General features: G+C 48.3%; 2 protein-coding genes across 2 annotated transcripts; both read right to left on the bottom strand.

The window, feature by feature from the left end:
• Window positions 1-8,170: 8,170 nt before the first annotated feature.
• On the bottom strand, window positions 8,171-28,693 carry LOC140901275 (adhesion G protein-coupled receptor E3). The gene is made up of 16 exons (XM_073319802.2): window positions 28,633-28,693; window positions 27,102-27,134; window positions 26,391-26,420; window positions 24,022-24,189; window positions 23,707-23,783; window positions 23,066-23,173; window positions 21,499-21,676; window positions 20,966-21,085; window positions 18,877-19,070; window positions 16,724-16,894; window positions 12,851-13,048; window positions 11,566-11,801; window positions 11,245-11,311; window positions 10,223-10,314; window positions 8,829-8,997; window positions 8,171-8,359 (listed from the first exon to the last, which is right to left on the bottom strand). Exons 1-16 carry the CDS (start codon window positions 28,661-28,663, stop codon window positions 8,171-8,173), a joined length of 2,061 nt encoding a protein of 686 aa, XP_073175903.2. The 5' UTR covers window positions 28,664-28,693.
• Window positions 28,694-50,402: 21,709 nt separating this feature from the next.
• Window positions 50,403-52,010, bottom strand: KCNA10 (potassium voltage-gated channel subfamily A member 10). Its single transcript, XM_073319797.1, has one exon. It carries the CDS (start codon window positions 52,008-52,010, stop codon window positions 50,460-50,462), a length of 1,551 nt encoding a protein of 516 aa, XP_073175898.1. The 3' UTR covers window positions 50,403-50,459.
• Between the last annotated feature and the right edge of the window lie 8,938 nt (window positions 52,011-60,948).

Raw genomic sequence — 60,948 nt, 5'->3', positions numbered from 1 at the left:
ATTTGCTTCACTTCATGCACTGCAAGAATTGGTGAACCCAGAAACAGTAAAAACCAGTTAGCAAAAGAGAAATCCACCTGGTCTTGCTTTAGTTCATTCTGGGCCCAAACCTGGTTGAATTTGGTGGAGGGCTGACAGGATCAGGCCCTCAGACTCAGGTTGTATCTACTCTGCAGTCAGAAGCGAGACCGTAAAACTCGCCTGTGTTAAATAGTCCTGTGATGCTCGTAAACCTTCCCAAGCTTCATAATGGCCACATCTCCCACTAGAGAAGCTACATTCAATCCCTGAACAATATATAAACTTTGCATTTATAATTCAGTGGACTCCAAAACTATTTAAACTCAATTCAGTAACATCTCCCAAAGATATTGCAGGAAATTGCCATATCTGTCACAATGAATCTGTTACAGGCCTAGCTGCAGAATCTTGCTTCTTTAATTCAAGCTGTAGCTGCTAATGCTTTTAGCTCTGGAGGTGCCAGGTTCAATCCCAGCTGCGCTGGCCAAGGTGGCAGCCATCAGATAAATGGGGGACTGTCTGGGCTTCGAGTCACTGTGCATCTCAGATGAGCTTCTTTTAGTAGCCTTATTAAATTACTGTATGTGTGAATGTCCCATGGCAGAACCTGCCCCACAAAATGCATACAATATTGAGCTAAGGTCCAAACCCTGAGCCACTTGCTCAGACCTTTAGATTACTCACTCCTGGAACGAGAGCACAAAAACCACAAGGCTAGGGGCCTAGCCTCTATTCACTAGTTCCAGTCTAGCCCCTCTTTACTCCAGAGAATGATTTTCAAACCTGGCGTGACTGACCCATTGCTTAAGCATCCCCCATTGACATCAGTGGAGTGACACCCGCTTTTATAATATTCCGCGCCCATGGAAAGGATCTCAGGGCTGGTCTGCATGGTAAAGTTATACCGGTAGAAGCGAATATGCAAATTTAAAGTGATGCAGTAATATCAGTGTAACCTTCTGTGTACACACACTTATTCCAGGAGGTGTCTTTTTTCAGTTTAGTTTGTTAGTTGGTTCCGTTTATACCAGAATCAGATAGGGGATTATGCCAACATAACTATACCAGTATAATTCTACTGGTAAAACTCTCCCATGTAGACAAGGCCTCATTCTCTCTCAAATTCTATAAGCTTTACAACAGTCTCTATAGAGCCCTGTTACTTATCGCCATTCAAGTCACTGGGTAGGACACACACGGCCAGATTCTCAACTTGTGTAAGTTGTTGTAACTCAGTTAAAGTCAATGGAGCTAGGACCAGCTGGGGATCTGGCAATGGCACCTGTTCCAAAGCCACTGAAAGACTCCCATTCGCTTCAACGGACTTTGGATCAGATTTGTATTGGTGCCTTTAGACAGGTCCAGCTCCTGAAGTCCGTGCTGGGTCAGATCTCTCAGTGCAGTCAGTGGGAGCCGGCATGAGTAAGGGCAGAACATACAGTGAGTGAAAGGCTCAGGATCTGAGCCCGAGAACATGTGTTTGTGTTCCATTGTCAGGGTTTAATTCTTAGGAAAAAGTTCTAAAGCACCACCTGCATCGTTAAGATTTGAATCATTTCAAACTCAAGCACACCCTTTGTTTTGGCAACTGCTCAGCATCACAGCAAATGGCCTGGCGATTGCTGGCTGCCAGGCGATTGCGGATACGGGCACTTTCCTCTGGGCTGTGCTAACACCTGCCAGCAGCAGCATACAGAATGCCACAGGGGCCATGCCGGGCCAGATCCCTTCTTAAAAGCTTTGTCACGGCATCTATGTACTGCCCTGCAAAGGGGCAGGGTCCCTTCCCCATTCTCAGCAGGGCATGCCGACCCTGACTAAGCCTAGGCCTTGACTCCCTGCTAACTCCAAACCAGTAATGCAGCTTATACATTAGCCCAAGCTTGGTTATTCCTAGCGTTTCCCCGCCAGACCGCCTCTGTCCTAGCTCCCTGGTTCCTGCTGGTCCAAAGAGCCACTTCCACTCCCCTTTGTAGCCTGACTGGAGTGAATGGGGCCTGCCTGCCAGTGTGACGCAGTAGTAATTACTCTACATTTAACACAGGGTTTTAGTGTCTGAGTTTAGCCGCTCAGCAGAAGAGTCCAGCATTTCTAAACTGGGCTGTCATGGGGCTCACTCACCGCTAGGGCACCTCCTCCTGGCTGCTCTGCGGATTGGCTCCATCCAGGTCTGATGCCCCGTTCCTTTGTTTGCTCTGGCCACAGTTGCACACACTCTCTAGGAGTCAGCAAGCTCCCTCTTTCCTTCTTCATGGCTTGGCCCTCCAGCCAGTCACTACTTCTTTTCCTCTGCTGTGGGTAGCAAAGTCTCTCCTGGAAATCCTCTAACCTAAGACTATGCCACTTTCCCCATGGCAGGTAGGGGAACACAGGCCTGCCCACTGCCCCGGGCTCCAGCACAAGGATTCTCTATCCAGCAAGCAGAGTCTGCTTCTCCCAGACCTCATCACGCCTTCCCTGCTCGGTGTTCTGGCCAGACTCAAACTCCCAGAGATTAACTACAGGCTACTTCTCCTACAGCCCTTTCTAGGCTCAGCTTCTAGCTTTGTCCCAGGCAGCCTATAGCTGCTCAGCTGAACTTCATCTGTCCTTAGGCCTGCCAGCCTAATTCTCCCCTGGGTGCAGCCTACTAAGTTAATTAGCCCCTTCCAAGCTATCTTAACCCCTTCAGGTGAAATGTGGCATGAACACTCCATCACAAGGGTAAGTTTACACTGCAATACAAAACCATTGCACCAAGTCTCAGAGCCTGGGCAGCTGCCACGGGCTTGTGGAGTTCAGCCTGTGGGGCTAAAAACTGCAGTGTAGACATTCAGGCTCGGGCCGGAGCCCAGGCTTCAACTCGAGTCCAAATGTCTATACTGCAATTTTATAGCCCTGCAGCCCAAGCCCTTCAAGCCCAAGTCAGCTGGCTCAGGTCAGCCACAGCTGTGCCACGCGGGTCTATTATCACTGTGTAGACTTAGAGTCTGCCAGCCTGGGAGCGTCTATGAGCCCTGTTCCTTTTGTTCTCAGAGCTCCTGCTGTCTGTTACTCCTCCTGTGCTCCCTTATTGGGTTCTCTTGCTTTCATTCTTCTTGTTCCTGTCTGTCATCTTAAACAGCAATTGCCTCTGAAGTATTTTATAGCCCTTTGCAAATAAGTCTCTGTGCATGGAAAACCAGTAATACCTCATTCTGTTCCACCAGGGACGTCACTGGAGTTACACCAGTATAACTAGGGGAGGAATTTGGCCCCAGACCATATTTTAACACTACATGATCTGAGTCCACTATTGGGCTTTTTGCGGCAGGGGGTTGGCTGAGGACCAGAAGGTCTGGGTATATTTGGCCAAACCGGACAGTCTCTATGCAAAAGAATAAATGGACACAAATCTGACATCAGGTATCATAACATTCAAAAACCAGTAGGAGAACACTTCAATCTCTCTGGTCACTCAATAACAGACCTCAAAGTGGCAATTCTTCAACAAAAAAACTTCAAAAACAAACTCCAACGTGAAGCTACAGAACTGGAATTAATTTGCAAACTGGATACCATCAGATTAGGCCTGAACAGAGACTGGGAGTGGTTGGGTCATTACAAAACCTAAACTTAATTTCCCCAATACCTATTTCTCCCTACTGTTACTCACACCTTCTTGTCAACTGTCTGGAATGGGCGACTATCTTACCACTTCAAAAGTTATTTTTCCTCCTGCTGTTAATTGATTTACCTCATTAGACTGACCTCACACTTGATAAAGCAACCCCCCATCCTTTCATGTACTTATACCTGCTCCTGTATTTTCACTCCATGCATCTGATGAAGTGGGTTCTAGCCCACAAAAGCTTATGCCCAAATAAATTGGTTAGTCTCTAAGGTGCCACAAGGACTCCTTGTTGTTTTGGGGTATATTTTGTTATCTCCATTATATCTGTGGTTGTCTAGCTATTTATGGGATGATTATCAGGATAAGAAAAGGAGTACTTGTGGCACCTTAGAGACTAACCAATTTATTTGAGCATAAGCTTTCGTGAGCTACAGCTCACTTCATCGGATAGCTCATGAAAGCTGATGCTCAAATAAATTGGTTAGTCTCTAAGGTGCCACAAGTACTCCTTTTCTTTTTGCAAATACAGACTAACACGGCTGTTACTCTGAAATCTATCAGGATAAGGTAACCTGAAGAGCAGGCTCTAGTGGGCTGGCATCAGTCTCCAGGAACTCGAGCAAATGGCTCAGAACAGGACTCACTGGTGGTCTCTGACAAGATCAGCATGTAACAGGTTCGAGCAGCATCGACAAAATCGTCTGCAGGCTGAAAGGCACCGCAGAGCTGCATCATCAAACGTCCCAGATATGGACTTCCCAAGCCCTCTGTCTATCAGGGTTCAGGCTTCAGTGTCATATGTGTAGCCATAGATGAGAACTGTGACAATATTGTCGTTGCCATCAGCGATGGACTACCAACCACCAGGATGGGGTGCTGATGATCATCTGGATTGTTTATTCTTGTAACAGGCCATCAGCGCATTGGATGGGTTCGTTTGTTCAAACAAATCATGAAGATTTCAGGCTAAAGCCAAACCCTGTGAAGCTTGCCCACCTTCATCTTTTATGCTCAGCACGGTGGGCTCATTGTTTCTTTCATAAGAGGATTCCCTTCTTGTCCCCTCTAGTATGACATTACCTACAGCAACCTGATCATGCCTGATGTTGTTTTTGTCATCAACGGGATGCAGTTTCCTCTGATTCCTTCAGCCTATGTAAACCAGGTAGGAGAGGGAACCTTTTCCCCAAGCAGTGCAAGAGCACAGGGCGGCACTGTGCACATGGGAACCACTGTGACATTAACAAGCAGTGCGATCAATGGCAGTACGATTGTATTTTAACGACTAGTAAGGTTGCACTAACCTGTGATGATGTCTCTGAGGACACTCTGTCTGGTCTGTAGTTGGTAACATTGTTATATTAAACAATAAATAAAGCATCCGTAGTTTAGAATTTGTTAAAGACACATTGGTTTATACGCAAAGTAAGCAATAGAACAGCCCAAAGTTCAAACTGTTTATACAGCCAGAGGCTGATACCCTCACACTGAGTAGCACCTTACTTTCCAAGCAGATGCACTGAAGTCCATGGGCTGGATCCTCAGCAGTTGTCAATCACCAATGCGCCATGGAAGTCAAGGGAGTGATGCCACCTTTCATCACCTGAGAATCTGGCCATATCTTACGTGCTATTATCCACATTTTGCACATGGGGAACTGAGGCACAGAACGGCTGAAGCCCAGATTGTTAAAGGTATTCAGGCATTGTTCTTTTCAGCATTGCTACACCTAACTCATTTTCAAAAGTGACTTAGGAATTAAGTTAGGGGCTTAATTCCCTTTAAAAATCTGGCCCTAAGTGACACAGAAAATCGGTGTAGAGACAGGCCCTGAACCCAGCTCCCCCAAGTCATACATCAGGGCCCTAACCACTGGACCACACTTCCTTAGCAAGATGCCTGCTGAAGTAAGGCAGGGCCTGCAGATTGTTATTTAAAGTGTGTAGAGGAATTGGTTCCCCTCCCCTTAGTCCCTGACGCTTCTCTTCCCTTCTCGGGTGCGTCTCCCACCAGCAGCTTGACGCCCTCCAACTGGGGAGCTCCTACATCTACCCCCTTCCAAATTTGAGTGGTGTTGCAACTTGGCCTGCAGGGTCACATCACCGATCAGGTTTGGCCTTGCCAAAAGGTGGTCAGACCATGGCCCGGTTGGCCCTCCCAGGCTCCGTGGCCTATGAAGTAAGCTGCTATTCATCATCATAATCAGACCCATAATGGCCTATATTCCATATAGAAAAACTACACCAAGAGAACATTAAGGCTGCTCAGCTAAGCACTCTGAAGTCAGGGAATGGCAAAGTTAAGACTGGACACACAACCTTAATTCTGACACCTTCTGTCTAAACATTACCTGTATAAGACAACCTTTAATCACATGATCACAAACTGCTTCTCAAATAGTATAAATAGAGTATTATACCATATTTTTTGCTCAAACTTTCCAGAATCATTTACCAAGCCTGGAAAATTTCAGCCCCAAAAGTAAAAATTTCAGAAAAGGAAACGTTTAAAGTTATGAATGAACACTTGAAAACAGGGGCTTGGAATGGACACACTTGGGCAACCTCAGCCTTATTCATGGCTCCATCTCCAGCTATAATACAAAAAGAAACCCACTGACAATACAATCTGTGGGTGAACTCCCGCCCCACTCAAGCCAATGGGGGTTTTGCCATTGACGTCAATGGAGCCAGTATCCCACCTTATGTATCTATCACCAACCACCATAGTATCTGGGTCCTAGATTCATGCATGACTAGTACAAACGAATCTGTATTGCAATGAGAATGATACAGGATTACATAAAGCAAAGAACAAAAGATGGGCTAAGATGAACCCCTGGATCTCTCACACCCTTCCAAATGTCAAGATGTTGAAAAAGCCAGATCTGGATCCAAATTTTGGGCCTTGAGTCCAGACTGTAGATCCTAGTTTAGAATCAGTTTCAGGCAGAGGTGAAAGTAAGCCGGTGCGGTCAGGTACGGCGTACCAGTGAGAGTCGATGCACAGCCAACTGTACCAGCAGGAGGCAGCTTCCCCAGGTGGACAATTTAAAAGGGCCCTGGGCTCTCAGCAGTGGCTGGAGCCCCTGGCCCTTTAAATTTCCGCCAGAGCCCTGCTGCCGGAGCCCTGGGGTAGCGGCGGCGGCCGGGAGTCCCGGGGCTCTGGCAGCGATTTAAAAGGGCCCAGGGCTCTGGCTGTGGTAGCAGCGGCCGGGAACCCCAGGCCCTTTAAATCACCGCTGGAGCCCTCTGGTAGTGACAGTGGCAGCTGGGAGCCCCAGTGCTCCAGCGGTGATTTAAAGGGCCCAGGGATTTAAAGGCCCCGCCCCTTCTGCCCGGGGCCACGCCCCTTCCGCCCAGGGCCACGCCCCTTCCGCCCGAGGTGCCCCCCACATACACCTTGCTCAGCACCCTGGCCCTGAGTTCCGGTAAGTCCCTTAAGTTATTTTCACCCCTGGTTTCAGGGTAAGGTTCAAACAAGGCACACACTGGGCCACTGGGTAAATTGGTTGGATAAAGATCCAACCTGAGCCTTCCTTAAGCCAAACCTGAATGAAACTGCTTTTACACAGGGGGAAGGGATTGGAGATCAGGATTTCGTAGCTCTGGTCTCCTGAAGTATCATAGTTTTGCCTGGTGGCTCAAAATCCACCAGTTGAAGGCTTTGTAGCTTGTGGGCTTGAGAATGGAGACATTCTTTAGTGACACAGCAGAAGCGTTTAATGAGACTCTGTCAACCCCTTTCCTCTGTGTCTGGGACCAGGGGAGGAGAACAGCACTGAAAACCAATAAAGAGAGGCCAGGCAAAGGAGATCAATCCCACGTCACTTTCTGCTGGTGGGATGGGACAGCGTTTTGCTGAGGATCCTGGAACAGAAAGAAAAGGAAGCAAAGTATGAATCAGGCACTGGAGATAGAATCCTGGAGTGCAGGGCCAGCCTTACACATCAGCAGCACAATGTGGACATCAGGGTGGGCGAATCTGGCTATAAAATGATAACGCTCTGTGGGTATCCTCTGCCATTAAAAAGCCACTGGTGGCATTCAGACTCCCAATAAAGCCACTACTGAAATTATCTGCTGGCTAGAGATGGTTGGACATTTTTAAATTAGCAAAAATTTGTCAACATTTTTTCCTGGCAAAAATTTGGCCCTTTTTTGTTTTGCAAAAATGTGGCATAATATTTTTGACAAAAATTTGGCACCCTTTATTTTTGCTGGAGAGGTGGAGTGGCAAAAATTTGGCACCAAAAACGCATCAAAAACACTTTGCCGACATTTGTGACTGTTTTTTTTTTTTTTTATACATATACCAACTTCCTGAGTGGTCGCAATGCTTCAAAAATTCAAAATGTTGGTGACAATTTTTCTTGAAAATGTTTGCAAAATGTCATTCCGTATTTTTCTCCCGATGGCCTAACCCATTCGGTTTTTACCACAAAGGGGGCAAAACCCAGGGCTCAGCTGTACCAGTGTGAACCCTGTCCTCCACAAGGAGACTTGCTATATGGACTGGGTGAGCTTTGGCAAGGCTTGCAGTACCTTATCGATGGAGCTAATTGAAGTGAGAGAAAGGGACAAAGCCGGGAGCTTCGAGGTTAGTACATTGCTGCTCATCTACATTTCGATTCTCTCTTACCGGGGCCTTGCTGGAGGGGAAAGCAGACATAGTAATATTGGAAGACGAAGGTTCTTCCTTGGAGCATCGAAGCCTCGTAAATAATTTCCAATACTCCTCTCTCACCTGAGGGTTGAAAATCCCCCGTCACTTACGGGATCTGAGCAGGGATGTAAACAGAAGTCCCTGATCACATCTTGACATGCTAAATCCCACAAACACACGCCAATCCATCCCAGCATGCTAGCCAAATCCCAGTGCAGGTAATTCCATTCCGCGGGCCAGGTCCTCAGCTGATGTTTGACTCCAAAGGCGATATCTCAGATGTCCCCATGGAGGATCCAGCCCAGCTGTTCCGGCGCTAAAGGGTTGTACTGTGTTGCTGTATGCTGCTAAACAGCTACTGTGCTTTGCCCCAGAGGTGGCTGCATTTCAGCACCCTATTGCTGCCTCACAGCACCCTACTGCTCTCCCGTCCCCTCTCCTTTTCCACTCCCTTCATTTCTCTCCTTCCCCCACTCCTTTGCCACCCCCAGTAAAAGCTCAGACCCAGCCCACACCTGCTGCCCGTAGGCTGGGGGCATGCAGGCTTCACCTTTCTATTGAGCAGGCAGTGCACCACAAAGATGAAGGTTCCCAGCATGCAGTTGGTGATGGTGAACAGGTACCCCATCACCGTGGCCAGCGGCCCGAACTGGAAGGTGCCCAGCCCCCAAGTGAGGCCCAGGACTAAGAGATGAGCCAGGGCTTTAAAAGTCAGTGACCTGAAACAGGGGGAAAACAACCATGTGACAGCCACTGGGATATTGGCACTGGGAGGGAGAACATCAGACATGAAAGCAGAACCTCCCCCTGAGTTTCCATTCCAGATTCCTTGAAAAGGTAACGCCCACGCTCAGTGAAGAGCAAGAAAGAGGAACACCCGGTTGAAAGTGGATCCTGGCGGGTCCGGTCAGCACCGCTAACTGGGCCGTTGACTGTCCAGCCGGCGGCATCACACAGCTCCTGGGAAGCAGCCGGTATGTCCGCCCTCCAGCTCCTATGTGTAGGGGCAGCTAGGGGGGCTCCGCGTGCTGCCCCCGTCCCAAGCGCCACCCTCCCATTGGCCGGGAACTGGAGCCTCCTGGCCACGGCTCCGCTTGGGAGCCAGAGGGGGGACATGCTGCTGCTTCCGGGAGCTGCTTGAGGTAAGTGCTGCCCAGAGCCTGCACCCCTGACCTCCTCCCAGGCCCCAACCCCCTGCCCCAGCCCCAGCCCTGATCCCCCTCCCACCCTCCAACCCCTCAATCCCAGCCCAGACCACCCTCCTGCACCCCAAACCCCTCATCCCCAGCCCCACCCCAGAGCCTGCATCCCCAGCCGGAGCCCTCATCCCCCCAACCCCAACCCCCTGCCCCAGCCCAGAGCCCCTTCCCGCTCTCCAAACCCCTCAGCCCAAGCCTGGAGCCCCCTCCTGAACACCAAACCTGGTGAACATCATACCTGGCCCCACCCCAGAGCCCTCACCCCCTCTTGCATCCCAACCCACTGCCTCAGCCTGGAGCCCTCTCACACTCTGAACTCCCCATTTCTGGCCACACCCTGGAGCTCGCACCCTCAGCCGGAGCCCTCACCCCTTCACACACCCCAACCCCTGAGCCAGCCTGGTGAAAATGAACAAGTGAGTGAGGGTGGGGAGAGCGAGTGACAGAGGGAGGGGGGATGGAGTGAGAGGGGGCGGGGCCTTGGATAAGGGGTGGGGCATGGGCAGGGTATAGAAGGAGGGCGGGACAGGGGCGCGGCAAGGGTGTTCAGTTTTGTGTGAGTAGAAAGTTGGCAACCTTCCTCCATGCCTCAGTTTCCCTATCTGGAAATAGGTTCATAGTATTTCATCCACCACTCAGAGGTGTTGTGAGGCTAAAACTGTTAGTGAGGTATTCAGCCACTGTCGTGACAGGGACCACGTAATAACCAAGAGAGAGATTATCCATTTCCCCCTAGGAATCTTGCCTGGTGTTCCTCAGAGTAGACAGCTCTGCATTGAGGGAGGAAAGATGCTCTCGCAAAAGCTTCAGAGTAAGGCAGAAAAATACAAAATTTATCTGTAAAGAGAAAAATCAAAGGAGTCCCTCGTACATTTCATCTCAACCTCAGGGTCCAGAGCCCCACCTAGTGTAAATCAGCCTAGCGCCTGACCAGACCGTAACCAAGTTCCACCAGTTGAGGATCTGGCCCATGGGATGGAAGATTAAATTGGACCCTGGGGCTAGAATTACTTTTGGCCGGTGGTTCGAGATGGCCTAGTGTCCCAGAGAAATGCCTCACGGCTGACCTGCAGCCCCAGCACTTTGTTGCTCTAGTCCCCAGGCCTTGTGCAGGTCGACGATATACGGGGGAAGCCTAAACGGGCCAGGAAATGTTCTGGACTGTGAGAATATTGAACATCAATGAATGTCAAAAATACCCGGTGGTGCCTGACTGCCCTCTCACTCGGCCTGGTGTAAACCAGGAGTAACTCCATTGGGCCTGTTTCCCCTCTCCCTCACGCCAGTGTAAATCAGGAGGAACTCCACTGAAGACAATGGAGGGAGACCAGGTGTGAGGAGAATCAGGCCCACTCTGTTGCTCAGACGGCTCTGAACAATGTTGTTCTTTATATTCTAGATGGCCCATCCCCCCAACTCCCCCACACCATAGGCTATAGCTCTCCTTAGGAGGTTTATCTGTCTGGGGTGTCTGTCACTGCTAGCCTCACTGAGGACGTGTAGGGGCCAGAGCTCTGGGATTACACTAGCTGCTCCTCGGGGGGCTGCCGTTCCCAAAATGGGGTAGCGATGCATTCATTCTGCAAAATCTCCTTGGTCAGGTCGGGTTGTATGCCTTCAGACTCCAGACCCAGGGCGCCCCAGACCCGCCTCCTCCTAGTGACTCTGGTCTGGGCCCCATCTCTTTGGTGTTCCCATCTATAAGAGATTCCACCACAGCCCTCTGGTTCTGCTGCTCTGGGAAACCCGAGACCCTGCTGTACCCACCACAACCACAGCGCAGACAGGCCCAAGGAAATTCCATCTAAAACCATTATCAGGATTGAGCCAGCAGCTACAAAGAAAGAGAGAAAGGCCATCAGCAGAACCCTGGCAAGACCTGTACGGCCTGCATTTGCTACCTCGGCACCACTGCCATGTGAGCTGGTTGCACCGGCATTGCTGATCTAAGGTGGGGGTCTTTATACAGTCAGTGTGAATGGAATTCACCCCAGTGCCTGGAGGATGCACAAGTGCTCCTAGGCACAAGGCTCTGGCACAGGTTCTCCATACTGAGACAAAGCTCCCCCTTGCCACGCAAGGACTTACTGATAAGGAGTTCCATAGCTGTTGGGAGCGCTGGCTGCAGACGTGATCACAATCACTGCGGGGAGTCCGTAGCCAAAGGGGTACATGCATTTCCGTGTGCATCTGCCCGTGCCTGAGTAATTTTTCACCTTCAGATTCCTGACAATGAGGTACAGACTCACTGCTTCTAGCAACATCCAGGCAAAGCAGGCAAGGAAGAGGTAATGCAGCAAGCCGGCGGTGATGGAACACATAAGCTGGAGGGGGAATGGAATGTCAGTCCAGGGTTATTTGGAGAAATGAGCTCTCTTCCTGCCTTGGGAGGGTGCACCTAGATTGTGGGCAGGCAAACGCTTAGGGTGGGAAACTGAAACTGACCCTAAGTCTGTTGGACACCTGGCGTGAGCACTGCCCCAGCTCAATGCTGCATTATAGGTACAGCCAGTGGAAATCTGGGGATCTTGTCTCAGCAGGGTCAGAGCAGGCTTTGGCTTTGTTTCATACCTGCTGAGATTTGCATTGGGATGGAATCAGTTCCAGCCTGCTCCAAATATCAGCCCAGATTCACTGAACTCAGCCCAGTTATGGGGTTGAAAGGAAGCCTCTAACCTGGGGCAATTGGGTGAGGGTTAGATTATTGAGGTTTTACCCAGCTCTAGTTACAGACCCCAGCAAAGGTTGCAGTTACAATGGGTCACAGAATCATAGAATCATAGGAGTAGAAGGGACCGCAAGTGTCATCTAGTCTAACCCTCTGCTGAGAGGCAGGATTTGTTGGGTCTAAAATCATCCCTGGGTGGTGCAATCTCTATTGCAGTCCATTTACTATCATTCTCCTCTCACTCACCCTGGTGTAAATCAGGAGTAACTCCACTGAAATAGGTTTCAGTGGTAGCTGTGTTAGTCTGTATCAGTAAAACAAACAAACAACAAAAAAAACCGAGGAGTCCTTGTGGCACCTTAGAGACTAACAAATTTATTTGGGCATAAGATTTTGTGGGCTAGAACCCACTTCATCAGATGCATGAAGTAAAAGATACAGGAGCAGTATAAATACATGAAAGGATGTGGGTTGTTTTACCAAGTGTTAGGTCAGTCTAATGAGATAAATCAATTAACAGCAGGATACCAAGGTGCCACAAGAACTCCTCGTTTTTTTCCCCACTGAAATAGCGGAGTGTACGTGCAAGCAGAATCCGGCCCAGTTGGGAGTCAGCCCAACATATGTGAGATCCCAATGCAGGTAGGTGAAGAAACCACAACGGGAGCTGTGAACGGTGCCTGGAGAATTCTGCGCCTACTGTACCTTGTTGTAAGTCTTGTCTATTCCCACTAGGAAGAGGAGATCGGCCAGGAAGAGGCACATGCTGAGCTGCAGGTGGAAGAAGGTGCTGCTGGTGTTACGGATGGGGTGGCAGAAGAGGAAGGTGACGATAGCCAGGATGAGACAGATCAGGGAGATGATGAGCCCAGTTTGGCTGATCACAAAGAGGGCAAAATCCACCTGTGACACAGAACAGCTGAAGTCAGGGCCATAGGTTGCTCCCACTCACCAAGGCCTTTGGTGCTTCTAGTCTGTCTGGGAACTCATAGAATCATAGAGTATCAGGGTTGGAAGGCACCTCAGGAGGTCATCTAGTCCAACCCTCTGCTCAAAGCAGGACCAAGCCCCAATTTTTGCCCCAGATCCCAAATGGCCCCCTCAAGGATTGAACTTACAACCCTGGGCTTAGCAGGCCAATCCTCAAACCACTGAGCTATCCCTCCCCCGCTTCTTACTGCATCATGCTGGTTTTGCGTGCATGAGCAACGTAGCCATCTCACCTTCTCGTGGCTGCCCAAAGTGTGCGTCAGGGGCCTGGTATAATGGTGGCCACAGACGTTTTCCTTTAGCTAAAGCGGCAGAGGCCTGGGCTTTTGGAGCTGAAGTTCTAGTGGCTTGATTTTTAGAGATACACTCTACCCAAGAGGCAGCTGCATTTCAGAGGTGAGAGAAGCGATTCCTCTACACATGCTGCATCAGACATGTGAGAATTGCTGTAAACTGCCCCAACCCTGTTTCTGCTGTATTAGCCTGACAGCCATGATCTAAATTCAGTGGATTCTCATGGGACACTGACTGTCTTGGGGGATTAGCATGACATTTTATTAAACGGGCAGCCCAGGACTAGAGAAGCAAGAACTAGACCGTACACTGGATTGACTCATTTTACAGCAGTTTGCGAAGGCCCCTGGAGAGAGAAAGTCATTAGTTCAGTTTATCCAGGGAGTTAATTGCACTTCATTTATAGGCCTGGATCCTCAGTGGGTGTAAATGGGCATAACTCTGCTGACTTCACTGAGTTCAATGGAGCTATGTTGATTACACCAGCTGAGGATCTGGCCCATAGGTTGTTTTTTGTTGTTGTTGTTGTTTTGGGGTTTTTTTAGATATAATGAGATAATGGCAAGAGATTTTTCTAGATTATTATATGCAATATTTTCTCTGCCACCATGATGAGCATAGCCCCCCATCCTGTGCCATGTTAACTAGGGTGACCAGAGAGCAAGTGTGAAAAATCGGGACAGGGGGTGGAGGGTAATAGGCAGCTATATAAGAAGAAGCTCCAAATATTGGGACTGTCCCTATAAAATTGGAACATCTGGTCACCCTAATGTTAACTGCCTTCAAAGGAAGGGAATTGTTTCTCTCCTCTGAGCTTTGCTTGTCTCTTCATTTGCTTGCTTTGAATTTGCCAAAGCAACAGCGCCCCCTAGTGGAAAGACACAGAACATCTTATAAGCAGGCCTATACTTCCAACATGTCTAGTTGTCAGTATTTAAAATTATACCCCTCATGGAAAGTAGAGGTTGATGATCTATGGATGGTTATCACAATGGTCTTTAACCAGCAGTCTGATCACTGGCTCACCAATTAAATCCCTCTGGAGTAAATCTAAGGAGCAAAGTTGTGCCTAATTGATAGATTGGGCATGGGCTGGAGAAAGCTACAGGGCTAAGCAAGCCATTAGCCCAGAAAATAGAAACGTGTGGGTGATGGTGGGGGTGCAACATGACATGATATGACATGACACCAAATCCTATGCTTTGAGAGTTGGAGCCAGAACAGATCTCAAAAAGGGGAAATACCTTTGTTCCCCTGCCCTTCGCTGAGTGAGCTAAGGTCTCCAAGTGTTTTGTGGAGAGACAGGAGAGGAATAATGCCCTGTCACAAACCCCAGTACTAAAAAACAGAATTTCAGGTTCATGGCAACATGGAGTTCAGTTTTTAACTACACCCTATACAAAGAAAATTGCTCGTGTTTTTAGATTTAGATTTTAGATTTTTAGATAGGGGGAGGGATAGCTCAGTGGTTTGAGCATTGGCCTGCTAAACCCAGGGTTGTGAGTTCAAACCCTGAGGGGGCCATTTAGGGATCTGGGGCAAAGATTGGGGATTGGTCCTGCTTTGAGCAGAGGGTGGGACTAGATGACCTCCTAAGGTCCCTTCCAACCCTGCTATTCTGATTCAAGGTATATAGGATTAAAGGTGCCCAGAATGGGTCTTGTTACTTGTGATCACCTTGACTACAGTGTGGGTCTCTGTAGAAATAGCACTATGTTTAGCCTCTCTGTGACCCTATTAAATGTGCTGCTCAGCGGATGGGTCAAAAGAAATATTTGTCTAACTCCCAGTCGTGCAAACTCAGCTTGGGGTCAGAGCATATGGCGCGGTTCCTTCTGGAGCGTGCGTCACTCACAACAAAGATTCTGCAACTGGAATCTAGTGACCAGTTCTGCTAATTCTGCACGAGTCACACGTAAATCTAGCAGTGCTGGCTCAGTAGGGCTAACAGTAAAACAAACTAATTTTAGTCAGCAAAGAGGAAGACGCAGCAGCAAAGAGGAATTTCTATTGCAACAGCACCCAGAAGCCCCTTCTAAGATCAGGGCCCACTGGGAGGGGTGCTGTACAGGCACATGGTAAGAGACAGTCCTTCCTCCCAGTCCTCTGTCTGAGCTAGAGGAGAACCCTGCTTTGTGAGTCAGTGGTACTAGGGGTGGGTGACCAGTCTGGGTTGTAAATATCGAATTCTGTCAGTCGTAAGGCTCTACAGGAAGGGTCCAAGATCTCCAAGACAGCAGGAAACCTGCAGTGATGTTTGCACGACAATGCTACGTGTGCTGGGTGCAATGGAGATTGGATTTGACAGAAATGAATGTCAGTTTGGATTTCTGCCCCGAGGCCTGATCCTGCTGTCCCTGGGGAGAAGAGTAAGACGTCAGTTGAGATGGGCTGGAGCTGTTGTTGTTTCTGCTGCTGTTAAAGTCTGATCCTGTTTATGTAGCAGAGACAGCTATGAACAATGGAGGGACTGCCCAAGGCACATGGAAGGTCAGAGCTGAGCCGTGTGGGCTGAGGAGTTGCACTGGCTGCAGACGCAGGGTCTAGGAGATTGGTTTTGCAGCCTGTGTGCATAGGCGCTGACATCCCCTCTTTTTTGTGGGTGCTCGACCCACCCCTTTGCCCCCTGTTCTGCCCCCACTCCACCCCTTCTACGAGGCCCCGCCTCTTCCCCCCCTTCCCCGCCCCCATTCCAACCCCTTCCCCAAATCTCTGCCCCGGCCCTGCCTCTTCCCCACCTCCTTCCCTGAGCGCGCCATGTTCTCGCTTCTCCCCCACCTCCTGAGCGTGCTAACGCTGCCAAACAGCTGTTTGGCGGCAGCTGGGTGGGAAATGCTGGGAGGTAGGCAGAGGAATGGGGACGCGGCGCGCTCTGGGGGGCAGGAGGAGGTGGGGAAGGGTGGGAGGGGAGCTTGGCTGCCAGTGGGTGCAGAGCACCCTCTAATTTTTCCCTGTGGGTGCTCCAGCACCAGAGAGGCAGCAGAGAGACAGAACTTCCTGGGCACAGAGCTCGCTGGAGTGGCTGGCGTGGAGATTTATGAGCCAGAAAACTGCCTATTCTTTGGATGTCCTGTGTTCAGGAAAACAGGACTTTGTGTACATGTTTTGTACATAAACAAGATTACGCTGAAGTACACACCTGAGCAGTAGCATCAATTTCTCCACCCTGCAAGGCTCTGAGTATTGGCCAACTGCTTGGGCCAAGGGGACATCATTATGCCCAGTGGGGAGCCCAGCATCCCATGCACTGACCCTTCCAGAGACACCTGATTTTAAGCCCAAAGTCCCAAATACCTGAACAACACCAGGCGCCATCAGCACCGCAAAGCTGGCCAGGTAGCGACAGCTGCACCGAGTGTGAGTGACATTGGAGTGAAGGTGCTGGCAGCCCTGGGGGGACCAGACACCATCCTGGCCTGCAGAGTTCCAGTGGACACAGATGGCCCGATCCAGCAGAGTCTTGTCCTGCAAGGATTTGCAATCACAGACAGAAAGGGGGTTCAGACCATATTAAGCAACAGCAGAGTCTTTAACAGCAAATCAACACAGGGATGAGTTCGGAGCTCCTGGATTCCCTCCAGGAAATGGTGATTAGGGTCAAGCAGGAGTTTCTCTCTCCCCACCGTGCTCTGCATGGCACAAACAACTAGACTCATCAGGAAGGATGCTTGTGTTTGTTGGACACATGGGCTGAACTGCTACAGCCAGTCATGTGTCCCTGGGATCCTTTGATGTGTTTGGTCTTTCCTAGATCTCAGGGGATGAGAGCCCATGGGACAAGTCTTCAGCTAATTTCAGGCATCAGAAATAATGGACTGGCATAAAGTACCTTTATTGAGACCCACATCTCGACACTCTACTACAGCAATGGTGCAAAACACAGAGTGATTGTTATTATTAATCATAAATATTTGTATAGCACCATCAATAATTATTTTTATCCAAGGACCTTAAATGAAGGTCAGTTGGATTAACCTGATTTTACAGATGGGGAAACTGGGGAACAGAGCAGTTAAGTAATTTGTCCAAGTTCACCCAGCAAATCCACAGAAGACCCTGGAGTAGAATCTGCATCCTTGGAGCGCCAGTCTGAAATCTTATTTTTGATATTCCCTACTGTCTGGGAGATACATACAGGGTCCCTGCCCCAAAGAGCTTAAAACCTAAGAAGAGACAAAATGAGGGGGTATGGACAAACACCAGGGGGAGGAGAGGTGGTGGGAAGACAAGGTTCATTCATCCAATGGCATCAGCTGAGCTACACCAGGGTGATTTTGAGCCTCAGTATTCAGCCCCAAGGGGTTAGAAATATTCGTTGCAAGAAATGGGCCCACGGCACAGCTTTCGGGGATGGATCCTAAAACTTGGGGTATTTGGTCCAGGCTTTGGGTTTGGCCAGTCCTCTAGAATTGGGATTGTTCAATGATGGGTCACGACCAAGCAAAATTAAATGAACAGAACCCAATGGGGGCTCCCCCCACACCCAGAAAACCCACCACAAAGAGAATGAAAACATCCACCTGCTCATAGGTTCCTGGGAATGGGGAGGTCAGGGACGGGGAGACAGACTGAGAGGTTGGAGAGGGAGAGAGGGCTTGGTGTGCTGATCATATCCCAGTCCATGTCAGGCCAGCAGCCACCCAAGAAACAGAGGAGCCAGGCAGCAGCCTCAATGGGCCGGTGATACAGTACAGGGGGTGAGGCAGTGACCTCACAGAAGTCTAGGGCAGCACCATGGGATACAGGGATGCATCTGGTGGTGCCCTTCCCCCAGCCCCTGGCGCACTATCGGGATCCCAGGTGCTTCCATGCCAAGCAGAGGGTATCCGGGGACCCGACTTGCCAATGGGATCCTATGACTTGCCCTGCCAAATACATTCCATGACCTGCTGTGCCACGGCAGTGGGATCCCATGGCCGGCCCTCCCTGCCATTTCCGGGGTGGCAGACGTGGTGAACACATCATCCCATGATACTTCTCCAATATCCTCCCCCCTCTCTGAGCCTTTCACCGCCACAGGGCATGAGGCCAGGAAGACAGAGATTCTTGTCTTAACCTATCACCTGGGGTTGCCACCTGTCCAGGTTTCCCCAGGATCGCCCCCCCCCCTTTTGAGGCGGCTGCCCTGTGAGAGCTGGAAGGGCACAGCATCGTCCCACGTGTCCTGGTTTTTCGTACCTGAGAGGTGGCAAACCTATTACCACCACTCTGACTGAACTCCTGCAGCATGCACCTAAAGCTGGGCCCAAGTCATGGAGTTCCGATCCAGACGCGAATCCAGATCCAAAACTCCCTGAGGCTTCTCAGAGACCCAGGGTCGTGGTTTGGGCCTTTACGGACTGCCATACTCTGCGGGGGACCATAACAGACGAGATGGGTTGATAACGGACTCTCCTTTCCCCCAGCTCATGCTGTTGACATATTGAGGACACACATTGTCGACCCACCTCAAGGTGCTGGAAGGTGAGGTTGATGGGACTGGAAATCTTCTTCTTCCAGGTGCTGGTGGAGGCACTCACCACTCTGGAGTTCACGCGAACCTGTTCTGGTCTTGCCTTGCTCCCTGGATTTTCATCCTGCAAAAATCTCCCTCCCAGTAGGGACTCCAGCCCCATGTAGGAGATAAAAGCGACAGCAGAACCTGCAAGCGGGTGAGGGTGAGGGTGAGGGTGGAGGGACTGAAACAGCTTAGGGGCAGATGGTGGGGCTAGTTGGGGAATTTGGTTTTCCTCCTGCAAAAAAATTGTGATGAACATGACCCCCCCCACCCCCCGTCTCCTTCAATTTTTTGTATTTTTGTCAAAAAAAGAGAAATTTTTCCAACAACTGAAATTTTTTGCTCAACATGCCATTTTATCATTTTATCATTTTCTGCAGGACAAAAAAAAATGTTTCCACCAGCTCCGGAGAATGGCTGAACCAACGGGTAAAAATGATTTCCCGGACGTGTTGCTTAAGGTAAGATAGCACAGAGTCCAGCTCTGCAAGGTGCCGACAAATTCCAGTAACTTCAGAGGGACACTCAGCACCCACAGCTTGTGGCTATCCTAAACCTCTGAGTTACAGAAGCCAGGAGGGGAAGACAGGGGTTGATTTCTCCAAATTGCTCTGTTTGTTACACTCCCCCTGAAGCTCTGGCACTGGCCACTGATGGAACATTGGTCTGATGCAGTACGGCCGTTCTTGTGTGAACCGGACTGGGGTCAAATAGCATCCGATTGGACAATATTCCCAGACTGTGAGGCCAAAAGGGACCATTAGATCTTCTAGTCTGACCTGGCCTGAGAATTTCACCCTGTTATTCCTCTACTGAGCTCAATCACTTGAGTTTGGCTAAAACATCTCTTCCAGAAACGCAACCATCTGGATCTATCAAGAGATGAGAAATCCACCACTTCCCTTGACAGTTTGTGCCAATGGCTAATTGTCCTCTGTTAAAAATCTGTGCTTTGTTTCTAATTTGAATGCGTCCAGCTTTAACTTCCAGCTGTTTGTTCTTGCCAGGCCTTTCTCTGCTAGGTTTAATGGTTTAAAAGCCTGTCCACTGTCTGGGATTGGCTTTTGATCAGGCCCATATGACATTCTTGCCCGCACAGCGAACTTTGAAAGGGCCCACTGAGTCCCTACTTGGGCAAACTTGCCCTGACCTCGGTGTCTGTGGAAGTGCTTGATCCAATAAGAACAGGAAGGAAGGACTTTTTAAGGCATGCAAGACCTGGGCCTGACCCTGGGGAATCAGTGAGAGTTGAGGGTACTGAGCAGAATCAGGGCCCTTTGGCGGTGCATTAACACCAGCGGGGGAGCCAAGAAATCAATGAGACGCTCATTTAGAAAACTGGCCTATGAGGAAGATTTGTGAATATTTAGTTCAGAGAGGAGAAGGCTGAGTAGGGACCTGATAACAGGCTTTCAATACATACAAGATTGCGATACAGAGGATGGTGATCAATTATTCTCCATGGCCACCGAGGGCAGGACAGGAAGGATTCAGCTTTTGCAGCCAGGGAGCTTCAGGTCAGAAATTAGGAAAATCTGTTTAACTCTAAGGATGGCTCAGCACTTGAACAGGTGACCTAGGGAGGTTGTGGAATCCCCGTCATTGGGGGGTTTTAAGAACAGGTTGGACAAACACCTGTCAGGGCTGGTCTAGGTATATTTCATCCAGCCTTAGTGTGGAGGGATGGACTAAGTGACCTCTTGAGGTCGCTTCCAGCTCTACATTTCTCTGCTTCGGTGATTCCATTACTAAGGGACTTGCACAGTATGGCTGGTCCCCACACTACGGGCTGCATTCTGCCCCTTTACTCATATGGGATCAAACTCACTGTTGTCAACCCATTGAAGACAATGGATAGTAAATTGCTCCACAAAGAGTCCTGTAGACCTCATGGCGCCATTCACAGAGTAAGGGCCAACTTGCCATGAGCAAGTTACTAATCCACGAGGGTGCCAGTTTTATATATGAGCCCTGAACTACAAGGCACCGGAGAGGAAAGTAGTTATGATCAGTGGGTTGCAGGGATGTCTCCATGGTACCTTCCATGTCAGGATCAGTGACGGCAGTGCAGTGAATATCCATTCTGTCTTCGTGAGCACTGAACCCAAGTACCTCACTCCGCAGACTACAGTTCTCATCTGTGAGCTTCGTCTGAATCGCTGAAAGGCGCCAAGAGAAAGGGGCTCGGGTAACTGAGTACTTCTCATGCACATGTATTAGCTGTATTACAGTAACATGCAGAGGCCCCCAGTTAGAGATCAGGGCCCCACTCTGCTGGGTGTTGCACAGACAGGTAGGAGGAGACAGTCCCTGCCCCACTGCTCTTACAATCAAAGTAACTTCAACGGCAATATCTCTGTACATGGACCAGCCCCCAAGGCATTCTGTCAAAAAGCTGGTTCCAGCCTCTAAATCCACACCTGGATCCAGGGCTGAATGTAGAGCCTCTTTCTAAGACAGACTTAATCATAACCCTGTGCTGAACATCCCAAAAACCTGGGGGTAAGTGGTTAAAAACCCAGCGCCCGACACCTATGTGAATTTCATGGCTCGGGCCCAGTCTACTTCTTACCCATTAGCTTGGTGGTTGCAGTCTGGGTTTGGTTCTCTGGAGAGGCCAGGGCAGCTGTCACTGCGGCTGACCCCACACTCTGCAGAAGCAGCGTTGCCGCAGAAGCGACTTCTTCCATGCTTTCGATGCTCCAGAGGGAGCTGTCCACAAGGACATGTTCGAAGGATGCCGCTGTCTCCTAGAGAGGGTAAGGGGGTCAGAGCCTGCATCATGACCGTTTGGAAAGTCTCCGGCTTTCCCCTTCATTCCAACGGGGGCTATGTTCCCTCTGTCCAGCTCCACGCACTTAAGTGTGGAACTCCTGGTGGGAAACGGGTTGCAGCCCACTGATTTCTGTGGCCTTTGGGGTCGGGCCCTAGGAGACGACTCAAATACTTATGGAGATACCAAAACGGTGAAGGATAGTCCTAAAATCTGTGTGGAAAATCCATGCAGGCGGATAGGCAGACAGACAGACTGACAGGGACTATCCTGTCGAGCGATTGCCACCCCTGTGCAGAAGACCAGAACAAGGCCTGTTTCAGTCTCCTATAAACCCTACAGAATGTAAGTGACACATACACCTGCATACACATGCAGGCCCACTGCTCAGTGATACATTTGATGTCAATGGGAGTTAGGCAGGGCTGTCCTTAGGCATACGCAGCAAATGCGGCTGCCTAGGGCACCCAAAAATTTGGGGCACCACCGGGACCATAGGCGCCGACTTCTCATCTTGCTGCGGGGATGCTCAACCCCTGCACTCTGCTCCAGGCCCTCCCCCGACTCCACCCCTCCCCCCAAGGCCCCACCTCCACCCCACCTCATCCCACCCCTGCTCCACCCCCGCCCCACCTCTTCCCCACCTCCTCCCCCGAGCATGCCCTGTCTCCGCTCCTCCCCCTCCCTCCTGGAACTCGAACGCCGAGAATCAGCTGTTCTCGGTGCTCTGGAAGCACTGGGAGGGAGGGGGAAGAGTTGGTAACTGCACTGGTGGGTGCTCTGCACCCACTAAATTTTCCCTGTGGGTGCTCCAGACCTAGAGCACCCACCCACGGAGTCCGCCCCTATGACCAGGACAGCAGGTAAGCGCGGGTTGGCTCCCACACACCCAGTGCACGCTGCAGTCTCCTTACGAGGCAGAAGGCAGGGGCCGTATTCATTTTGTGTTGCTAAGAGTAAGGAGGGCATAGGGGCACCAGTTTAATAACACTGCGGCAGGCCCCATAAATCCTAAGGGTGGCTCTGGAGTTAGGCATGCAATACCTTTCAGGCTCTGGGCAGTTGTTCCTAAAGTGAACAGGAGTATTTGTGGCACCTTAGAGACTAACAAATTTATTTGAGCATAAGGTTTCGTGGAGCTCACGAAAGCTTATGCCCAAATAAATTTGTTAGTCTCTAAGGTGCCACAAGTACTCCTTGTTCTTTGTACGGCTGCCACTCTGAAACCTGTTCCTAAAGTGGAGTGTTACAAGAGGATTCTAAACAGGCTCAGCCAGTGTCAGTCAGGGAGCTACACCAGTCCTGGCAGAGACCGGGGTGTCCCAGTGTTAAAGGTGGGTCTCTCTAACAATGGAACATTTCTGACCTCTAGGGAAGTGGTGAAGCTGACATTCTCACAGGCAGGTGTCAGGAGGCTGAGGGTGGAATTGACCAGCGAACAGAACAAGCTGTTTTTCCTGTTATCCCAATTAATCTAGGAAACCACAAGAGATAAGACACATGTCATTAGGGTTCATCCAGTGAATAAAGGCCAGTCATGCACAGTGTCCCAGAACATAAGCTCGTGTAAATCGATATAGCTGCATGCAAGCCAATAGAGCTACATTGATTTACATCAGTAGGAGGCACAAATACCGTTCATGGAAGAACTGCATTGCTCATATGTTCTATCTCACCCCTTCTATCTCATCTCAGCAGGGCAGGAAACCCTGCCTGGGAATTATCATCAGTGCTCTTTATTGACACTTAGAATAGGGGATAACAATCCCTAGCTCTTTATATAGCACTTTTCATCAACAGCTCTCAAAGGAGGTCAGCATCATTAGCCTATTTTGAAGAGGGGGAAACTGAGGCATGGGAGGCGAAGTGACTTGTCCAAGGTCAGCCAGTAGGCCAGTATCAGAGCCAGAAACAGAGACTCAGCTCTTCTGAATCCCACGCTGGTGTCTTGTCCATGTGTGTGTCCTCCAGTGCTATTTTCACATCCACGAAACAATGCTAACTTACCTGCTGTGATCCATTCAAACACATCTTCACGTAGTCATTTTCTCTCATGAAATCTGATCGGCAGTGAAGGGGGATTTCTGTGCAAGGAAAGAACAGGGTGAGACCATTTGTCCTCCTCACGCTATGCAGGACAAATGCAGCTTGATTTTTGGTTTTGTTCACAGCTTACACCCTGGAGCCAAATGTAGGGTCCCCGTGGCCTTAAGTGATACATGGACCTGTGCTGGCCCTCTGCACAGAGGTGAATTCCACCCTGTATGGGGACCCTTGGATGAAAGATGCTGAAGAAAGACCCAGTGCTCGTGTGACACTTACCCTCACAGCCGGACTCACTGGTAGCAAGGAAAGGCTCTTTTCCAGAGATGAACCTGAACCCATCTTCACATATGCAGTGAGAGATGTTACAGGAAACCGCATTGGGGCCACAGTCATGGTCGCTGCCACTCCCGCTTTCTACATCTTCAGAATCATCAACAGAAAGAGCTGGAACAATAAAAAGCCGCCCATTTCAGTACAAGAGTGTCAGGGTCTGCTGGCCCTGTCTCTCGGGCACCAGATCAGACTCCGATGGGGCGGAATTGGTGGAGAAGTGGGCAGTGGCAGGGAATCACCCTCAGCACCGGTGATCGGGGACTGCTGGAGCTCATGACATGTGCATCCCAACTGGCTATGTAGCACTAACTAGGACAATTAGAGACTCTTTCCAATGGGCTTTGGATCAGGCCCTCACTGAGTTAAACAGAAGGAGATTAAAAGAGGCAGGGCAGGGTGGAAAGGTATGCATTCAGCTGGGAGGTAGAACGAGCTGGAGTCAGTGAGGTGGCGAGATTCCGGGGGGCTTTCAAATGGCAGGAGCTGAGGGGAAGAAAGTTCTTGCAGAGTGTTAGTAGCCTGGCTGTGGAGCAAGCCAAAGAAGAGGCCAGCAGGAGATGAACAGGAATGAGGAAGGGCTGGAGGAAGACGAGATCTGTGGGGCAGGCTGGGGGAACTCCAGAGAAGGTCTAAAACACAAGGAGCTGAACTCCAGCTGTGGAAGTCCCCCGGTGCAGAGGAGCTCCGAGACTATCTGCCCTTTCACCTGCCGTGCAGGGGGAAGGGGGAGGACATAGGCAGCGTTCTCCTGGTCCTTACACCACTGGAGCAAGATTCCTTGCAGAGCTTGGGTGGGCGGAGGGCAATTTTGAGCTGGATCTTGAAAGGAACGGAGAGCCAGTAGGGACGAGCAAGGATGAGGGCAACGTGATCGCAGTTCACTGTGCCGCACTGTGTTCTGCTCACGCCTGGAGCTGGGCATGGAGCAGAGGAGGAAGTTGCAAAGGAAGGGGCGTGAAGGCCCGGCTGAAGGTTGCAGCCGAGCTGGACTTGAGATGGGTGGAGCTCGGGGGTGCGGTTGCATTGCGGGCAGGACATGTGCACACACAGATGACGTGAGGGTAGGAGAGTCCAGAGTTAAGGATGATGGCTGGGACACAAGTGGTGGAAGATACTTATGATTAGGGGGATAGATGTGGGGGAAACAGCCAATCACCATCCCCTTAAAAGCCCTGGGGAGGAGTTACCTGATCTTGGTCAGGCTACCAAGCCATCAGAGGACGATGTAGGTAAGTGGGGATGGGATCACTAACCCTAAGCAAACACCCCAAAATCATGAGATTAACTGAAAAATGATAAGATTTTTCAAACTAACAAATGTTGGGTTATTTTTATTTGTCTGCTGGCACTGGGTCACAATTATTGGGAGTGGACCACATCCACCCTGACTGAATTGGCCAGCAATGTAGGTTCTCCACTTGTAAGGTAACTCCCTTCTCTTCATGTGCCAATATATATTTATGCCTGTATCTGTAATTTTCACTACAAGGCATGTTTTCTAATCCTTCAATCATTCTTGTGGCTCCATTCTCCTGAGAATATGCATTTCCATCAAAATCAAAATGCTTTGTGAAATTGGGTCAATTGTTCCAGAATTTTGTTTTGGAAGAAAACTAGAAAAAAGAAATTCTGACAATGTCAAAATATTTGACATTTTCAGAACAAAACATTTTGATTTTTCATTTTGAAATTACTTTTCATGTCAATTTTTAAAAACGTGTTATGTATTATTATATATGGTTTCGGGCATGACCTGAGACCAGGGTTCAAATCTCTGCTCTGCCACTGAATTTCCTGTGTGATCTTTGGCAACTCACTTAGCCTCTCTGTGCCTCAGTTCCTCATTTGTACGAGACTACAGTTGAGGTGGCTGGCAGTCTGGGTACCAAAGAAACCATCAGAAGTCAGCCCTACCGAAGCTTGGCATTGGAAACAGGAGAAGGTGATATATGCATTAGCTTCTAATACAATACACAATTTTCAAAAGTGAAAATGGAAACAAAACATTTTTAGTGGACACAAAATGATTTTTTTCTGGAATTTCCTATGTGGAGAGTTTCAGAATGATCAGCTGTTGTTCTGATTCGGAACTGAGCCAGAGTTTGAAGTCTCGAAAGTCTTTGCCAAATGGAATTCTTGGGCTCTACACACAGGGACCGCCTACCAAATCCCCAAACATCACTTCAGTGCTAGGAATTGCTTCTTTGCCTTGTGCTGGCCCCTTTGTAATACCACCAGCTGTTTGCCTAGGCCCCTTTCCCTTCTTATTAAAATGTAATAAGGAACTGGAGGGAATTAAAATTCATACTCACAGTAGAAAGTCACATGATAACAGCTGAAGGCTGTGGAAAGAAAAAGAAGGCAAATAATCTGAGAGTGCATTAAGGTAAATGCCCTGGGAGAGCTGCTAACAAAAATCCCAGTACACGTTAAGATGCTCCATATATGAAATGTGCAACATGTGCATGTTGCAAGTATATGAAACCATCCAGGAGAAAGACATGAAAGGGACAATTGATTCAACTCCCACTGGATTTAATGGGGCTCTTTCTCATTGATTGTCATGCAAGTTGGGTCGGGCTCCACCCATTGACTTTAAACTGATTAACAGCAGCTGAGGATCAGGCCCTTAGTAAAAAGGGCTTTACAAAACTAAGGACCTAAAGCTGCTGCCCTGTGTACTGTATGCGGCCTGATGCAAAGCTCACTGAGGTCAATGGAAAAACTTCCATAGGTTTGGCACTAAGCCCACACGTTAGTCCTACATGGAGTGCTGTTAACTTCAGCTGGTTCCTGAGTGAATAAATGTTTGCCAGATTGGGCCCTGGAGTGGTTTTTTATTTATGCTATGCCCATTGTGGTGGTATCTGGTCACACAGCAGAGAATAAATGCCAAAATAATTGCTTCCCACCACAAGTACAGACCAATAGGCACAGGCTAAATTCCGATCAGCCTCCCCCATTAGATGGGAAAAATAACTCAGGCAATGCACCCAAAGTCAGAAAGTTAAAAATAATCCCACCTGCTTCATCGCAGAAAAGAAGGAATCCGAGACCTGCAGTTAAATAACAATCGGATGTTAAAAGGGTTGTGTCTGAGGGCAGAGGTTGTGAGGGCTTCCCCCTTGTTAACCCCACCCAGAGCAATTGATGGGGCTAGGCCTTATGTACTAATCAACAGGACTCTTTGTTCTTTAAAGAAAGGTAACATGTGATTTGAAATGACTGGAAGTCTCACTATCTTCCAACTTTAGCAGGCAAGGGACTCTGCTCTAGACAGCTCCAGGACCACTGGGCTTTGTACTCTACCCAGGGTCTCTGTCCTGTACACTATTCCCCATTCATTTCAAATCTGACCTTGCTTTTCAAACCCACTTGCACCATCCAATTTTCACGTCTCTTTCTCTTTACTCCCCTCTGCTTTGCTCCATCTTCTCCTCTACTGCCAGCCTCCTCGCACTCCCTTTGAACAATCGACTGGTGAAAGAGTCTTCTCCTCTGCAACCTCTGAGGCCTGGAACTGCCTCCCTGCCTCATTCTGCCACATGAGTTCTCCATCTGTGTTTAAACCTCACCTGAAAATGCACCTTTTCTCCCTGGCATTTACCATCCCCTTTAGTGTGTCCCCCTCTCTGCTGTTTTTTATTACACCACATCATTTTATTCTGTGCAGCATTTAAGTAAACAGTGTGTAGGAAAAGAGCTGCACAAAAGCTGTGTGGTGTGTTGAAATTAATGGTCCCAGAAAAGCTCTGCTGGGCTCCTGTCTCTAGCTGCGATTCCAGAGGCACTCTGGAGCTGCTCATTTAGCGCTAGTTCTAGAAAGAGGGGAATGGCGGGGGCGGGGGGCGGGGGGAAAGGAGCTGGTATTGTAGTGGAATGCCAGTCATGCATGAGCAGGACATCAGTTAAATCAGCCTGATATTCACTAACACAACAAGAGGTGTAAGTTACACAAGCTGTTACAAGGGTGTAATTGGGTCCAGTATAAACTGGCGTAATTTACAAGCTGAGGGGGCTGGAAGACAAGGCTACTATGAAACAGATGTTAGTTGCATTGCTTAATGAACTACTGAAAGGTGCTCAGATACTATGGAGTCGAGCACATTATAATAACCTTATAGACCAGAAAAAACACATATAAAATACATGTTATAAATGACCCCCTCTTAGAATCTCTTGAATGCATTTCTAACCACTTGATAGATGGACTGATAGAGGGACAAAAGACTGTGTCTCATATGATGATGCTAGGTAGACAGGTAGGCAGATGGAAAAATAGAGGGATGGAAGACTAAGTCATTATAGACAGATTATATAGGTAGAAAGACAGATAGATGTCCCATATGATGACAGATAAATAGATTTTGGTCCAAGGAAGATTTTGACCCCAGAATCAGTCTAATTTTATAATAATCCTAAAATCAAATAGTCGAGTGTGATTTTAAAAAAACAATTCTCACACAATAAAATTCCCGGAGAACATGACCTTTAAATATTGTCCCACAGATCAGTGAAAATGGTCCCCCCTCTGGCCCTGGGTGTCGTACTCACCCCACAAAAAGCACTTGGGTCTGTTCCTCATGGTGTTGCTGGGATGTGTTAATATGTCATCAGTTCCAAAGCATGAAGGAACTTCAAACTGCTGGCACTGACTTATATAGGGTAGAAATTGCTTGTTTACTTCCGCAAATACTGGGGCCTTCTTGTAGAAACATTCATTATATGGACTCTGCCTGCTAATCGCTCTGTACAGCAGCTAGCCCTCTATCTATCTCACTGTACAATCGATCAGTGGGTCTCAACCAGGCATACGCGAATCCCAGGGGGTATGCAGAGGTCTTCCAGGGGGGCACATCAACTCATCTAGATATTTGCCTAGTTTTACAACAGGCTACATAAAAAGCACTAGTGAAGTCAGTACAAACTAACATTTCATAGAGACAATGACTTGTTTATACTGCCCGATATAAGATACACTGAAATGTAAGCACAATATTTATATTCCAGTGGATTTATTTTATAATTATATGGTAAAAATGAGAAAGTCAGCCATTTCTCAGAACTAGTGTGCTGTGACCCTTTTGTATTTTGATGTCTGGTTTTATAAGCAAGTAGTTGTTAAGTGAGGTGAAACTTAGGGGTATGCAAGACAAATCAGCCTCCTAAAAGGGGTTCAGTAGTGTGGAAAGGTTGTAGGGGGGGAGGGATAGCTCTGTGGTTTGAGCCTTGGCCTGCTAAACCCAGCATTGTGTGTTCAATCCTTGAGGGGGTTATTTAGGGATCTGGGGCAAAAATTGGGGATTGGTCCCATTTTGAGCAGGGGGTGGGACTAGATGACCTCCTGAGGTCCCTTCCAACCCTGATATTCAATGGTAGTAGAGTTTCTTCTCTCATGTCCACCAATAGGCTCCAGCTTTTTAAGAATTTCAAAAACTCACGGTTGTTCAGTGAACAAGTTTAAAGGAAATCTTTGACTGTCCGAAAGCCGAAGGAAACTAAAAATTGCAGCACGAAAGGAAATGAACAATTTGCTTTAATTTCAAATGTTTTCACTGGGGGAAAAAAATCATTGCAACTGAACTGTTTTCACAAGCTATTTTGATTTCGATGGAATGTACTTTTCCACGGAAAAGCATTTTGGTGGAATCAGGTCTAATAATATGCATTTGTGTCCATAAAAGCTATTGTAATGCACAGGCTCAAAAGGGCAGGGTCAAGTTTACGTTAGCAGCCTTAACTTTGGCTTTCCAGAGTTGTAAGCACTTCACTTTGCAAGCTGTAGCTTCTTGGTACTGCTTTGGAGTCTGTACAGAGGCCCTAACTGGGCATCTTAGTATGCCTTTGGCATGGGGAAATCCATAGGTGGTGTATAGCTGGTGTCATGCCCTCCCTGCCTGGCCTCCCCTCCCTCTGGCATAGGTGTATCAGAGGTGTGTCTGGAGGCAGAGATGTGGCCAGAGCATGGCTGGATTCTGGTGGCCCCCCAGACACTTTAAGAACCCCTGTGAGCCTATTAACGTGGGTGTAAGTTAGAGCAGGTCTGAGGCTGCTCTAACTTACCCTGGGGTTTAGAGCTGTCCCCAGGAATTCCAGGGATCAGGGGAGTGCCAAGATACCATACTGCCTCCCCAGTTTGGGTCCTGCACTGAGTGCACTTCATTCAGCCCTGAGCATGAAAGTCACTGAGTTTGAGGGCATAGGCGCCGGCTCTGTGAGTGCTCCAGGGCTGAGCACCCACCGGCAGCCCCCTTATCAACCCCTCCATTCCCCAGGGCCTCCTACCCATTGGTGGGCCCCACCAATCAGCACCTCCCCCTCCCTCCCCGTGCCTCCTGACCGCCACAATCAGCAGTTTCACAGTGTGCAGGAGGCTCTGGGGCGAAGGGGGAGGAGCAAGGATGCAGCACGCTCAGGGGAAGGGGCAGAATGGGGTGGGAAGAGGCGGGAAAAAGACGGGATGGGGGCAGGGTGGGGACTTGGGTGGAGTGGGGGGGGACCTGGGGCAGAGCCGGGGGTCAAGCACTCCCCGGCATATTGGAAAGTCAGCACCCGTATGTCTACACTGCACATGAATCCCAGGCTCTGACTCAGGTTTGAGCACAAGCCCCCTTCGGTCCACATGCAAATTAGTCTGACTTGGGTCAGTAAGCTCTTAGGACACTGCTAGAGGGGTGGGTCAGAGCCTGAGTGCTACTGTGACTTGTATCCAAGCCCCGTCATTTTGCAGTGTGGACACAGGACAAGCCACGGACCCAAGTCTGCATGGTGCAGTAGGGATGTGGTACCCCGGCTCTGAAACCTGAGCCCAGTAATTGCAAGCCTAGTGTGGTCACTCAACCATGGGCTTGAAAACACTGAATCCACAAGCCTGGGTCCCACAGATCCAGGTTTACAATGCGGTGTAGACAAACCCTGACACCATTAATATTGGTTTGGTGGAAGTGCCCAGAAAATGTGTGCGGGGAGAAAGTCTTAAAAGGTAGATGCCTTCAGCTCGTCGCATGCTTCCTCCACAGATGGTGTCAGCACATTTCAGACCACAAACAAATGTGTTTTATGTGAAAAAGGAAAAGAAATTAGGGGAATTCCTGGTTTGGTTTATTTGGTCATGAGGTGGTCACCTAGGCAGCCAGGACCTCAGCTTTCCCTCCGGACACACAGTTCTGCCCTTAAGTGACAAGCCCAGACTTGTTGCTCCCTCATTTGTCAAGGAATCAACTCCATGAATTAATCAAATGCAGTGCTGGGCTTGTTCTAGGGGCCCCGTTCATTCTCGGAGACCAGCAGACTTCCTGTGCAATAAAGAGGAAGAGACCTTAGGCTGAAAACTAGCAACAAGCCTCCAACTATTAATAACCCAGATATTTCTAGCCCTGGAACAGGAAAGCTCAGAAACAGAGAACGACAACATAGCTCCAGAGTGCATGATGGATAGGTTTGGCTGGATTTGATTTTCCTATACATGATCTATAAATGTTGGCAGATATGATCAATATTTATTTTTAAGCCTTTGAAAGATTTTTACTGATTTCAACTTTCACAGTTGCACGCAATTATGGGGGGTCAGACAACATCGACTGACATTAAATAGTTATTGAGATTCAACCTTTGTAACCATTAAGACACAAACTGTCAACATCACACGTCGAATATACAAAGTAAATATCCTGAAATCAAACTCTAATAAATTCTCGAGCAGCATTTTTTTAAACTTTGCCAGCCTCTAAATTTAGATTATTATTGGTGGGATTTTTTTTTTTTTTTTGGTCAGATTGTATGTGTATGGTGAAATAGACGTTTACTGACATTTACTGATAAAAATCTAGCCTTTCTAACCCTTATGTATGGGTAATACGCTATGGGCTGCTATGGGTTGGTGAGAAATATCAGGGATTAGCCCTATGCAGCTTTATGAGACACTTTCTCCCCATCCTTTGTTCTCTTCATTCTCCTTTTCTCTCTCTATCTACAACATCCCTTGATCCCAGCATGCTGTCTACCAATCAGCAAAGTCCTGATACAGTTCTCATCAGCATAGTATCTGGGAACTCTTTCACTAATGGACCCCTTTCGTGGACCAGCAAAATAATTTTTCTCTTTCTCTAAAATGGTAAACAATAATTTACTGTGACCCTTGCCACTTGTGGATCCCAGCATTGTTGACTCTCATGCTTTTATAGTCTGATATTTGGTGTTTTCCTTAAAATCCACCTCCAGGAGTCGTATGATTATGTAAAAAGAACAGGAGGACTTGTGGCACCTTAGAGACTCACAAATTTATTTGAGCATCAGCTTTCGTGAGCTACAGCTCACTTCGTCGGATGCATTCAGTGGAAAATACAGTGGGGAGATATGTGAGACCCACAGCTTTCATTTAATAAGAAAAAGTAAGTTTCTAGCTCTCATGGTTGTGTAGAAAAGCTTGAAACGTGACCCAAGTGTGACCTAAAGGCTCTGAAACTAGTAGGCAAATTTATTAATTTAAAATGAAAGAAATCTCATGATGTTTAAGTCAATCTCGTGATCTTTTCAGGCCAGCGTCATGATTTTTGAACACTTGGGGCTGACAGTACCGGGAACTCCCAAGATCTGAAAGTTAAGAGAATGCAGCCCTTGGCTTCTTCTGAAAGGGGGCAATCCCCTCCCATCACCTCCGCATACACACACAAATGGAGGAAGCTCCACAAACTGAAACTCTAATGGGGCCCTAAAAGAGATCTTGTCTGGTGCTCAAAAGAGGAAACCCCGGGGGAACTCCTCCCACAAGCTGAGCTGAAGCCACTGGAAAAAAAGGTGAAAGAGCCTTCGCTCATCTGTGAGAAAGGAACTTTTCTATCACCCTTGCTCAGTGGGGAAAGGTGGCCCTGTGGTCAAGGCAACATCTTAGGATGATGGAGATCTGGGGTTTACTCCAAGCTTTGGTACAGATCGGATGCATGTCATCAGCCAAGTCACGCCATCGCTCTCTGCCTCAGTTTCCTCATCTGTAAAATAAGCATGACCTTTCCCATCCTCACAGGAAGGGGCTGTGTGGCTCAATATTTTTGGGCTTGGATTAAATTCAGATGGAAGGAGTTAGAGAAATTGAAAGTATTTCCATTTTGTTTCCCAGCTTCCCAAGGAGCATGGAAATCCAGGGCCCATTAGGTCCAAGATCTCACTTCCGAGGGTCAAATCTGGCCTATTGAAGCATTTCCTCATTTTTGGCCATCTCTGAGTCAGTGTATTTTGCTTGAGGGGAAGAAACTTAAGGAATTCACCATAACCATCCCCTTTATTACCCTCTTGATATGACTAATTTGGACAGATTATTTTAAACGCTAATTGCAATACCTGAAGGAGCATCTGGATCCAAAAAGGTCATAGCAAATGGCTTTCACCGTGATACTTCCTCTTCTTTAGGATGGATCTAAACTGAGCCCAGGCACTCCCCTGCGGGGGCCAGCTAGGGCTCCGATCCTACCAACGGGGGACTTTGCATATTGAAGCCTGCCATCATGACTCCGATTGCAGGATCCAGACAGAGAGAGGGGTTCAAGCAGCAAAGGCATCTGCATGGGCCTGACCAGATGTAAAGCTAGAGCCACCCCTGCAGAACGAATAGCGGGGACTGGATGCGTGATGCAGGTGGCAGCCAAAGGTTAACAACAGCAGGGCTGTGGATAAAGTTACTGCTGGCCTATATCTTCAAAGGGTGTGAATTGGGTAGTGGATGATGTAAACAGAGGACGCATGGTGCAAATGCTGAACATGGTAAGATGCTTGCTGGAGCACTGTGCTGCAGGGGTTTTCATGGATCAGCAGATGCGTTAACAGGACAAGAAAGAAGGGAAGAGCCGCTGGGGGTGGCCAAGGGGACGTACAAAGGCTCTGTTTGAGTGGGGAAAGGAAGGCTAATGGGGAAAATTAACAGAGCTCTGCTCCAGCCCACGCTGGCCCCAGTGTACACCCTCTGCCTAGCATGCTGTATATTGCCTTCTCCTCCTGGGGTATGTTCTGTGGGACGCGTGGCCTTGGTAACCCCATCAGAAACAAGGAGTGTTAGGAAGTGGCAGGAGCTAAGGGAGGGAGCTGTCTGGGGAGGGACGGAGGTGGCCAAGTGTAAAGACTCCAAAGTGTGTGTGAAGGGAGATCAGTGACTGGGGTGCAAAGCGGGGGTCGGGGGAAGGGAAGAGGGTGGCAAAGCCCCTAATTTGTGGGCTAACCCACTCCCCCCCACCCCCGTTCCTAAGGGCTCTCCACCTCAGCCAGTGGGACTGAGCCTTTCCTCTGGGTCAAAGTCCACTCAGAAGGTGGGTTGTGCCGTATTCGTGCATGTACTGAGCTGCATTCCCAGCTCCCGTCACAGCGTTGGGGAAATCAGGGTGTGGAGACTAGCCCAAGCCGGAGCCCCGAGAACAAATGCCCAGAATGGGCTCGGATTCCTCATCTTGATTCTGTGAGTTGGGCCTTCAGCTCTATGGGAACCAATGTTAGCAAAGCACTCGCAAGGCTGATGTTTGTCTTGGAGCACCACCTAGCGGCCACCATGGGGAGACTGCAGCTGTGTTACAAAATAAGCACTGAGGTCATGCTCATAAAATGACAGAAGAGTCACAGCTAGAGCTAGAAAATAACAATACCAATCTCGGCATCAGCAAATCCCAATGCACTGTACAAAGCAGGTCAGCATCATTATCCCCATTTTACAGACAGGGAAACTGAGGCACAGAGACGGGCAGTGACTTGTCTGAGGTCACCCAGTAGGCCTTTGGCCAAGCCAGGCCTTTCAAGTCCCACTCCAGTGCTCTAACCACTAGGCAAGACTCTTCTTGAAGAGAAAATCCATCTTCCTCTATAACCATCCATAAAGTCAGTTTACACAATGGGAGTGACCCTGGCCACACACACACACTCAGTTATTGACAAGTTGCATTAAATCCCCTTTCTTGGAACCCTCTGTGCAGGGACATAGAATCATAGAATACCAGGGTTAGAAGGGACCTCAGGAGGTCATCTAGTCCAAAGCAGGACCAAACCCCAACTTTCGCCCAGATCCCTAAATGGTCCTCTCAAGGATTGAGCCCACAACCCTGGGTATAGCAGGCCAATGCTCAAACCACTGAACATTCTTCCCCAGCTTCCATCCATCACCCCCAAAGCACACACAAGCAATGTTCAACGGTCACTTGAGCAACAGGGATGCCAGACAACTCACTCAAGGACAGCAATTACTCACTGCTACCATCTCAGAGAAGCAGAACAGCACAGGGACCAACTGGCCTGGTCAGCCAGGCATCACAGCACTGGGTAGTACGAGTGCATGTCATCAATCCCCAGAATGTGGCATGCTCAAGGCACCCCTCCCCACTTTCCTCTCCTTTTGTACTGAGGTGTGTTATGTGTGTTGCATGGACACTGATCATCACCTCCCCAGCACAAAGCATTGGGGATAGACCTCCAACCACCTTCTAGTTCCCCAGGCCTCAACACCAGAGCTACAAAGGAAGGGGATCTGGGAGCAGCTCTCAGCAGCAGAGTCACTGCATCCAAAATGTTCAAAAGTAACTTTGGGTGACTCAATTTTTTGGAGCCCAACTTGAGACTCCTTAAAGGGGCTGGATTGCCAAAGGGCAGGTGCTCAGCACTTCCTGCATAATCCAGCCCCTTTAGTGAGTCTCCAGGTGAGCACGGAAAAAAAAAATAGAGGCTCCCAAAATTACTAGTAGCTTTTGAAAAGCTTGGCCCATGTCCTCGTTTCAGGCTTCCAGCTACTAGGAGGCCAGGGCAATACAAACCAATGAGGCAGGGCAGGCGCATGCCATCCAGGGGGCAGTGATGAATGTGCGCACACCAGCGTGCAAACACACACACAGGCTCCTTCACGGGTTCTATGATACCCACATAGGCTGCACTTAAATAAGGCCTTTCAGGAACTCTTCAATTATTCTGTTTCTAACCTTGAGACTTTAAAGGGCAAGAAAATGAGTCTGAGAAAGGGGTGGTTCAGGACGCATTATAATGCAGTTTAGTGATAGTTTCTTGGCATGCCACACTGGGCAAATGGTGCTCTCACAACTGTTTATGGTGAGTCTTGCAATATTTGGCATACTTTTTAATGCACCAGCTCCTGGAGTGAGGTGGTTCCAGGAAACTCTCAGCTTTCATTAAAAAAACAAGTTCATTTCTAGCCCTCCTGGTTGTAGGGGAAAACTTTGAACACATGTCCCAAGTGCACCCTAAAGCACAGAAACCAAAAGGTCCCCAGATGTGTTTTTTTTAAAAGAATCTCATGATTTTTTCAGGAGCTTGAATGGTGATTTTTGAATGCTTGGGGTTGGCCATGTTGATAAGAGTAAAAAAAACCAGACAGTCAACTCATGTATGTCCCAACCAGACAGAAGGAGGCTACACACTGTGCATGGGGTCCAATCCCCTATGGCCAGTATTGTCCATTCCCAACCACATAGCTATCAAAGCACTTTATAAAGGAGAGTCAGTATCATCATTCACATTTTACACATTGGGGAAACTGAGGCACAGAGAGGCGCGGTGACTGCATCAAGGCCACATAGAGTCAGGAACAGAATTCTAGAATCCCAACGCTCAGTCCCTTTGGTCTACAAATGGTTGTTCCTTATTATGTGTGTTTGGTTTTGAGAAGATGTGTTTTTGACTGTGGCGGTAATTTGTGGGAATCAGTCACACACTCTCCTATTTCAGATGCTGGAGTAGAAAGCACCTCTGTGTTCCGATCTCTCCTCCGTCACATTGGTGGAGCAGTCACTCCCAGATGGCTCCGAGATATGCTTTCCATCTCTCAACTGCTACCTGCAGTTTGCAGTCACTGGGATTTGGCCATAGTTTTGCACATTTCATTGTAGCAAGGCTGTCAGCTAGTGCTGTTGAGAAGCTGTGTTAGCTGCTACTAACTGAATACTGATCCCCATTATGGACCATGGGCATTATCAAGCCTTTGTAACTCTGGTCCATAGGAGGTGACTGGGTTCAGGAGCTAAATCCAGGTTCTTCCCAGCATGCCTTTGTGTCACCCGTTTATTACATCATGGGCTTCTTCTTCTTCTCATGTCTTTCCATCACAATCATAATTTTTTCCAGTGTTGGGTACATGATATGGCCCGGTCTGTAGCCCTGACAAGATATTCCGTGGTGCACAGTTCCTCCAGGAGCTGGCAGACCAGCAGATGTTGCATGGTTTGCATTTCACCATAATCACATGTGTTTGGACCACTGCAATAGCCCCATTTCTGCATGCAGACTCTTGACTTGCCAGTTCTTGGCTGGAGGTGATTTAAACATCTCCAGGCCAAACAATCCTTCTCCAAGCCTATAGGAAGGTGTTTGGCAACGCTGAAGCGGATTTTGATGTCCTCGTTGAGTATTGCGAGCTGTGCGCACTCCACTTTCAGTCACGTAGCTGTTGGAGATCTTTTAAGTTCTCCCATTGCAGCTAGGAACACATACCGCATCCCAGGCTGACAACAAGTTCACCCAAACTACTCAGCCACGAATACTTTCACGGAACAGAAACAAAGTCAATCAGGATCAGGTGTAAACCTAAACTGGTAGAGAATGCAGGACCAGCTCAGCTGGTGTGAACCGGTGTCCGTATTGAAATCAGCAGGGCTGCACTGATTTACCCCAGCTGGGGATCTGGCCCATTATTGATATAGAACAGTTCCCAGCCTGCTCTGCTTACTTCATAGGACAATATTAAGACTCCCCACTAGGTGCCAGCCAAAGCTGCGGGATTCACCCATGACAACCCCCCTTGTACACAGGAAGAGAAGGAGGGGGAACCTTGCCTGTCCTCGAATGCCCATTGATTTAGCTGGCAGTTAACACACCCTGCCAGGCGTGCTGGTTGCCCTGAGCTCTCTTTGTCCCTTAAATGCAGATTTTTATTAGTCTTTTGCAATCTCTCTGAAGGCAGCGGGATAAAATTCCCACTGCCGTTCTCAAATGCCCATTGGGAACCTGGCTGACGATGTAATTATGCAGCTTCATTAGCCAACAGTGAATGTTTTCTGAAAGCTATACCATGCAAGGAAGGACAGCCAGGTGCTCTCAGGGAAGCGGGTGTGAGTGAGCCCTCATGCTTTCCATCATGTACCTGCGGTATCTGGCATCACCAGGCACCTTATCCTGCATGATTGCTTCCAGGTTGCACAGCAGTTGCATAACTGCATCTTGGAAATAGGATGCTACAGAGGCAGGATGGTTACACAGCATCTCACATGCTCCCACCTTCGTATGCCTCCGTGGCCAGACGGCCACTTTAATTCAGTGGCAGTGGAAGGTAAGCAGGGGATCACTGACTGACGGCCTTACTTTTAACCACAGGGCAAGTACTAGCAGTGCCAGATCAGTATGAACACAGGGACTATCAAGATCAGACCAGTCCATCTAGCCCATGAGGATCCTGTCTCCAATAGGAGCCAGCACCTGCTGCTTCAGAGGAAGGTTTCAGGAACCCTTCAATAGACAGTGATGGGCTAACTTGACCCAGGGGAAGTTTCCTCCTGACCCCATTGGTTAGAGGTCAGCTCGTGCCCTGAAGCAGGAGGGTTTAAAGCCCTTCCAAACCTCTTGTGTTTTTTCATCTTACTCACCTAACTCTGAATATTCTTGTCCTCCACCTAAATATCCACATATAAGTATTAGCCATATAAGTATTCAGATCTAAATATTCAATCCTTTTCCAAGCCGGTGAAGCTCTTGGCCTCCCTGCTATCTTGCGGCAGTGAGTTCCACAGGCCAAACAATGCATTGTTTTAAGGAAGTATTTCCTTCTCATGCACCCTCCTGCCAATGTACTTCAACACTGAATGGAGTGAGGGACTTATCTCCAGCAGTGGGCACACACACTTCAGTGTCCGTAGCCCATTTGATCTTTGGCCTCTCTGCTGAGGTTGATAACAAAGCTCTGAATCAGTGTCAGCTGCAGGGGTGGTTCAGTTGGTGGGGGCACCTAGGAACTGGGCTAAGCCCCACCTGCCAGCACATCGCCACAGAGGGAGAGAAAGCTTAGGTTGCTACGTGTACTTCCCAGCTCAATTCTGAGGCGAACCCGCAGAGTGTGATGCTCTACCTCCCATTAACTATCTGGGTCTATTTCTCTTATGTGAACTTATGGGGCCAGATCCTCAGGTGGTGTAAATCAGCATAACTCTATCGGCTGCAGAGGAGCTATGCCAGTTTACACCAGCCAAGGACCTGCCCCATATATTTTCTAGAATCTATCCCTACCCAAAGGCTGAATTGTCTTCCTGTAATTAGTTTACCAGCCCATTGCACTTCTGGGATGCCTCTTACAATGGCTATATTCCGTGCGGTAGATATTTAGCACTGCTGGGTGCAATTCATTACGGCCCCGCACCTATGGGAACACACTTCACTTGTAGATCACAAAGTGGTTGATCAGGGTGAGGTGGTATCATTACTTCGTGTTACTGGGGGGATGAGGCACAGAGAGGGGAGTCAACTCACCCAGGGAGTCAGTGGCAGAGCCTGGAATAGACCTAGGGTTCCTGACTCCCGAGCCAGTGCTCTGCCCACTAGACCACGCTGCCTCCGTGGAAGTGAACGTGAGCTACAAAAGGAATCCTCAAGTGCCCCTTCCATTCTCTGATTCGGGCAGCTGTGGGGCCATATCCCCAGGAGGTGTAAATCACTAGAGCTTCATCCGAATCAACACATCTACACCAATCTGCACCACATTCTGGGGATCTGGCCCCTAGCATCTGTTGCATTACACTGTCACTCTGTTGCAGTTGTAGCTGGTTGAATATCTGGCAGGAGAGTTTTCCTCCCTCATGTCCTGCAGCCCTGTGAATCTCCCAGCAAGCCACGTGGGGAGGCGGCCAAGTCTAAACAGGAGCAAATGGGATTGTGAGGGGTTTAATCAATGCCAGTCCCTGTGTCTGCATAAGAACTGCACCAGCCAAGGTCAGTCAGGTTCAGACAATGCCATGGAGAGAGGCAGATCACATCAACCAAATGGGGAGCTGCAGTTGGCTGTCACCACCTGTATCCCCTTGTTCTTGCCACATTCATCTGATGCCATCGGCCTTGGGTGGGTGGGTGGATGGGGGGGTCTCTTTGCAGGAGTTTCCAGGGCTGCTGTCTCTTGCCTCCATCCTCAGTAGGCTGTTTGGTTTTGCTGGCGTTGCTCGCTGAAGGATTGATGGTGTTTGCTCCAGGGCTTCATTCTTGGTCCCATGCCCCTTCTTATTTATGCTGTTTGCTTTGGAGGTCAGAGTTTTTAGTTCATCCCGGCCAGCTATCCTACTCGGCAGATGATATCTCATCCATCTCCCTCTCTCACCCCACTGATTCTGCTAATGAGACGCTGAACTTTGCCCCAAGTTTTCTTGAGTGAGATAACTGGCCACCTCTGGAGGAACTGTTAGGTTGCTCAGATAAGGGTCTCCACATCTGATTTCTACACCGTTTTCACTGCTGCAGTTAGATATCTGCTGGAAGATATCTGTCCTGGAGTGAATCAAACACCTTCTACTGCTTTACTATTCAGGGACCCTTGCTATCAGTATTATTTGTATTGTGGTAGCATCTAGGAGTCCCTGTGGTGGACCAGGACCCAATTGTGCCAGGTGCTAGACAAACACCAAACATGCAGAAAGCCCCTGCTCTAAGTGCTTACAATCTAAATCTTCCCTCTGTTTTCTAAGGCCAACTGTGAGTCTTTAATGGTTTGGGGCTTGTTATAATTCACTTTATGCAGCCATTTCATCTGAAATCAGCCAATAAACTGCAAACTCTGTGCAATGTGCCTGCTAAATTGCTTGATTGAGACGAAACTGACCAACGTGTTTACCACTTGCCTAGATTTGCTTGCCACTAGATAAAAGCATTTTCCTGTGTGAATTTGAAAAACGTTGAAAGACTTTTCAGGCTGCGGATGGCTGCTGGTTTAGGACCCATCTAAAGGAAGGCAGCAGAGGGCATGCCCTGAGGCAGAAACGTAGGCACCAAAGGAACTGTCACCCTGAAAACTTAGGTGCTGAGTGCTTAAACTCACCTACAGAGTTCGCAGCAGTTTTGCAGATCACAATAGAGCCAGAACTGGGACTTAGACACCTAAGCACCTTTGTGGATCTGGGTCCACATGTCTTTCTATTGATTTCATTGGGCTTTGAATCAGACCCTATGTTCTGGTAAGATTGAGTTACATATAGATAGCTGGTTTGAGTATTGGCCTGCTAAACCCAGGGCTGTGAGTTCAGTCCTTGAGGGAGCCATGTAGGGATCTGGGCCAAAAATTGGGGATTGGTCCTGCTTTGAGCAGGGGGTGGGACTAGATGACCTCCTGAGGTCCCTTCCAACCCTGATATTCTATGGTAAGATGGGTATTAATTAAGACCTGATTGATGTCATATACTTATCAAAAAGAGCCTCATTCATCCTAATGTAAATCAGGTGTAATAGCATTGGGATTAATTCCCTGCTCACTCACTCTTCTGTAAATCAGGAGTAGCTGGAGATCCATCAGCATGTATAGAGGATGAAAGGAGAAGCAAGCTTCGTACATTTCTTCCAGAAGAACTCTCCTTTGAGACGTCTCTGCTCCTTGAAGTCTTTAAACCACGATTTGAGGACTTCAATAGCTCAGACATTGGTGAGAGGTTTTTCGCAGGAGTGGGTGGATGAGATTCTGTGGCCTGCATTGTGCAGGAGGTCAGATTAGATGATCATAATGGTCCCTTCTGACCTTAATATCTATGAATCTATAAGTCTCCCGGGGAATTTGCCCTTTGTCTGATTCATCAGTAAGAGATTTCAGGGTGGATATCCATCACCATTCAACAATGATAACCACGAGGCAGCTCAGCTTAAAAATAGCAAGTGGTACACCCAGGACAAAGGCAGATATTCTTGAAGTGTTCTTTCCTGAGCCCTTCATCTGTCACAGTGAGAAAAGTGTTTCTGAACAGGCCAAAAACCTCACGGAAGAACCAGTGCAGCATTTGAGACCATGTTTGAACAGCTCCATCCATTATCGTTATGGGCATGAGTGGTCCTCACCTATTTAACAAAGTAGCACAGGGGGGTAAATTAGTTTCATCTTACAGAGGGGCTGCCTGGCTGGTTTGTTTTGCAAGATCATTTCTCCCTGGTGCAAAACATTGTTTATAGCAACTGTCAGTTGGTGGTGCTCCCCGCCCCCAATTCTTTGTTGCTTCTTCTCTTCAGCTCTAGGTGCAAGTGAAAAGCCAAGAGCCCAGACTGAATAATGGGGAATTGTCCAAAAGTTTGAATGCTTCCCCAAATGCCCCCAAAACATCACAGAGCAATCGCTTTCCTCCACTGAGATCTTGCTGGATGCAAGATGTTTGTGGGGAGAGCCATCCTCATGGCCTCTTCTGTGTCAACCCTATTCGCAGAATAGCTTAGAGCAGCCTCGTGTCTGCTCTAATTTACGCTGGCTAGCAATATCCCTAAGTAACTCATGCCAACTGGAGATTGCTAAACTGCAGCACAGTCTGGTCAGACTCCCTTCTCACTCCAGCATCAGAGCTAAATGGGAGCAGGTGGCGCATGGCTGAGAACTTTGGTTTTGCACCAGCACCAGATGCCACTTTGTTCAACAGGCATCCAGTAATAACCAGAGGTGAAGTCTCCAGACCCCAGTACCAGTCCTCTGCACCATCCCCTTATTTTCATCTGGCGCCTCTCGCTATTGTTCAGAGTGTGCAGATTCAGAGGGAAAGAACAAGTGGTGGCTACAGCCCCGGGTGTAAGCTAACATGTTCTCACGCTGCCCCAGCAGTCTACTGCTTCGTGCATGCCATGGCCAGCTTGATCTGGCTCAGGTTATAAATCAGGTTATTCAGAGAGTCAGCCAGGAGTCAGTGTCAAGAAATTCTCCCATCTGGAATTCAGACCTTGAGTGCGAAGTTGGCCAATGCAGATGGTGGGGTTCTGGGTGTCGTATTTACCCAGAATGCAAGGTCAGGAAAGGAAGGACAGCCCAGCAGTTCAGGCAATAGGCGGGGACATAGGATACCTGGCTTCAATTCCTTGGTCTCCCACAAGCTTTCCTGCAGGAGGCTGGGTAAGTCACTTGGGGCCAGATTTTTAAAGGTGTTTAGGCACTTAACTCCCATTGAAATCAGTGGGAGACAGGCACCTAAATTCCTTTAGAAATCTGGCCCTTGGTCTCTCTGTGCCTCATCTGTAAAATGGGGATAACAGCACTGCCCGACGAGGATAAATACTTTAAGGAGTATGAGGTGATCAGTTACTATGATAATGGGGGCCCTGTGGTGATAGGATGGAGCCTGAACTCTGCTCAGAAGAGGAGACTGGTTCTTGCGCATTCCCCTGCACTGTTACGGGGGCTAAACTGTACCTCTCACCTTTGTATTTTCATCCTTGGTTGGGAAGCAGAAGGAAAAAGGGCTGGAATGTCCCAAGTGGCCATCAGGGATGCCCTACCACTGACTGCAAAGCCCAGAAAGGGACTGAAGCTGTCTGGTGCAGACGGTATCAACATGAGGTAAGCAGGGATGAGGTGGACTTGGAGTGCAGGGCCCCCCTGAATCTTCATCTACGAGACGTGGAGACCCAGCCACCATAGGAGTGAGGCTGAAAGGGAGCACAGAGCTCTCATTAGCTGGATGAGGACTCTGCTTAATCCTGTCCCAGCCACTCCCCACCCCCACCCCTTTTCTCCCCAGCCACACCCATAGCCCACCCCTTTCCCCTATGGCCACACCCTACCCCACTCCTTTTCTCCCTGGCCACACCCATACCTCACCCCTTTTCTGTTGAGCCCCACCCCACCCCTTTTCTCCCCGGCCACACCCACAGCCCACCCCTTTTCTCTCCAGGAGCATAGGGGCGTAGGTGCTGATGGATTATCCCTCAGTGCAGACACAACACCTGGAGACAGATTTTCACACAATCGGCACCCACAGTGGAGGCCGGATGTTTAAGAGTGCTCAGCACCCCACGTGTCCCCACTCTGCTGAGCTCTTGGAGACAACCCCAGCCTTGGTATTTAGCCTACGACCTCACCCATTGCCTCCCTGGTACGATGGTCTTGCACCCGCCACTGAGCACCACACCTGATCAAGCCCTAAACATCCTTGTTCAATTTCTAAGTAACTCCCAGTCCGTCATCCCAGCGAGATACTCCAGGCAGTGCATTTTAGGAAAGTTTATTGCACTTCTTGGGTAATTAAAGCCAATGGGCCTCTGGCCTCTTATCCTACAACGCTACTCCAGGCTTGTTAGAGCACTGGTTCTCAAACTTTTGTACTGGTGACCCCTTTCACATAGCAAGCCTCTGAGTGCAACCCCCCCTTATAAATTAAAAACACGTTTTTATATATTTAACACCATTATAAATGCTAGAGGCAAAGCAGTGTTTGGGGTGGAGGCTATCAGCTTGCGACCCCCCCATGTAATAGCCTTGTGACCCCCCTGAGGGATTCCAACCCCATGTTTGAGAACCCCTATGCTAGAGTCACCCATAAAGGCGCTTGCTTCTCTCATCCCACCCCTCGTCATTCACGTTGTCACTGGGCATTAGCCAGGCAGAAGGTATCCTTGTCTTTTCACCCTTGAGCTGGCTGCCTGGAACATGAAACAGCCACTGTGACATCTATGAGCAGCAACGTAGCAAAATAGCCCGTGCCCTCTGTCATGAGATCAGACAGGGACCGCACTGTGGAGGCCAACTACAACACCAGGCCTCTAGATCAGAGCAAATACATCTCCTCAGCGAAAGGTTTGTTGTTTTGTTAGCACCTGGGGAACTAAGAGGACAGCTCTGGCAGGAGCAGCTGTTCTCAGCTTACCCATTTAATGACCTTCTGCGTCATCAGGGTGCAATGCTAGAGCACCCCGACTTTATTCACCACAGATCAGGCTCCTAAATTGTATACCTACCTTTCCAGTTCCTGGGGCCGAACAGAGAAGCATTAGCGGAGTCCTCTCTGCATAGGCGGCAGGGTGTATACCTGCCACAGATCCACCTGATAGCTGGATAGATTTGTATTCCAATCAAGACCCAGCTGTGCTGCAGATGTGCCCAGCTGCATACATGCCATTGCTGATCCATCTGCAGAAATGACCGTCTTACAGTGCTACACAATAAAGAGAGGATTGCTTTTTTTCTTGGGGCGCTCTCTTTCTCCAGGTTTTTTTCTCTCCTCCATTCTATGCTAACAGGGGTAATGAGGGGTCTCTGCTTTGGGCTTCAGAACAGTCCCTGGTGAACAATGTCCGGGGCAATTGATTTTTCCTGAGGAAACATTGCTATGGATCTGTCGACGCTGGAGTTTTTAGCATAAATTAACCAATTGCCAGTTATCTCAGGACATGCAACGCATCTGTGAAGACTAGTTGTGGATAATTTGCACACATTTGATCAGGGCTACAAACAGTGTTCTTTACCCTAGGGATCAACCCAGACCAGGTAAACCGCAAATATGTATCACCTGAAACAAACTTCTGCAGAGTATCCAGACTGGTAATCAATTAATTCAAGGTAGAAATCTCCAGGGAAGATAAGCCTTTGGCGAGAGTGTCACATGCTGACATTTCACAGGACAGCCTGTTGAACCTCCCCTGATTTTCACTGGGGCTTTCCAGACCCCCAGGTCGAAAACGGAGTCTTGGAAATAAGGAAGCGTTCTTTGAAACCAGCCGCACTGGTTGACTCTCAGAAGAGGTGCATTCAGAGCAGCACTGGTTACCAGCTACATCTTGGAAAAGGAAGAGGCTCATGATGAAGAAAGCACTGGACGGGGAGGCCAAATCGACAAAAAGAATAAGGAGTTGCAAGTTCCAGTTTTGAGGTACCTGGCCATGCAATGGAATTGGCAAATCCTGAGTTAGCTATCCAGGACCCCTATACAACACGTGAGGAGAGACAGGCACCTACGAAGGGGATTCACATGAGCCAGGATGCTATCTTTGGAGTCATCTCAGCTATCCAGTGGGAGATGCTGAGGAAAGGGATGTGTCCTAAGCCCCACGCTTGTCAGAAGGTTTGGCATGTAAGTCCTTTTGTGGGTCTGGGCCTGGGAGCCAGGAGATACTAGGTGAAATCCTGGCTCTACTGAGGTCAACAGCAAAACTCCCACTGACTTCCAGGGTCCAGGATTTCACCCCCTGGATTCCAATCCTGGCTCACCGTGTGACCCCCATCTGTTCCTTTGTGACCCCATCTGGGTAATGGGGCTAGTGCTATTGGTGGTGGACTCTCCTTCCTTAGAAGTTTTTAAGATCAGGCTTGACAAAGCCCTGGCTGGGATGATTTAGTTGGGGATTGGTCCTGCTTTGAGCAGGGGGTTGGACTAGATGACCTCCTGAGGTCCCTTCCAACCCTATGATTCTATGATTCTATGATTCTATTTACTCACCTCTCCAGATAAGTGTTTGTAAAGCATTTACCCTCTGCAAGGCAGGGAAGTGGGGACTCTACACCAACACCAGCCCCGAAGGGGGTGCAAATGTGTGCTTCCTTCTGCAGATAGCCAGCTCTGCCCTAGCCTCGCCTCCTTCCCCACTCCTTGGGGAGGCTTGCACCCTTGGGAGGACACCCTGTTCTCAGGAGCACAGAGAGTGCGATTCCAGCCGCTGCTGGCAGTGGGCAGTAGTGCTAAAGAAGAAAGCTTTGCACCTTTTCCTACCATGCATGCTTTCCCAGGGGCCAGGGGCAAGGTAGTCGGGTAACCGGGTATGCTGAGAAATTCCTGTTTTGTGCCTGCCTGTTTGCTGAATTTTCACCTAAAACATCCCGCCCTCTCTGGCCCAGAAACAGCAGCAATCATGCCAGCCACACGACGCACCTTAACATGGACCAGTTATGTCTGTCAAACTGATCTTCATGCAAGAGCTGTAGTGTTTGAATTTAACCAGCTAGCTAATGCCCTCTAACGGATCTGTCACATCTCTGATTCACCAGGGCGTGCCTCGCACCAGCGTCGCTTCCTTATGCTTTCACACTAAAAGCAACAGAATTACATTGGAGCATTAATTCTGGAGCAAGAGTATAAGAACAGTTGAGGAGCTACTCCCCCGCAACCACGCGTGCACCCACCAGAATCAGCAGGCCCGACTGCTCTCGTTCATCCCAGTTTACATCAGGAGTCACACCATCGGTCCTGATTCCTGTCTCACTCCCCCTGGGGTAAATTGGGAATAACTCCATTGGGCCCAATTCTTAGGGTCACACCTATTGTCCCGCTTGGGAGGTGGCTGCCCTGGGAGATGTGTGAGGGCACTCAATGCACACTGCCAGCTGTCCCATTTTGTGGGCTCAGGACCATCCCGGATGTCCTGGGGTATGTACCTCAGAGGTGGCAGCCCTACCGATTCATTTAGAAGGGTTTCATTTCGGGCATTTTGAAATTTCAACTTATCATTTTTAAAGAGTGTTCTGGCTAAAAATGTTGTTGTTGTTGTTGTTTTTTTAAAGGGTGGCAAAATACCTGAAAACAACCCAAAACAAAAAAAATGGAAAAAAACCCCCATCAGTTTCAGTTTAAACCAAACCGGCTTACCAGTTCAGCCTCTGAGCCTAAAAATAAATTATTTGCTCCGCTCTATTCTCTACAGAGTAATTTAGAGCCGCTCACAGGCTTCGGATTCAGCTGAGGATACGGGTAGCTGAGGGCTACCTTTCCCCTTCCACTACCCCAGATCCTGCGCTGGTCACAGCTCTGCTGCATGGAGGATCTGGTCCAGAGTTCAGAAGCAAGGAAGAGACTGGGGAGCCTGAGAGTATGGAGGCCCTGAGGAAAAGAGAGAGATGGGGAGTGAGTGAGGGAGACACACAGAGGGTGCATGCAAAATAATAAAGGGGGTGAAGGAGAAAGAAAGAAAGTAAAAGAAAAATGAACAGAAGATAAAAGGAGAACTGGGAATACGGAAATGGGGATGGGGCAAGTGGCAAGAAATGACATAGCACCATAGCAGAATTCAACTTAGATTGTAAGCTCTTTGGGGCAGAGTCTGTCTTTACGTTCTGTGCCCGTAAAGCACCTGACAAAATGGGGTCCTGGGACATGACTGGGGCTTCTAGGCACAACATTAAGTAATAACTTTCCAGCATACTCAGCAATCAACCTGCACCTAACGTACTGAGGACTGGCCCTGACTGGTGCTACACCCATCTCATTGGTCCTGAGCTAAAACCCAGTCAAAAGGTTCCCTTTGATTTCCAGGGGGTTGGATCAGGCCCTGAAGTGATACAGTCAACTTATACTTACCCCATATTTTAAACGTTGTGAAGAAAAATTCTGTAAAACCCCAAATCCAATAGAAATGTTTCCAGAACCACCAACGAGAACAGTCGCTTGTGAACCAATCCATTTGGTTTTCATTCCAAATTGGAACGAAAAGTCAAAATTTCGCAAGTTACCTCAGAACAGAAATTCTAATGTGGAAACATCAAAACGTTTCATTTCTATAATGTCGAAACCCTATGCTATAAAAATGCAATTATACATAGTATTAAATATAATATATATTGCAATGAATATTTTGATATAATATAAAAGTCAAAACAAAATGAATGAAAACACCAAAACATTTACTCGTATTGTTTTAAATTACTGAAATGAAATAAAAGTTGAAATGGTTGGTTTAGATTTTCTCCCATCGAAAATTTTGTCAGAACTGACATGTTGCTGCAAAATGTTTCCGTTTCAACGAAACTGTATTTTCTGATGGAAACCTGTTGTGTCAAACTTTGTAACTACAAAGATAGTCCAGCTCTGGAACAGGCTTCCCACAGAGTTTGTGGAATACCCATCACCGAGGGGTTTTTAAGCACAGGTTAGACAAACCCCTGTCAGGGCTGGTCTAGGTTTATTTGGCTCTGCCTCAGCACAGGGGGCTGGAGTAGATGACCTCTTGAGGTCCCTTCCAGGCTGACATTTCTAGGATGCTAAATTTTTCTGTCCTGGGTACTTACATGCTCTCAACACTGTGGCATCGGAGAACCACACAGTCTTTTAATGCATTTATCCTCCTAAAACCCCTGTGAGGCTGGGCAGTGCCATTGTTACAGATGGGGAACTGAGGCACAGAGAGACTAAATGACTCACCCAAGGCCACACGGGAATCTGTGGCAGAGCAGGGAACTGAATCCAGGTCCCGAGCTAGTGCTCTAACCACTCAACAACCCTTCTCCATGGTACCCCCTTGTGGCCCGACAGGGTACTCCTCACCTTGTTACAGGGTCTCCGAAGATCAGTTGTCACCTCTCACAGGTCCAATGTAGTGGTGCTTTAGCCCTCCGGCTAAAGGGCACCTCAATCCCAACCCTTCCAAAATACTAAAGTCCAAACAAAAAGAAAAGCTACAAACTCAAAACTAGGGCTGTCCAATGAGTCTTCAGCTGGGCGCCACCCTTCTACTCGGGGCTGGTCTTCATGCAACCAGCCTGTTTAGACAAGTTCCCCAGCCCCATTGTCCCATCCACCAGGAGGGCTTGTCCAGACAGCAAACTCTCTCTGACTGTTGGCTGAAACCAGACGTCCCTCACCAAGGAAGAAGCGAAGCAGAGCTGAGCTCTGCTCTGCTTCCTGGTCAGTCTCAGACTGAGCTGGGCCTTCTCCTTTCAACACCTCTCTCCACACCTGACATTTGCTGCAGGTGTAGTAGGGTAGCAGGAGGCAGATGGGGCCAGAAGTCCTTGTTACGCCTCTCCTGACTGGTATGGGGCCTGTGTGCCCCATCACAGCACTCTTCTTTATACCCACCTTGCACAGCTGTGAACAACAACAAAACTTACAAGCCGGTGGAGAGTCAGCCCTAAGGTGTACGGTATTGAAGAATCAGGTTCCTCTGTGCTTTGAGAATCCATCCACTTAATGCCGACCCTGTTACGGTCAGAGCTGCTCATTCCAGCAGCGTGGCCCAGTGGATCATGCACTGGACAAGGCCTTGGGAGAGCTGTTTTCTATTCCTACCACTGCCCTGCTGGGTGACCTTGGGGAAGTCACTTTGCCTCTCTGGCCTTAGTTTCCCTGTCTGTAAATTGGCAATAAGGAAGCTGACCTCATTGGAGAAGTGCTTTGAGATCTACAGCTGAAAAGAGATTGGTATTAGCTTTACTATCTACCACATGCTCACTGAAACAAGTTTCAGTTCCCAAGCAGAGGAGCGAAATGCTGAGCATCGGATAATGAAACAGGTCGGTGGGCAGAGGGGAGAGATAAAAGACCATGTTTATTTGAATGGCCGCAGGAAATTGGAGGATTGCAAAATGTTTACCAAAAAAGAAAAAAGCATACTGTGTTTTTTAAAAAAATTACAGAGTGCAGATGGTTTACACCCCATTCATTTATCAAATCCATTCTGATACCAGGCAGTCCCTTCAAGCCCATGACCTGTCATCATTTCCTGGGCATGTCACGGTCACAACCCCCATTGGTTTTGTTCAAGGACTCCATGCTGCCATTGGCCGCAGCCAGGCTGGTAAGCATTTTCTCCACTTCCCTGGGTAGAATTTGCTTTTCCTCATTCTCCGTCTCCCTGTGGTAGAAATAGTTAAAGTTGGAGACTATGACTGGGACAGGAAGCGCGATGGTTAACACCCCCGCAATAGCACACAGGGTTCCCACTATCTTCCCACCCAACGTGGTAGGGCACATGTCTCCATAGCCGACCGTTGTCATGGTCACCACAGCCCACCAGAACCCATCAGGGATGCTGGAAAAATGAGACTGTGGCTCGTCCACCTCCGCAAAGTAGATGGCGCTGGAGAAGAGGATGACTCCGATGAAGAGGAAGAAGATGAGCAAGCCCAGCTCCCGCATGCTGGCCTTGAGGGTCTGCCCCAGGATCTGCAGGCCCTTGGAATGCCGCGAGAGCTTGAAGATGCGGAAGACCCGGACCAAGCGGATGATCCTCAGTATGGCCAGGGACATGTTTTGCTGCCCATTTTGTTCGTTGTGCTGGACCAGCTCAGTGGTGAGGGTCACGAAGTAGGGAATGATGGACACAATGTCGATGATGTTCATGATGTTCCTGAAGAATGCAGCCTTGCTGGGGCAGACTACAAATCTGACTAAGAGCTCAAACGAGAACCAGATGATGCAGGCTGTCTCTATGACAAAGAAGGGGTCCGTGAAGGTGCTCGGGGCCAGGTTGGCTTTGGTCAAGTTGTTAGCAGCGTCCTTGATGACCTTGAACTCCCGTTCCTCCCTGAACTCGGGCAAGGTCTCCACGCAGAAGATGATGATGGAAATGACAATGACCAAGACTGAGACCAAAGCCACGCCCCTGGCCGCACTGGAGCTTTCGGGGTACTCAAACAGCAGCCAGAACTGCCTGTGAAAATCATTGGTGGGCAGAAGAGTCTCAGGGTCCTTGATGAACCCTTCATCTTCCCTGAACTGGTCCATGGCTTCATTGCCCAGCTCATAGAAGGTGATTTCATCGGCAAAGACATCTATGGGGACATTGGCCGGGCGCCGGATTTTCCCACCAGACTGGTAGTAGTAGAGGATCCCATCAAAACTTGGCCTGTTCCTGTCAAAGAAATACTCGTTTCTCATGGAGTCAAAGTAGCACATCCGCTTCTCTGGGTCTCCGAGTAGCGTCTCTGGAAACTGATTGAGGGTTTTGAGCTGCGTCTCGAACCTCAGCCCAGCAATGTTGATGATGACTCTCTGTTCACCCTCGTCCATGCCCTCCCGCTCCCCCATCAGGTGCTCACCGAACTCAGCAGAGAACTTGGAGAAAATGGTCTCATTGTTGGTGTTCTCACTGTTGAGGAGGATTCTCCAGTGGGGCAAGAGGCTGGCACAGCTGGGGTGTCCCTTCTGCAATTGGGCAGCAGTGCTGAAGTCGTTTGAATAACAGGGATCTTCCATTATCTCATCATTGTTGTCAAAACTGACTAGTGCCACCTCCATCTCCTTCCAACTGGACACTTCCATCATACAGTAATCAGATTAGCAGCATAAATCCCGGGGTCAGATACCGGCAGCTTGCGTCTTTCCCACGCTATGATGATCTGCAAGCAAACAGACAGAGATACGGAGATGAATTATGTATATGTGTGTCACTTCCTTCTTGCATGCAAAGAATAAAATAGATCTGAGATCAGGATAACCTTTTTTTTAACAAAAATTAATTGTACTTAGTGATAATCCTTTCATCGTCTCTTTCAACCAAGGACTTTGCATGCATTCATTATTGCATTTCACCCTCACAATACAGCTCATAGTGCCCAAGGTTAAGGCTGTAGCAAAGCCTGGGATAGAACCCCGGAGTCCTGGTTGGCAGCCCCCTCTCCCTGCAATGTTTTAGTTCCTTTCCAGCAAGGAGTTCAAAGTGCTTTGCACACACTAATTACAGTAACGAAGCTTCACAACCAGTGCCTCCGAGGTCACAGTGAGACAGACACAGATCCTGGAAAAGAACCCAGGTGTCCTGACTGGCAGCTTCCTAGGATCTAACCAGGAGAGACACTGGGCCAGATCCTGGTATCTCTGATGTCAATGCCCAGGATTTGACTCCCAGCCTCCAATTTGACCTGATGAAGATGCCAGACTGACACCCCAGGAATTGAAAGCTCACTTATGGATAGGCCAGGCCCAGGAGCAGTGCTCCCTCAGCCCTGACCTAGTGGGAGCACTGCTAGGAGAGGAAAGTTCAGCCCTTCATGGGCTCTCTAGGGGTGCTGTTGTGGTAATGTGCACACACATCACATTAAAACCTGCACTGAGCCCCCCACAACTCATTTCTCATCAGCCAGCGGTTACAGACCCAGGGCCACATGAGCTAGAGGTGAGAAGCTCCCTATCCCATTACCAGTCCCTGAGTCACTCAAGCCCAGTCCTCCGAGGTATTTTGGCACCTAACTCCCATTGATTTCAAGGGAGTTAGGCACCTAGATACCTCTGGATAAGTCACTTATCTCTCTGGGGCCATGTCTACACTACAAAGGCTCTGCCAGCATGGCCCCCTGGCAGAGGGAGCATGTTCCAACAGACCCTCTTCCGCTAGCACAGGAACACCACCTCCTGAACGAGGCTGGCTAAGCTGACAGAAGCACTCTCCTCTTGGCATAGCTGCGTCTGCACTGAGGGTTTTGTCAGCCTAACTATGTCAGCGAGGGGGGATGATTTTTTTCACACCCCTGGCCGAAATAGCCACACCGGCATAGCTTGGTGTCATGTAGCCCAGGCCTGGGTAAAAGTTGCAGAAGCAGTTAAGTGGAAGTCAATTGGACTAGGGCCTTGTCAGCCCAAGAGAGGCTTTGTTGTATTGATCTCACTATACTGGTAAACCTCCTGGTGGAGACTCCGTTATAGTTTATAACAGTTCCCAGAATGAAATAAGCTACATCAGCACTATTTTGCTGGTATAAACTGTGTGTACTCAGGGGCTTTTGTCTATGTAAGTTTGGAAGGGTGATTTTTTTCCCCACTCCTAACTGATGAAGCTACGCTGGCAAAACTTTTAAGCACAGCCAGGCCTTAGACTACTAAGTTACTTTGAAAATTCTACCCTTGGTGCTTATTTATCTATACAGTAGAACCTCAGAGTTACAAACACCAGAGTTACGAACTGACCAGTCAACTACACACCGCCTTTGGACGCGGAAGTACATGATCAGGCAGCCGCAGAGGTAAAAAAAAAAGTAAATGCAGTACAGTCCTGTGTTAAACGTGAACTACTACAAAGTAAAGGGAAAGCAGAAATTTTTTTCTGCATAGTAAAGTTTCAAAGCTGTATTAAGTCAATGTTCAGCTGTAAACTTTTGAAAGAACCACCATAATGTTTTGTTCCAGAGTAGCAGCCATGTTAGTCTGTATTCGCACAAAGAAAATGAGGACTTGTGGCACCTTAGAGACTAACCAATTTATCTGAGCATAAGCTTTCGTAAGCTACAGCTCACTTCATCCACTGAATGCATCCGAGGAAGTGAGCTGTAGCTCACGAAAGCTTATGCTCAAATAAATTGGTTAGTCTCTAAGGTGCCACAAGTCCTCCTTTTCTTTTTCCATAATGTTTTGTTCAGAGTTAGGAACAAGCTCTATTCCCAAGGTGTTCGTAACTGTGAGGTTCTACTGTCATACTTATCTGATGCCCCAGTATTCACAATGAGAGCTGCTCGGGCATTTCTGGATGGAACATTTTTTCCATTGGAAAACGCCGTTTTGTCCACATCAGAACTTTTCATGGGAACGTATCAATTTCAACAACAACAACAAAAATCCAAATTAAACACTTTGATTTTATTGGAAGGAAAAATTTTAATTGACCCTAATTTTATGTTTAATTTTGTTTTGTGGAAAATTTTGAAATTCTTTGGTCTCATTCCAGTTCAGGCCAAAAGCACATTTCAAAATTGTGGAATTTCCTGTGAAATGTAAATTCCAGCTCCCATGCCTCACAATCTTTAATTAATGTGTCCCCATAATCTTCTGTGATTGCAGGAAGTGCTATTATCCCCACTGTACAGATGGGGAACTGAGGCACAAAGAGACTAAGTGACTTCCCTAAGGATCCACAAGAAGTCTGTAGCAGAGCAGGGAATTGAATCCAAGATGCTCAAGTCCCAGGCTAATGCAGTAACCACTGGGCCATCCTTTGCCTTGGCTCTGTAGCTGTATAAGGGGCATAATAAATCTTCCTTTGTCTTCTGTGCTTAACTCCCTCCAACATCCTGCAGAATTGTATGAATGAAGCAGCAACAGCCAAAGGGAGTGGAACACAGGACTTGCTTAGTTGGGGGACCAGTGATCAGCACTACTTGCCACCTAGGAAATGAAAAACCCTGTGAGAGGCAGTTCTGAACTCACCTGACCCTAGTGGAAGTTTCCTCCGGACACTCCAATAGTTAGGGGTTGGCTTTTCCCCAGGGAGACTGTGATGCGCATCAGCACCCCTGCTTTGATGCACATTGTTTCCCTACAGATCTCATGGTTATCCGTGATGAAAGGATGCTTAATACCTGCATTGGTACCATCATCCCAAAGCAATTACGCCTCGCCTCTTTATTTACTCACACCTGGTTTACACCTAAAACTTGGGTCAACCTAACTACATTGCTTAGAGGGGTTAAAAAATCGCACCCTTGAGAGTTGTAGTTAAGCTGACCTAAGACCCACTGTAGATTCTTTCATCAACCTACTGCCTCTCAGAGAGGTGGATTTACTACAACAGTGGAAAACCCCCGTCTACACTACACTGGAACCGCTGCAGGGCTGCTGCTATCGGGTTTCTAGCAAAGACATACCCTCAACCTCAACCACTCGTTTGACACCACCCAGTCTGAAATCTCTGAAACCCCGCATGGGCCAGGACAGATGAGGCAGTGTCCTCGGACGCCTAGAGCAGTGGATGAGGCCTTCTGTTCTTGGTCTGACACTATCTCGCCGTGTGACCTTGCGTAAGTCACTTAGGCTGAAATTTTCAATTCCCTACTTGTCTGAGTCCCAACTCAATGTGTCCGTCTAGCACGTGACTTTTCAGAGAAGAGGGTCAGCTACCACTCCCATTGGCTTCAACTGGAGACATTTTGGACAACGTTAGCCGTATCCTCTTGGTGCTTCAGTTTAGCCCCCTGTTAAATGGAGATGATTATTCTTCACAGCAGTGTAGATGTGAGGCTTCAGGAGTGCCATTTTATAAGGTACCTGGGGCCTGATCCAGTGCCCTCTGAAGTCAATGAAAAAGCTCCAATGCACTCCCGTGAGCTTTAGAGTAGGCCCATAGTTAGGGCTGAACAAAAATAAAATTTTAAGAGAAAACAGCTTTTTCAAGGCAGCAGAAATTTCTGTGGGAAATCTCTCTCACACACACACCAACGCCCACACACACACAAAATACAAACTTAGGGGGTTGTTGAAAAAATTAAAACTGAGCAGGGTTCAGTTGCCAGAAGGAGAAGAAAAAATTTAGCTTTGGGTTTTTTTCTATGCACCCCAAACCTTTCAAAGACAAATTTCAGGGAAAAAATAATGGACATGAAAAATTCTTGAGGGAAAAACAAAACAAAGAAGCAAAAACATCCTCTGATCATCTTGATTCCGGGATGAAAGTCATTGTGCTATATCATGGCTTCTAATTAGGGTTAGGGTTAGGGTTAGGGTTAGGGTTAGGGCTAGGGTTAGGGTTTGTCCCATTCCTCAACCAGCCAGAGATCTCTGCTGCTCATGGGGGGAAGTTATTTTGTACAGCGCGTGATGGGAGCAGAAGTCCACTGCAGGGCTTGATTCAGATTCATGCTTGACATTGAGGCTGTTCTATTGAAAAAGCGGTTGGGGGCATAGCGAGATGTTTGTTCCTCTGGCTATGATTTGCCCTTTTTAGATAGCCCTTTGCAGTTAATTTTTTAAGAGATGCAAAGGATAGTGGAGTCACTTGAGACTCAGAAGTTTCTAAGCTTTAATCTGTTTGCAAACTTAATTGGGGGACGTAGAAAGCTGTCTGGACCGGATCCTCTACTGCTGTAAATCAGCTGGTGTAAACTGCTGAGGATCCAGCCTCTGTATTTTTGGCTGGTGCCTTAGAAAATCTCAAGTAAATCACTGGGAAAAGTAGGAATAGGTCCTGAATCATCTGGCTTTGAAATTAAGTTCAGATCTCAGTTCCTATTTGGCCTAGATTGGTTGCCCAGCAGATAACCATGATGGGTGATTAAGAGAGCGTGACATGGAGGATGCTGGGAGCCCACTCCTGTCCTTTCAGCCGTACTACTTTGGGCTGTGTGACCCCATTAGATCACATGAGCCACAGGACAGGGTCGGGCTGGGTTAGCCCAACAGGGTGCTAGAAGAAGAGCAGTTGATGGTTCAGTATCCCCGGGAAGTGTGTGTTACTGTGTTAGAGGTGCTGGTCTGGTGGATGATTTTCTTAATATTTGCATTGCTGTAGTACACACAGGCCCTAATCAGGGATCAGGGCCCTACTGCGCCCGGTGCTGTACATGCAAAAAGACATACGAAAAGGTGCTGCAAAAGGGCTGACAGTTCCTGAGAAATAAAATCAAGATCCTGACCACTTGTTGGTGCCACGGTTCTCCTCCAGGACAATCAAAATCAGTGGGCTCAAGGTTACCTTCTTCCCCCTCAGAAGCTGGGATTCCTGCAGCACCCTTCTCCCTCCTGCCCTCTGAGGCTTCCTAGGAGCAGCAAAAGTAGCTGGCTCAGGCAGCAGCTGCCTCGAAGTTGGAGCTGTGAAAAGGAGCAGCACCTGGGAACAGGATGGAAATGAATCCGTACAGATTTGTGTGTGTGTGTGTGTGTGTGTGTGTGTAGGGAGTGGAGGAGGGAATGTGTAGGACTGGGGTTGTGGCCATAATTGAATGCGGGTGTGGTTACAGTTGACCCCACCTTTTGGCAAGGAAGTGACAGTTCCCACCTATCCTCTGAAAACTGAAGTCTGGCCAGGCTTTGTGGAAATCAGATGCAAAAGGGGAGCAATTGTGGATGGAGTGAAATCCCTTTAGAACATGAACAGATCTCTGGAAAGTATTCTGCATTATTCACCCAGCTCTCGAGAAAGAAAAACAAATGACCCTGGTTTTCAACACACTGAACAACAACTAACAACATATAACAACACGTTAAAGAATATTCTTGGCCCAATATCAACAGTGAGATTGTGGGGGCATCTTTCTCCCAGCTACTTGCAGGTCTGGGTGCATCAGTAGCTTGATGCATAACTTTCCCTTATGCAAAAAGCTTCTGCTTTCTTGCCAGGATTCATGTAAGAGAGCCAAGCCAGTGACTGGGCACCAGCATTAGGATGTGGAAGACCCTGTATTACACTAAAGGGGAATGTTATACAAAATTCAGAGGAAGGACTGGCTACCAGTTAAAGAACTGCCATGGGACTCGGGAAATCTGGGATTAGTTCACTGCTGTGCCACAGACTCCGTGTGACCTTGAACAAGTCAGCAGATTTCTCTGTGTCACAATTTTCCATCTGTAAAATGGGGTTAAGAAGGCGTCCTTTGTCTGTCTTGTCTATTTAGACTGTAAGCTCAAAGACTGTTCATTACTCTGTGTTTGTGAAGCTCCTCATACAAGAGGGCCCTGATCCTAGGTGTTATGGAAATACAATTTATAAAGATAACAATACTGTAATAGATATAACAACAGGCAGGTGGCAATGTGAGTGACTCTGATCAAATTTGGATGTAGCGAAAAACCACCAGCTTCTGGAGCCTGAAATTTAAAGTGAATGGCAGAAGTGGTCAAACAAAGCAAATTGATTGTTCCCTAAACCCCATTGAATCAGAAAGTATTACATTCACCTCACTAAATTAGATAAAGTAAAGAGTTTAGCTGTTTAGAAAAATATCAGCCAGCTAGATTCTGCTATTGGCTTCCCCAGTGTAAATATAAAATCATTCCAGGGATGTCCGGGGAATACTCCAGATTTACACCAGTGTAACTGACAGCAGGATTGCTTCACTTTGCTTAGGTGTCAGAAAGAAAATACCACCCTTAAAGGAAAGCAAAATCCATGCAACAGCTTGGAAGGTGTCTTATGTCAAACTTAATCATCATAACGTTCACCATTGCTAGAACCCAATGACCATCCAAAAGGAGAGGAAGAAGAGAGACCACAAAAAAAACAGTGGCTCGTAAAAGCATGCCAATTGCCAGGGATAACTAAGTATGTGCCGAGAGGTGATCTTGCTAATCCTTGTATTAAATATACTTCATGAGGGTTCCGAACTCTTGCTATGAAAGGCCTTAGATACACTGACCGTGTGTCCCCTTACCCATTTTGTATATTATTCTCTGTCTTTATGACCTTAGAAGAAGATCTGAATATACCGTTGACATTTCAATGCAGAGCCAGGCTTCCCCATGGTAGGTGGAACTTATACAAGGGTTGTAGCTGCCGATTGCTGGTGAGCTATGCTGAGTGCCTGGGTTTAAGTTTTCTGCCACTTTCCCTTGCTGGTTCTAGTAGGTGGCATGATAATTCACTGCATATGATTGGTGGAATAATACTGCAGGGCCTGATATGAATAGCAGGCAGACAAAGCCCTATTAAATATATATAGGGCCAAATTCTACCTTCAGCCAGTGCAGCCCCGCTTGTCTTAGTGCAACTTTGTGCACTTCAATGGGGCTGCGCCAGCGTATGAGAGCAGGATTTGGCCCTCCGCCTGTCATCCTTCAAGCACTTTGCTCATATCAACCAAGCCTCACACACACCCTCCCCTCTGACAGATGGGGAAACTGAGGCACAGAGGGCTTCAGGAACACCTGGTGGATGGCCCTAGTAATAAGGATTGGGAGGGCAAAAGACTTCTTCTCTCCCCTATGTGCACCCGGGGGATGGCGAGATTACAGTCCATCCTGGCGCCCTTTTCTATCGTCTTCCCCCTCTATTGGACAGCAGAGTTGGCTACATGATGCATTTCTTCTGCATGCCTAGGAACAATAGTGTCAATCAGACACAATGGCCCAGGTCCTCAAAGGTATTTAGGCTACTACCTTCCACTGGAGCAGAAGTACCTTTGAGGTTCTGGGCCAATGGGAATCAATCAGGGCTGAACAGCATACTCAGAGAACAGAACCCAGGAGTCCTGGCTCACAGCCCAGTGCTCAGATAGCCCGCTCATGTCTGTCTGTCTAGCACTCATAAATAAAATTACAATAAAACAGAGTATTTCCAATGCCACAAAACATAATGAAGAGAAATTGAGCCACTTTATACAATACATGCTTTAGGCTTCAGTGGTGATCAGAACCTGAAAATTGTCTCTTTTTTTCCCTCCTAAACCATCAAACATCTGCTTCCTGGAATCTGATTTACTAATACTCTTTATCTTAAATCCCCAGCTGGGGTGGGGAAAAAGATAAAGGTCATTTTAAGGGATAGGTTCTGTTTTTTCCATCATATGGTATTGGCAAATTAGTATGTTTAATGTCACCATTTCACCTCTCCCTCCCCAGCCTCAAAACACAGCAGCGGAAATAGTTACATTCAATTCATTTATGCTTCCAACCAGCTTAGCGCTACGGTTTTTAACAGGAATGACTGCTCACCCTTGCTGCAATTAAAAACCAAACCAAACCCCCAAAGTTATCAAACTGAAAAAACACATGCACTCAGCAGACTTTCCCCCTGCTGCTTAGACTAATGTTTAGGATTTTTGTTGTTGGGGTTTTTTGCCTGTGACCCCTGAAACAGCACGGTCACCTTAGGACTTACCGTCGCAAGGCAGAGAAATGCCAAAGCTCTTTGCATCTGTAAAGTGAAATATTTAATACAAAAAGAGATGGGGAGGGGGAGATAACTCACCCATGCCCTTGCAAAGTCTCTTTGGGATAAAGGGAGCAGCAAGTGGCACTTTATCAGTTGTAGCCCAAACTGATTGAGCGGTGAGAGTGGTGAGGACTTGGGGATTTGGCCTGCAGGGAAAGCGAGAGCTGGAACACATTTGTTGATCCTGTGCTTGAAAGCCGTTGGCATATGAAAGTGCAGGTGAGGGCTGGGGTGGAGAAGAGGCTGCATCTGAAAGCGACGTGGGGGGGAAACGCCGTGAAAAACGAAAGCAGGTAAGAGGACTCCAATGCTGCATCCGTGTCACTTGTTGGCCTCATCCCGTTCATTCCGTGCTGCTGCACCTTTACTTTCCCGTTCCATGACAAATACTTTTTTACTGAAGCCCCGCTGTGTATGATGTCCTCCGGGTTGTTCTGCTCATCACCAGCAGAGCAAATCAACTTTTTTGGAATGAAACAGGGCATCAGCCACAGGGCCGTGGCCTTCTCTCGGATACTCCGTATAATCCCTGATAATGCCACCCCATATTCCTCTACCGACAGCGGAAAATTCTTGCCTGCGACATTGCGAGCTGGGGGTTGGCAGGCGGGAGGGGAGGAGGACACAGTCATT

The sequence above is a fragment of the Lepidochelys kempii genome, chromosome 21 (assembly GCF_965140285.1).
Source record: "Lepidochelys kempii isolate rLepKem1 chromosome 21, rLepKem1.hap1, whole genome shotgun sequence".
Lineage (NCBI taxonomy): Eukaryota > Metazoa > Chordata > Testudines > Cheloniidae > Lepidochelys > Lepidochelys kempii.
This window is presented reverse-complemented; position numbering and strand designations above follow the sequence as displayed.

Bases quoted from the DNA above. Each gene is read 5' to 3' on its own strand.
- KCNA10 (XM_073319797.1), bottom strand. From the start codon at position 52,010: ATGATGGAAGTGTCCAGTTGGAAGGAGATGGAGGTGGCACTAGTCAGT.
- LOC140901275 (XM_073319802.2), bottom strand. From the start codon at position 28,663: ATGAGGAACAGACCCAAGTGCTTTTTGTGGG. The intron at 26,421-27,101 runs GTGGGATTATTT...TTCTTTCCACAG, and splicing joins TCTTTTCTGCGATGAAGCAG to CCTTCAGCTGTTATCATGTG. The intron at 24,190-26,390 runs GTGAGTATGAAT...TTATTGTTCCAG, and splicing joins TTATCATGTGACTTTCTACT to CTCTTTCTGTTGATGATTCT.